This window comes from Hylobates moloch, unplaced genomic scaffold (genome assembly GCF_009828535.3).
Source record: "Hylobates moloch isolate HMO894 unplaced genomic scaffold, HMol_V3 SCAFFOLD_23, whole genome shotgun sequence".
Classification (NCBI taxonomy): Eukaryota; Metazoa; Chordata; class Mammalia; order Primates; family Hylobatidae; genus Hylobates; species Hylobates moloch.
Window position 1 is genome coordinate 63323 of NW_026652298.1, and position 68405 is coordinate 131727.

Below are 68405 nucleotides of genomic sequence, written 5' to 3' on the forward strand. Positions count from 1 at the left end.
ATAATCATTTGGTTTCTGTCTTTGGTTCTGCTTATATGCTGGATTACATTTATTGATTTGCGTATGTCTAACCAGCCTTGCTTCCCAGGGATGAAGCCCATTTGATCATGGTGGATAAGCTTTTTCACGTGCTGCTGGATTTGGTTTGCCAGTACTTTATTGAGGATTTTTGCATTGATGTTCATCAAGGATATTGGTCTAAAATTCTCTTTTTTGGTTGTGTCTCTGCCCGCCTTTGGTATCACGGTGGCCTCATAAAATGAGTTAGGGAGGATTCCCTCTTTTTCTATTGATTGGAATAGTTTCAGACGGAATGGTACCAGTTCCTCCTTGTACCTGTGGTAGAATTCGGCTGTGAATCCATCTGGTCCTGGACTCTTTTTGGTTGGTAAGCTATTGATTATTGCCACAATTTCAGAGCCTGCTACTGGTCTATTCAGAGATTCAACTTCTTCCTGGTTTAGTCTTTGCAGGGTATATGTTTCGAGGAATTTATCCATTTCTTCTAGATTTTCTAGTTTATTTGCGTAGAGGTGTTTGTAGTATTCTCTGATGGTAGTTTGCATTTCTGTGGGATTGGTGGTGATATCCCCTTTATCATTTTATATTGCGTCTATTTGATTCTTCTCTCTTTTCTTCTTTATTAGTCTTGCTAACGGTCTCTCAATTTTGTTGATCTTTTCAAAAAACCAGCTCCTGGATTCATTAATTTTTTGAAGGGTTTTTTGTGTCTCTATTTCCTTCAGTTCTGCTCTGATTTTAGTTATTTCTAGCCTTCTGCTAGCTTTTGAATGTGTTTGCTCTTGCTTTTCTAGTTCTTTTAATGGTGATGTTAGGGTGTCAATTTTGGATCTTTCCTGCTTTCTCTTGTGGGCATTTAGTGCTATAAATTTCCCTCTACACACTGCTTTGAACGTGTCCTAGAGATTCTGGTATGTTGTGTCTTTGTTCTCATTGGTTTCAAAGAACATCTTTATTTCTGCCTTCATTTCATTATGTACCCAATAGTCATTCAGGAGCAGGTTGTTCAGTTTCCATGTAGTTGAGCGGTTTTGAGTGAGTTTCTTAATCCTGAGTTCTAGTTTGATTGCACTGTGGTCTGAGAGACAGTTTGTTATAATTTCTTTTCTCTTGCATTTGCTGAGGAGAGTTTTACTTCCAACTATGTGGTCAATTTTGGAATAGGTGTGGTGTGGTGCTGAAAAAAAATGTATATTCTGTTGATTTGGGGTGGAGAGTTCTGTAGATGTCTATTAGGTCCACTTTGTGCAGAGCTGAGTTCAATTCCTGGATATCCTTGTTAACTTTCTGTCTCGTTGATCTGTCTAATGTTGACAGTGGGGTGTTAAAATCTCCCATTATTATTGTGTGAGAGTTTAAGTCCCTTTGTAGGTCACTCAGGACTTGCTTTATGAATCTGGGTGCTCCTGTGTTGGGTGCATATATATTTAGGATAGTTAGCTCTTCTTGTTGAATTGATCCCCTTACCATTATGTAATGGCCTTCTTTGTCTCTTTTGATCTTTGTTGGTTTAAAGTCTATTTTATCAGAGACTAGGACTGCAACCCCTGCCTTTTTTTGTTTTCCATTTGCTTGATAGATCTTCCTCCATCCCTTTATTTTGAGTCTATGTGTGTCTCTGCACGTGAGATGGGTTTCCTGAATACAGCACACTGATGGGTCCTGACTCCTTATCCAGTTTGCCAGTCTATGTCTTTTAATTGGAGCATTTAGCCCATTTACATTTAAAGTTAATATTGTTATGTGTGAATCTGATCCTGTCATTATGATGTTAGTTGGTTATTTTGCTCGTTAGTTGACGCAGTTTCTTCATAGCCTCGATGGTCTTTACAATTTGGCATGTTTTTGCAGTGGCTGGTACCGGTTGCTCCTTTCCATGTTTAGTGCTTCCTTCAGGAGCTCTTTTAGGGCAGGACCGGTGGTGACAAAATCACTCAGCATTTGCTTGTCTGTAAAGTATTTTATTTCTCCTTCACTTATGAAGCTTAGTTTGGCTGGATATGACATTCTGGGTTCAAAATTCTTTTAAGAATGTTGAATATCGGCCCCCACTCTCTTCTGGCTTGTAGAGTTTCTGCCGAGAGATCAGCTGTTAGTCTGATGGGCTTCCCTTTGTGGGTAACCCGACCTTTCTCTCTGGCTGCCCTTAACATTTTTTCCTTCATTTCAACTTTGGTGAATCTGACAATTATGTGTCTTGGAGTTGCTCTTCTCGAGGAGTATCTTTGTGGCATTCTCTGTATTTCCTGAATCTGAATGTTTGCCTGCCTTGATAGATTGGGGAAGTTCTCCTGGATAATATCTTGCAGAATGTTTTCCAACTTGGTTCCATTCTCCCCATCATTTTCAGGTACACCAATCAGACATAGGTTTGGTCTTTTCACACAGTCCCAAATTTCTTGGAGGCTTTGTTCATTTCTTTGTATTCTTTTTTCTCTAAACTTCCCTTCTCGCATCATTTCATTCATTTCATCTTCCATCAGGGATACCCTTTCTTCCAGTTGATCGCATCTGCTACTGAGGCTTCTGCAATCTTCACGTAGTTCTTGAAACTTGGCTTTCAGCTCCATCAGCTCCTTTAAGCCCTTCTCTCCATTGGTTATTCTAGTTATCTATTCTTCTAATTTTTTTTCAAAGTTTTTAACTTCTTTGCTATTGTTTTGAATTTCCTCCCGTAGCTCAGAGTAGTTTGATCGTCTGAAGCCTTCTTCTCTCAACTCGTCAAAGTCATCCTCCATCCAGCTTTGTTCCATTGCTGGTGAGGAACTGTGTTCCTTTGGAGGAGGAGAGGTGCTCTGCTTTTTAGAGTTTCCAGTTTTTCTGCTCTGTTTTTTCCCCATCTTTGTGGTTTTATCTACTTTTGGTCTGTGATGATGGTGATGCACAGATGGGTTTTTGGTGTGGATGTCCTTTCTGTTTGTTAGTTTTCCTTCTACCAGACAGGACCCTCAGCTGCAGATCTGTTGGAGTTTACTAGAGGTCCACTCCAGACCCTGTTTGGCTGGGTGTCAGCAGTGGTGGCTGCAGAACAGTGGATTTTCGTGAGACCACAAATTCAGCTGTCTGATAGTTCCTCTGGAAGTTTTGTCTCAGAGGAGTACCCGGCCGAGTGAGGTGTCAGTCTGTCCCTACTGGGGGGGTGCTTCCCAGTTAGGCTGCTCAGGGGTGAGGGACCCACTTTAGGAGGCAGTCTGTCCGTTCTGAGATCTCCAGCTGCATGCTGGGAGAACCACTACTCTCTTCAAAGCTGTCAGACAGGGACATTTAAGTCTGTGGAGGTTCCTGCTGACTTTTTGTCTGTGCCCTGCCCCCAGAGGTGGAGCCTACAGAGGCAGGCAGGCCTCCTTGAGCTGTGGTGGGCTCTACCCAGTTCGAGCTTCCTGGCTGCTTTGTTTACCTACGCAAGCCTGGGCAATGGCGGGCACCCCTCCCCCAGCCTCACTGCCACCTTGCAGCTTGATCTCAGACTGCTGTGCTAGCAATCAGCGAGACTCCGTGGGCACAGGACCCTCCGAGCCAGGTGTGGGACACAATCTCCTAGTGTGCTGTTTTCCAGGCCTGTTGGAAAAGCGCAGTATTAGGATGGGACTGACCCAATATTCCAGGTGCTGTCTGCTACCCCTTTCTTTGACAAGGAAAGGGAATTCCCTGACCCCTTGTGCTTCCCAAGTGAGGCAACGCCTCGCCCTGCTTCGGCTCGCGCACAGTGCGCTTCACCGACTGTCCTGCACCCACTGTTTGGTACTCCCTAGTGAGATGAAACCGGTACCTCAAACAGAAATGCAGAAATCACCTGTCTTCTGTGTCACTCAGGCTGGGAGCTGCAGACCGGAGCTGTTCCTATTCGGCCATCTTGGCTCCACCCCAAGATAATCCTTGAGAAGTGCAACTCCAAGACCCATAATCGTCAGATTTACCAAGGTTGAAATGAAGGAAAAAATATTAAGGCCAGCAGAGAGAAAGGTTGGGTTACCCATAAAGGGAAGCCCATCACACTAACAGTGGATATCTCAGCAGAAACCCTACACGCCAGAAGAGAGTGGGGGCCAATATTGAACATTCTTAAAGAAAAAGAATTTTCAACCCAGAATTTCATATCCAGCTAAACTAAGCTTCATAAGGGAAGGAGAAATAAAATCCTTCACAGACAAGCAAATGCTGAGAGATTTTGTCACCACCAGGCCTGCCTTACATGAGCTCCTGAAGGAAGCGCGAAACATGGAAAGGAACAACTGATACCAGCCACTGGAAAAATATACCAAATTGTAAAGACCACCGATGCTATGAAGAAACTGCATCAACTAACAGGCAAACTCATCAGCTAGCATCATAATGGCAGGATCAAATTCACACATAACAATATTAACAATGTAAATGGGCTAAATGACCCAATTAAAAGACAGATTGACAAACTGGATAAAGAGTCAAGACACATTGGTGTGCTGTATTCAGGAGAGCCGTCTCACATGCAGAGACACACATAGGCTCAAAATCAAGGGATGGAGGAATATTAACCAAGCAAATGGAAAGTAAAAAAAAAAGCAGGGGTTGCAATCCTAGTCTTGATAAAACAGACTTTAAACCAACCAACAAAGATCAAAAGAGACAAAGAAGGGCATTACATAATGGTAAAGGATCAATGCAACAAGAAAAGCTAACTATCCTAAATATATATGCACCCAATACAGGGGTACTCAGATTCATAAAGCAAGTTCTTAGAGACCTACAAAGAGACTTAGACTCCCACACAATAATAGTGGGAGACTTTAATGCCCCACTGTCACTATTAGACAGATCAACGAGACAGAAAATTAACAAGGATATCCAGGACTTGAACCAAGCTCTGGACCAAGCTGACCTAATAGGTATCTACAGAACTCTCCACCCAAATCAACAGAATATACATTCTTCTCAGCACTACATTGCAATTATTCTAAAATTGACCACATAATCGGGAGTTAAACACTCCTCAGCAAATGCAAAAGAACAGAAATCATAACAAACAGTCTCTCAGACCACAGTGCAATCAAACTAGAACTCAGTATTAAGAAACTCACTCAAAAGCCCACAATCACATGGAAACTGTACAACCTATTCCTGAATTACTATTGGATAAATAACAAAATGAAGGCAGAAATAAAGATGTTCTTTGAAACCAACAAGAACAAAGACACAACATACCAGAATCTCTGGGACACATTTAAAGCGGTGTGGAGAGGAAAATTTATAGCACTAAATGCCAACAAGAGAAAGCAAGAAAGATCTAAAATTGACACCCTAACATCACAATTAAAAGAACTAGAGAACCAAGAGCAAACACATTCAAAAGCTAGCAGTAGATGAGAAATAATTAAGATCAGAGCAGAACTGAAGGAGAGACAAGAAAAACCCTTCAAAAATATCAATGAATCCAGGAGCTGGTTTTTTGAAAAGATCAACAAAACTGATAGACCGCTAGCAAGACTAATAAAGAAGAAAAGAGAGAAGAATCAAATAGATGCAATAGAAAATGATAAAGGGGATACCACCACCAATCCCAAAGAAATACAAGCTACCATCAGAGAATACTATACATACCTCTATGCAAATAAAGCAAAAAATCTAGCAGAAATTGATAAATTCCTGGACACATACGCCCTCCCAAGACTAAACCAGGAGGAAGTTGAATCCCCAAATAGACCAATAACAAGTTTTGAAATTGAGGCAGCAATTAATAGCCTACCAACCAAAAAAAGCCCAGGACCAGACAGATTCACAGCCAAATTCTACCAAACGTACAAAGAGGAACTGGTACCATTCCTTCTGAAACTATTCCAAACAACAAAGAAAGAGAGAATCCTCCCTAACTCATTTTATGAGGCCAGCATAATCCTGATACCAAAACCTGGCAGACACACAACAAAAAAGAAAATTTAAGGCCAATATCCCCGATGAACATCTTTGCAAAAATCCTTGATAAAATACTGACAAACCGAATCCAGCAGCACATCAAAAAGCTTATCCACCACGATCAAGTCAGCTTCATCCCTGGGATGCAAGGCTGGTTCAACATACACAAATCAATAAACATAATCCATCACATAAACAGAATCAATGACAAAAACCATATGATTATCTCAATAGACGCAGAAAAGGTCTTCAACAAAATTCAACACCCCTTCATGCTATAACTCTCAATAAATTAGGTATTGATAGAACATATCTCTAAATAATAAGAGCTATTTATGACAAACCCACAGCCAAGATCATACTGAATGGGCAAAAACTGGAAGCATTCCCTTTGAAAACTGGCACAAGAAAGAATGCCCTCTCTCTCCACTCCTATTCAACATAGTATTGGAAGATCTGGCCAGGGCAATCAGGCAGGAGAAAGAAATAAAGGGTATTCAATTAGGAAAAGAGGAAGTCAAATTGTCTGTTTGCAGATTACATGATTGTATATTTAGAAAGCCCCGTTGTCTCAGCCCAAAATCTCCTTAAGCTGATTAGCAACTTCAGCAAAGGCTGAGGATACAAAATCAATGTGCAAAAATCACAAGCATTCTTATACACCAATAACAGACAGAGAGCCAAATCATGAGTGAACTCCCATTCACAATTGCTACAAAGGGAATGAAATACCTAGGAATCCAACTTACAAGGGATGTGAAGGACCTCTTCAAGGAGAACTGCAAACCACTGCTCAAGGAAATAAGAGAGGAGACAAACAAATGGAAAAACATTCCATGCTCACGGGTAGGAATAATCAATATGGTGAAAATGGCCCTCCTGCCCAAGGTAATTGAGAGATTCAATGCTGTCCCTATCAAGCTACCATTGACTTTCTCACAGAATTGGAAAAAACTACTTTAAATTTTATATGGAAACAAAAAAGAGCCTACATAGCCAAGCCAATCCTAAGCAAAAAGAACAAAGCTGGAGGCATCATGCTACTTGACTTCAAACTATACTACAAGGCTACAGTAACCAAAACAGCATGGTACTGGTACCACAACAGAGAGATAGACCAATGGAACAGAACAGAGGCCTCAGAAATAATGCCACGTATCTACAATCATCTGATCTTTGACAAACAAGCACTGGGGAAAGGATTCCCTATTTAATAAATGGTGTTGGGAAAACTGGCTAGCCATATGTAGAAAGCTGAAACTGGATCCCTTCCTTACATCTTACACAAAAATTAATTCAAAATGGATTAAAGACTTATATGTTAGACCTAAAACCATAAAAGCCCTAGAAGAAAACCTAGGCAATACCATTCAGGACATAGGCACGGGCAAAGATTTCGTGACTAAAACACTAAAAGCAATGGCAACAAAAGCCAAAATTGACAAATGGGATCTAATTAAACTAAAGAGCCTCTGCACAGCAAAAGAAACTATCATCAGAGTGAACAGGCAACCTACAGAACGAGAGAAAATTTTTGCAATCTATCTATCTGGCAAAGGGCTAATATCCAGATTCCACAAAGAATTTCAACAAATTTACAAGAAAAAAATAACCCTATCAAAAAGTCGGCCAAGCATATGAACAGATACTTCTCAAAAGAAGACATTTATGCAGCCAACAGACACATTAAAAAGATGCTCATCATCACTGGTCATCAGAGAAATGCAAATCAAAACCACAACGAGATACCACCTCACGCCAGTTAGAATGATGATCATTAAAAAGTCAGGAAACAACAGATTCTGCAGAGGATGTGGAGAAACAGGAATGCTTTTACACTGTTGGGGGAGTGTAAATTAGTTGTGGAAGACAGTGTGGCGATTCCTCAAGGATCTAGAACTAGAAATACCATTTGACCCAGCAATCCCATTACTGGGTATATACCCAAAGGATTATAAATCATTCTACTATAAGGGCACACACACACGCATGTTTATTGTGGCACTGTTCAGAATAACAAAGACTTGGAACCAACCCAAATGCCCATCAATGATAGACTGGATAAAGAAAATGTGGCACATATACACCGTAGAATACTATACAGCCATAAAAATGGATGAGTTTATATCCTTTGCAGGGACATGGATGACACTGGAAACCATCATTCTCAGCAAACTATCACAAAAACAGAAAACCAAACACCAGCATGTTGTCACTCATAAGTGGTAATTGAAGAATGAGAACATATGGACATAGGGAGGGGAATATCACACACCAGGGCCTGTTGCAGGGTGGGAGCTAGGGGATGGATAGCATTAGGATAAATACCCAACGTATATGATAGGTTGATGGGTGCAGCAAATCACCATGGCATGTGTATACCTATGTAACAAACCTGCACGTTCTGCACATGTACCCCAGAACTTAAAATATAATGAAAAAAATTTACCCAGAACAACAAGAAAATTTGTTCTCTGCATCATTTTGACTTAAAATATCTATTTTTATGAAGTTCATTACTGCCTTTTAAATTGTTCAAATATATTTTGGGACACTTTGAAAATTCCTTTCTGAAAGACTTCTGGTTTGAAGTGTTAAACTAGGATCCCAGCTCTAGGTACACTTTTTCACTGGGCTTGAGAAGGACACATTGTTCAACATGATTTAAATTACTTGTGAGTACACAAAAAGAAAAAAAAAACTAGTGTTTTCTGTTTAGTGCCTTTATATTCTCTTTTAAACCACTATTAAAAATAAAAAGCATAACAATGTTTTTCAATACTTAAATTTTTAATTCACAAAGTACTATTTTGTTCAATTTAATTGCATATTAGATGTATTTTTGAGTTACATGCAACAGAAAATGTTTTTTAAACATTCCTATACAGACATTTTCTGTGCTATTTACACAGTACAGAAAGCCCTCAATAAGAATTTAGGCACATATGCTTATGAAGGAGAACATTATAATTATTAGAAAGTATGTCAAAATCCATGATCCTTGATTTAAATAAAACTAAAGATTATGATCATATTTCTTTCTTTAAAAGTACAAAGACAGGTAATAAAATGCTAGTTATAAACATGTGCTATGATTTTGCAGCATTAAATAGTATTAAGTTACATATGTAATAAATATAACATTGTGCTACATTATTTTCTAAAGTAAATTAAAAATTAAATAGCAAAATCAGTTTTTATAAACAAAGTTTTTTAACATAATAAGCCAACACATAAATATACATAGTTGTTGCAGGTTAATCTTGTGATTAAAAGTAATTTTGACAATGTTATTCATGAATTATTTTCAGACTTCATAAGCAAATTTTATTGTAAAAGCACAATCACACATTCACGATTCACTGAGAACCACACAGACATTATTATTATGACATGAATCAGAAGATATGCAAGTCCAAAGAGTTCTCCAGTGCATTCCATAGGACAGCAAAAACATGACTTTCTTTGCCAGCTTCTCTTACAATTTGTGAATCATACTTTTGAATGCCAATAAATCTCAACCTATTAGAGGCTTTTGGAAATTAATAAAACTTTAAGCTTACTAATCTGTCTCATTATAGGCAGTTTATATTGAGACTCACCTGACATTTACTTAAAATGGCTATTTCCCTATGTTTACTAAAAATGGCTATTTCCCTGAAAGTTGATTTTTGTTTATCATTTACTTGTTGCAGATGCTACTGCTGTGTCTATGGCAGACTATCCACAATGTACTTAAATTCTCTCTGCAGGCTAAATGTACGACCAGAGAGTATTTTCTGCCTGTTGTCCTGTGGAAATCATAAATAGCACCTTCTTTCACTTTCAGTGGTTGGATGATAAATTTTATGGCCACTCTCCCAATTTATAAGTAAAATTACAAAAAAAAAAAAAAAAAAAAGAAAGAAAGAAAGAGTGCTACGGCAAATAAATGTGTCTTGATTCCCCAGCACCACTATAGGGATACAAGAGTGGCAAAGCATGGGTTCCATAAAAATTCCATGGAATTTGTGATATAACTGACCAGTTGAAAGGAATAAAATTGATATTAAAAAATACAGATTATAGATAATGGCCTCATTTTCTAAGAAGCATGTAATTTGCAGGCCAAAGCTGTTCAATGTGGTGGTTAATCCTAGGCTCTTCAGGAGGACTCGGTGAATGTGAATCTCAGCTCTAAACACTTACAGGCACGGTGACTTTAGGCAGCTTACCTAATCTAAGCTGGAGTTTCCTCATCTATAAAAAAGTAGATATTAACTGTTTTTATAGCATAAGACCATTGTGTGGATTAAATGAACAAAACATGTCAAAGCCTTTTGCACAGTGCCCATCATATGCCATGCACTCAATGCCAGTTATTATTATCCTTAGTGAAGCAGAATTCAATTGGTAAACAGGGCATGTAACTGACCTTCTGGATGCAGTGCAGATATATTCCTAAGTATCATATGAAAGAAGGGCCCATAGTTCCATTTTCTTTTTCTCAATACTAGAGTAGGATAAATTCATGGTTAATTAATAAAAATCAAAATAAACATTACATAAAATCTGTATAACTTAAGATTCTAAAATAATTGAGTCATTCTATTTTTCATTCATTCAGTATTTATTCAGAATATAGTGCAAGTAGGTCACTTTGCCTTTAATTAACACTGCAACACATACTTGAACTTATTTCCACCTACAGATGAACAATACTAATGAGGAGTAAGTCCCCAATTCTTTGCATAGATTTGTTCGATTAGACAAAATGAAAGAAATGCTTTCAGTGATCAAAACTAAACTATGAAACTGTGAAAATAATTATACCTTTTAAGATTAAATTTTGAATTGGATCTGAGATATTCTGAAGTATACTGGCAGGTGAAAGTAGAATGAGGTTAGTGGAGTGAACACAAACATCAACTCTCTACAGTATGATGTAAAGAAATATAATCACTAAAATTCGGGGGTAACAGATACAGGGTCTTCCTCTGTCTCCCGGGCTGAAGTGCAATGGCAATCATAGCTCAGTGCAGCATCAAACTCCTGGGCTCAAGTAATCCTCCCGCCTCAGCCACCCAAGTAGCTGGAACTACAGGCAAGTACCATGCCTAGCAAATTTCTTTTTTATTTTTTGTAGAGACAGGGTTTTACTATGTTGCCCAGGCTGGTCTCAAGTTCCTATCCTCATGTGATCCATCCTCCTTGGCCTCTCAAAGTTCTGAGATTATAGGTGTGAGCCACCACACCTGGCCTAAAATTCTTGACATTTAAAACCCATGCATTATCTTATTAGAATAAAGGATAAAAATAAGGTTTGCATTTGTACTGTCCACGAAATGTTTATGAAGAACAAGGGGAATTTAAATAAGTTGAAAGCAACATAATCTGTGTAATAGTTTAGGAATTAGAACTTGTTTTGCTCACAAGACACTAATTCATTATTACCAAAAATATGACTGGACCTTTATACTATTCTATGTGTTTTTCAAAGTAAAAGAAGCAAATACTGAAGTTATAAAAGTTTGTTTTATTAGAATATTTTTTTCAATTCTGATTTGTCACAACTTAGATTGTTTTTCTAAGAATAAGTAGAAATTTACAAAATTTAATTTTTATTTATACATTCATCCATTCAATACACATTTCAAGACAGCTGTATTGCACCCTTTCAGTGGTAGTTACAGGACAAAGAAAATAATCCAAGCGAGAGACCAACAAATGTGGTAATAAACACAAATAAATGTGGAGTTGTTTAAGCATGTAAGATGGTACATGCTCTACCAGGTATGGGGGCTTCTCTAAGACACAAGATCAGATTAAAGTCTTGAAAGATAATCTGGGGTTAGTCAAGCAGGTAGAAGTGTGAAGAGCATGTGCCAAGTCTAGTTCAAGAGACTGGATAGAGATTAGCAATTTGGAGAATGCTAAGGTAAAGGTGAGCCTACAGAGATTCCAAAGTTGCATAGTGAGGTTTGTGTTTGAGAAAGTGGACTCAGGCAGCCATGCAAAAGAGGGATTAATAGAAAAGGAGACTGAGGTAGGAAAATCAAGGCATTAGCTGTTGCAGCGGGTGTGGGCAGAGTTGGGGAGGCAATGGGGTGGATTCACGAGCTATTAAAAAGGTCAAAGGAGCAGGGATTCATGACCCATAAGTATTAATTAATACAGAAGAAAATATCAGAATGAGTTCTAGATCGGGGCCTGAGCAGCTAGATGTTGGGATAGTAACAAAAAGACTGCAAAAGGAGAAGATTTACACTTTGGCAAAAAATGTATATGAAAGTATCTGGGAATTTTTTGCCATCATTAAATCTACTTATTATGCTGAAAATCCTTGTTAGCTGGAAAGACTAAGAGAATTCCCCAAGGTGCCTAATATATAAACTTGGAGTAGTTTTCCTACTTCAGCTTTTATGAGGCTTATTATTTGCAGTCACTTTATAGTTGGTCAGTATTAATCCATTTATCATCTCTGTAAGATTGGTTAATGGAAGCAGATTAAAATCCAACAGTGGTAATTTTCTATAAGTCCTCTAGAGAGACTACAAAAAGCCAAAAATCAACTTTAATTTTTGAGTACTTTTCCTATTTAAAGTTACTGAGATAAATTGTCTTTGCTAGAAAAAAATAAACAGTATTGCCAGTTAAAAATTCAATTTACTATAGAAATATTTCTGATTATTTTACCTTTGGGAAGCAATGCTTCTTGCTTGAAAATTCTATCAGCCTCAATGGTTAGTGGTGGTAAAATGAAGAATGCATACTGCAGATGGGCTACACATTTGTTTCCTTGTGTTCTATATTCCCAGTCACAAATATACTGCTTTGAATTGTATTTAGTCAAACAGCAGATTTGACTAATATTTCCCTGAATTCAAATAGTTTAGATTAATTAAGCTGATTGGTTATCGACCATTATATAGATATCACCCAAGTAATGTCGTCAAAATAATAATGAATTAAACTAAAATAAATGTATGGCCCTGAGACCCGAATAAAATGAAAACCAAGAATAAAATAAAGTTTGCCATTACTGGGATGTATTCAAGTTCAGCAAACTTATATGTGTAGTTAAGATGCTTTACAACAAAATATTGCATTTTGTTATAGAACAAAGTATTGAGCAGCTTCCAAGTCACTACCTTATGTGTATTATTCATACTAATAATATTGGTAAACATTAGTGATACAATTTTCACTACCAAAATTTTATTATATTTTTCTTAGCCAATACATGGAGCAAATTTTTATAAAGTATTTCTTTTCAAATCATTGAATTCCTCCTCCCCAACCTTTAAATCCCCTAGTTGCTAAGAATCTTGGGTTCCACACCACCACTCTTTGCTTCTGTTCTTAAAGTTGTTGCCCTGTGAGCAGTGGGATACTGCACCCACCAGCTCCAAGGACACATCATGGTCATTTATGTTATCTAGTATCCTGTGGCATGATTTTAGTATTTCATTCAAGCATTAACAACTTTTCATGTCGATTCAGATTTTATAAGATTTGATTACAGTGAGTTTATAAAATATTTCAGTTATATATGCAATAGAAACGAAGTATCCTGTTTTTGAAGATAAGTCTAAGGCATTCACAGCAATAAAAAAGAAGTGCTTTAGTACTTCTGGACTTCAGTCAAGGGAATTATTATTGTAAAGCACTAATAATGCAGGTTTAGATATTTAACCAGCCATAGATACCAGGAATCCAGGTGTTAAATCAAAGACACCAGGAAACCATGAGCCACAAAAGCATCAGTGTAGCAGTGTTTTAAGTATTACGACTATATGGACCTGCACCCTAAAACATAAGCAATGGTTTACCTTATGAAGTTCGAAACCCTACTTAAAGACTAAGAAGCACTTTAGCCTGGTGGGGAAAGCAGTGGTTATGAGTGGCATAAAGACTGGAAAATTTGCTTTTGTAGTGCAGAGCTTTAGAGCAAGCACAGTTTTATTTATTTGCCTTAAACCAATATTTCCGGATAAAAGGTATATTTTTCTTGTGGAGATTGTAGAATAACTATCATTAGCAAAGGCAGAAAGTATTCATTTCAACTTAGTAAAGACATATTTTTTCACTATCACAGAAAGATGACCTTTACATAAAAATTGTTACATATACTTCCATAGATACTAAGCATGATTTTTTTTAAAAAATAACTAAGACAAATGGCAAAGGCTTTCTTTCTTATGAATTCTTTGGTTATAAACAGGTTTTGAGCGATCTTTGTTCTATGAAGTATTAAGTGATTCTGCTGATATCTGTTCTGTGTGTCCTTTGAAGACCAGAATATAATTAATTTTATTCTGGTCTAACATATTTATTCTGATTTACATTGCTTTTATGTAACATAATTATAGAGTGAAAATATACCTTTAGACCTGAGACAGCCTATATCATTGATGAAGGTCCTGCTGTGCATGTTGCATAAGCTTTTCATCCTTTTAAAACTAAAAACTCAGAGGCTCTTAATAGGAAGGATAAAGCTGAAAATACGAACTCTGTATATCGTCCATTGATTCTCGACATCATGTTTTGTATTCACTGGCCCAGAGACTCCTGAGTTAAATAAAGCATAATCAAATATAATTAGTATGTTCTGGTTATTTTATAGTAACTTACTATCACTTTAGCAAAGCAAAAAATACTGGGAAGTAGGGCATCCAATCTACTGCCAAAACAGAGCTCCTATTCTAATGTTGATGAACTAAAAATTTTGAATCTAATCAGCAAAGAAAGTTAGCTTATATGCATAAGTTTACACCCCCAAATATATGGGAATATATGAAACTAAAATAACAGAAAATCCAGAAAATTTTAGAGGAAAACAAATAAAGCTACATGAAAAATTGTAAAAGAAACTAGTCCATGGTGATAAAATAAAATATGTAGCCAGTGCAAAAGATTTACTTCTAGATTGGTTGCTATGTGTCCTCTGGTGGAAAAGGAAAGTATTTATCTTTCTATAACTATACTGTATATTTTCCCCTATAATAGTGTAAGCAAGCATATTTGAGTACATCATAAATGACCAGATCTTTTACGGAACTAAAAAAAAGTAACTGATTAATAGACAGCCTATGTATATTGAATTTTACCTTTTCTTTGGAATATCATTCAGAAGTAACTTACATTTTTTCTATGCCTGGGGACATTATTTTCTATACCATTGCTATCATCTGATTTCCTGTACAGAAAACAAAAAAGAAAATTACTAAATGCTTATATTATATAAAATTAGGTCAGTACATCACTGATATGGCTATCAGGTTAAAATTCAAACTGTCAATACAGACAGAATTCTGTCTTCCTAAAAATGTTTTACTTACAATGTTGAGTTTATTTTATGGCATTGCTTGAAGAGGAGCTGTTACCACAAATGATAGTGACAAAGGCTTGTTGATTTTATGCACAGGGAGAATTGCTTCTCCCCAAGCATGAGTGAGGACTTGGGCCTAAAGACCATAACTTATGTGTTGTTTTGGAAACATGCAAGGTAATAGCCAATTAGGAGGTCAGTCAACATGTGTGATATTGGTGCTATACATTTGTATGCTTATTACACTGAAATAGAGGTTAAAAATGGTTCTTTTTCCACCCAAAGTTTATCAGAGCAGGACTACAAATGTGGGCCTCAGATTATAAAGATTGATGAAAACTAAATAACCAGTATGCATAATGAATACCTTGCCCTTCAAGGTCTTGGGGGCAGGCTTCAATTATCAAATCATAATGCATATCACAAGACAGTGTTATTTATAATTAACTGATAATTAATATTTTCTAAAAAAAAGAAATCCCACCTGAGTGCTTCTTTTTCTTTTGTGTGTACTCTTCAAAAGCAGAATAATGGCCACTAAGAAAACACCTCAGCAACTACTGCAAGAAATGGTTTGAGGGGCACCAAAAAGCTCATTGTTCTGAATGAGTTCAAGTGCCCTTGATATTTGTATACAATCTAAAGATAGTGAAATAACCTAAAGAAAAGCTAAACACCTTCAGTGATCTTTATGGTGCTGTACAAGATGAGCAAAATGATGTACATTAAGCCAATTATCAGAAAAATAATTCATCTTTTACACTATATATTAAATCCATTTTACATTGCTCAGAAGTGATGGTCCATTCCACACTGTTCTGGCACCATTCTTTCAGAGTGTGTTTTAAATTAGAATGCAACTTCCAAATGTGAGCTCAGAGGAATGGTTAGAGACAGTGGGAGGCAGAGCTCAGAGAACAGAGGAATCTGAGCAAGGTTCTGTTTTCAAATATGTCAATGACTGTCACGTTTGTTATATGATGCTAAGAACAAGAAAAAGGCCAATACGTGGAAATAGGAAAGATTAAAAGTTCAAATCAACATAAATAAGATATCTATGTTCTCCAGAAAGAGAAGGGATTCTCTTGGGAGTGATACAATTCCCTTCCAACTGTGAGAGTCTATGATTCTAAGACAACACTGCTTTTCCCTATCTGGTGTTATAGGATTTCTGATGTAGTTATTTTGTGCCCTTAACTTGGAAGCTCATATCATATTGGTTTATTTTACCAGCCTATGTGAACGGAGTGAACATGATTATTTGAATAATGTCGACAAATATCTAAATGACAACTGTCTGCTCCACTCTTGCTATCCGTGCCTATAACACTCACTCCATAGAGCTCCTGTTGGCTGATAAACTCTAAGTGCCATTTTATGTTAGTTATACTTGCTCAGGCCTTCCACTTCTCAGGTTTCTTGCAGCAACTTTAATCTAGCCTCGTTTTCCTGGCCCCCAGCCCTTGGCTCTATTGCTCAGGCTTTAATCCCAGTCTTAGACACCTCTGTCACTGGCCTCTGTACTCAGTTCTCTGGCTTGGAGGCATTTGGAACTCCCATCTTTGCCAAACTAAATTACATCCCTGGTGATTTTATTTCCAGACCTCCTCATGCTTAACTCTAAACAAAGGCTGTGTAAGGAAACTGTGGCACAATTTGTGTTCTCTGAATAATAATAACTAATAGAATTCTAGGCCAGTGATTTTCAACAGACAGAGGATCAAAACCATTTGTAGATGTTTTCAAGAAATACAGATGCCATAGCCCCAACCCAAGAGGTTCTGATCCAGGAGATTCAGCAAGGTCTGAGCAACTGTATTTTTAAAGAGACTCTTAAGTGATCAAAAATTGCCAGGCTTGAGAACTATTGCTTTAAAAAAATAATATTAAATACTTCCTGATGGTTACTGCACACCTTCTGTGCACCATAACCTATGCTATGCATTTACACATATAGAATATTCATTCCATCCAACAACCTCATATGGTGAGTACTATTATTAAATCCATTTTGTAGAGAAGAAAGCTAAGTACAGAGAAGTGCAGGTAGTAAGTGATGAAGAAGAATTCTCACGCAGGCAGCCAGACGTGGAATGCCACTTTCCACCACCACGTGGACATATACAGAAAATACTCCTCTGCCTTTTTCCCCCTAACTGCAAACATTTCATTCAATTTTATAATTCCCTGTATTTTACTCAAGTGAAAATTAATCTGTAAAAAATAATACTTACAGCTGTTCAATCTGCTCAAATTCTTTCCCCTCATCTGTGTAACAAAAGAAGAATTTGACTATGAAGTTGGTTTGTCATTTTTATGGAACATATATGCTCAATTAAGCCTCTTTCCTAAGAAAGTACTATGCTATTTCTCCTGTTTGGAATGAAGGAGAGACATGCTACCTTAAACACCTACACCTCCTTTATCTGCACTACAGACCTTATCTGCATTTCTGATCAAACATAGTTAGTGGTCTGGTATTTTCAAAAACATGACTGCTTAGTTTGTCATTATTTAAATCATTAAAAATGTAGTATAAAATCAGGAAAGAATATAGGATGTAAGGTCAATTTTCTCGAGGATTACTGCTTTATCAACCTGTAATCCATCAGGCACAGGCCACAAAAATAGGAAATGACAGGACAGTCTCTCTTTAATAAGAACTCTGGTTAATAAAATATTTTTTTAAATGATAATCTAAGTGAAAGAAAAATTGTTTGAGACTTTTTATATTAAGCTATCATAGATTTTTCTAATAGTCCAGTGCCAGAATACATATCACCTAATTGGTACTTAGGTACCAGTAGCACCAAAAAAAAAGGGGGGGGGGGGTAGGGGGGAAAGAGAAAGAAAAAAGGTATTTTTAATACTAAGTTTTTTCAGGAATTGAAACAGGAAGACCATGGATATGTTTCCAGCTCACTGTCGCCATTGTTATAAACCTAAATACTGCTCCAAATAAGAAAATGAAGATTTTCCCCAAAAATCCTAAAGTCATTGCAATGTATCAAATCATAATCCATATCATAAGTAAATGATACGTATAATTAACTGATAATACTTTCTAAAAAAAACAAACAAAAAAAAGAAATCCCACCTGAGTGCTTCTTTTTCTTTTGTGTGTACTTTTCACAAAGCAGAATGGTGGCCACTAAAAGAACCACCTCAGCCACTATTGCAAGAAATGGTTTGAGGGGCACCAAATAGCTCAGCACCACAAGCTCAATGTGTTCTTCACTCTCGCCTAATTGAAACAGCGCACGGCACCAGTAAGATCCCCCATCTTCCTCCAAAAGTTCTGTTATCTTCAGCTTTGTTTCGTTAGCATATGTTCCATTGATGACATATTTATTCATTTGAACACCAACAGGAACCTAACATGAGGAGACATTAAAATCCATTCCTATCATAGTACATAAAAGATATATGATATAGTTTTTCAGTGAAAGCTATAAGATAATGCCAACAACATTGCTTACTAGAGAAAGGCATATTACAATTTGTGAGAGGTTATCTATAACAGGCTTAAGTCTTCTCAGAGTTTGATCTCCCAGGGAGCAAACAGAGAAAAAATGTATACATTGCTATAAGGATTTAGCACCGAATGTTTCAAACTACAAAGAAGCAAATAGGTCATCATGGCTAAATATTATAGAAGAATTAAAAACAGAAAAATCCCAATAATCTGAGTCTCACATTCCTATCCTTGCCTAGTGCTTTAGTTAAAGTACTTTTTCCTTCACAAGCACAGGCGCACATTCAAACTACCACCACCCCGGAAGCTACTATTTCTGATCATTTCTATAAAGGAAAATCGCTCATTCGGACAATGTGATTTCCCCAGGCAGAAATGACGATGAAACTTTCAGGCCTTTGGAGCTGATGTAGATAGAATGGAGGGGACCCTCTGTAAGCCTGGGATCTGAAGTGAACTGCGCACCTTCTGTCTTTTTCATATCTGAATTTCTTTCTCTCTCAGATAAGCTGGCTTCTAAGATTTGCTGGGCTTTCCACAGCCTCACAAAGTGCCATACTAAGCTATTTGGGGCTGTTTTATTTAATCTATTTAAATTAAATTTTATTCCCAAGCCATTTGATGATTTTCCTGCTCCATCACTCAACTGCACTGTTCAATAAATGCTAACCTGCATACAAATATTCTCAGAGCTTATCCAAAGAAGAACTATCTGTGAGTATATTATTCACGCAAAAAAAAAATTCCAGCAACCTGGCACCATGTGCACAACACTGCCTGGAATGTTTGGTATTGATTGGTCAGAGCTAATCAATCAAAGAACCACATTTTTAATAAGTACCCAGCTGATTCTGATGCACATGGTTGCTCTACATTTTGAAAAGGCATTTGTGCTCAAGTTTTGATCTGTGTCCTATTCCCCAAACTTTTCTCACACCCTAATAAGACTCATGCTTAGAGTCAAATTAAGAGGATAATGACCAGTATAGCAATGGACAAAAGCACCAGTACGTCTAAAATGACATTTTCAACATCTGATATAATTAGAGGAAGGCTAATGTTTTTCAGGTATTGTTGTACCACATACACATCAATAAATAAAGCTGTGTATTTCAAATACCACAGCTGACATTTGTTTTTACAAAATTACACTTTTAAAAAAAAAATTACATATACACAATGACTGCCTTTCCTCATCATCCATCAGAAGACAAGCAGGAGTAGGAATGGCATTAGTCTGCATCTATGGGATTTGGTTGGAGCTATTTCATTGAAAAACTAAACCTGTTAGCACAGAATAACTCACACTCCCTTCTGAATCATCTGTCATCCTTCAATAGTCTATAATAACACCAACTTTGTCTAAGAAGAAATTTAATATTTCATTGTAACATCTACACTGTCTCACATGTTCCTTCTACAATTATAGCTTGCCTTTAACGGGACTTTAATTGTAATGCTTATTAGTGCCAGGGCAAAGGAAGGGTGTCTCCTAAAGGACAATGTCCTAAATTTTCCTGCCATTAGAGGCTATTTGGGGAGAAGAAAGGAAACCAGGAATTATTTATAAAATACTCATGTTTTTCTTAATATCAGCTCTTTGAATAGTGATTTCTCTTAGTAAAAAAGGAATTAAAAGTATTTGGCTTCTCTCAGGTAGCTTGAAAAGGCCAATGATACTTACTGATAGAATCTAACATGTAAGATTAAGTTACAAAGTTTTCATTATTTTCTCAAATAGTGCCATTATTTTGCATTCTATCACAGATGTTTCAGGAGACAGAAGCCCAAAAAGCTGTCTAGCATTTTTTCTAGTTACTTTCATGGAATGATTTTTAAAAAGAATATTTTCTAATAGGGTTATTTCTAAACTAGGCAACTATACACAAAATGTAATTTCTTTTCAAAGAATGTAATTAAATTGTTAAACCTAAAAAACAAACTACCAGCTAATAAAACGTTAAGAGTACCTTCATATGTATAATGTAAACATGCCAAAAACCATCAAATGACAACTCCGTTTGTCACTGCTCTTTCTTTATGAACATAAGCTAAACAACAAGATAACAAAAGTATAAATCATCCTAGGAATGCTGAGTCTGTTACAATCTTGTTATTTTTTAAATAAATGTTTTTTGTTGTTGTTGTTTTCTTCAAATCAAGGAACTATCTTACCTTTACACTCCCATTACTACTGTACCAGGTCCAATTTAAAGGAAAACAATTTTGACATTTACATGTCAAGACAGCAGAATCCCCTACGTAAGAGATCAATGGCTTGTTTTTCCCATGAAGTTCAGGGACTGAGAATAAAATAGAGAAATGTATGTTACTGAAAGAGTGTAGGTAAAGGAAATGTATTAAATGTGCAGATATGGTCTCCTTTCATTTTTTCATTACATTATTTTACATACTTTCAGTTATATATAAATGAAACTAATTTATAGTAGTTAGTAGTAATAATAATAGTAGATAGATTCAATATAATTGTCTCCAATGTATAGAAATGGAAGGTCTTCTATTATTGAGCCTAACAACAAAAGTATTGTTCCTTTTTGGATAAGTTGCATGCTTTGGGTAAGAAAGAGGCTTCATGTTTTCAAACCCCTGTTCCTTCTTCCCACCTACTAAGCTACCTTAGAGTAATTATTTTCTTCAAAGTTTTAACCTCAGGTAGCATTTGAGTGAGAAGATAAAATTTCCAGGATAGGAAATCTTTAGTTGACACTAATTTATGAAAAGCCAGCAAAGAGTTAGAAAAGGTGGGAACAAGGAACAAAGGAAAATTAACAGAAAGAGAACAGCGTTAAGAAAGAAAATAAGATTTAAAAATGCTTTCATGTGGTTTTATAAAAAATATATATATACTAATATCCATTATGATAAATTTCCTAGTCAAGGAAATTTGAAGTAGATTCCATTAGAAACAGAATACAAATGAGCACTGAATTTAGAAAAAAAAATAAGTTTTAAGGGTGTAAATAACTTGGTAAAGAATATTAGAAGATAACAGCATGAACAGTACAATGAAAAGCCTACATGGTGCATCAGTTCCTTCTGATTGACCTTGAAGGATGTATTATAGAAGGTACACTTGCATTGAAGATGTAGACTCATCAACTAAGACTATTTTGTTAATTTTTTTCTTTTACTTTTCTCAATTTTAGCAGGTTTTTTGCTTCTTTCGGTTGTGTGTGTCTGTGTGTGTGCACATGCATGTGTTTGTGTGTTTACTTTTTTCATTTATATGTTTAGTTTGCCAGTAGGGAAAGAATGTGTGAAATCATGTCAACTAAAGACCTGCAGATAAGCAGAGATTGGAGCTTGGCTAAAATAGGGATTCTTTGCTGAAGCCACAAGGTTCCCTACAACCTGAGAGGAAAAGCAGCCACACTTCCCTGAGTTCCATCTGAAGAGGCACAAGATGCATTAGTGCATTACTAGGGCAATGACCTCTACAGCCCTGTTAGGCTTGCCTTAAAACAAACACTGTTTTGGAGTGCAGGCTTTGCATTAGACACTAAGCAGTTAAGGACACAGTTTCCGCTTTCCCAGGTTGTTTCTCTCTCAGATATCCTATTTCTCAATCTCTACATGTTTCTTTCTGGCAATTGAGTCATGCTTTAGCAGGAAAATATGTGTTGAAATAGGTTCAAAATACCAAAATTTACCCACAGGCTAAGAATAAAATGTGGAAGAAAGGTAATTCTTGGGGAAAAACCTGGCAGAATATACACTGCTTTTCAGTATTCCTCGAAGAGCCACCTGCTTGGGAAGCATACTGGAAACTGCAAGGGGCATTTCAAGAAAGTTGAGTATTCTATGAGCTTTGATGAGGAATATATGACTATGTTATTAAACCATCCCAACTAAATATTAAGATCAGGCTGTAAATTGCAGGTAGCTGACAATTACTGAGTGACAACATGGAAAAGCTGAAACCAAAATTCTGTTTTCTTGCCATCTCTTCAGTTTTCTTGATTATCCCCTAGACTAATGACTAAAATACCATAAACCATGCTTTTGTTCTGCTATATATGGATAATAACAGCAGTGTGGATTTAAATTATAAAATGCACTATGTTCAGGCAACATGACATTTGTTTGAACTATTCTGGGGTTCAGGGCCACAGCTTATATTTGGAAATATTTATTAATATAAGGACAGTGAGACAGTATTCTAATGTGCCCTGTTGACCTTTTAAGACTTTGCATAAAGTAGGATGCATTAGAGTGCTAGGGTTGGAATAAACTAGGTTTGAAGGAGGTGAAATTGCTGATTCAGGCTAGTTTCTAGGAAGATGGGGTTTGGATATACCCAGTAAAAGTAACAGCTCTCTGGAGTTGTAAAATTGGAGACTATATTTGTGTATTCACGAACTAGAACAAATTGGCCTAAATGTCATATCGGTTCAAAGACTTTTAGGTATCACCAAATTAGGAAAAAAGATTACTCCATGTAGTAAAAGAATGCTAACTATACTTCAACACTGGGATCCAGGGCTGAAGTCCCAGGTGATTCTATTATGCTACCTTTCCATACTTTATATTTTTAGATACTTCCAGGGGAAGACAGATAGTTGACCTATGACAGGCTTCACTACATTTGGTACTATCAAAATCTCATCATGACTTCCAAAAAGTTCTTGTTCTTTACCAATTAAATTTCTGCATACTTTCTACTAAGAGATTTTAACATTGATAAATATTATGGAAGCTTTCAGCAACCACTCAGAATATTTGATCCACTACTGAGAAACACTATAGACCATCACTCATCTTTCTCTTTCTTGGGTGGCAAGTAATCAGCAACATATTAGCAGTCACAAACTTCCAGTGTACACTTTTGCTGTCTCCTCTGTCCTGGCATCAACAGTGAAACACATAAAGTCAGCAGGTTTTTGTGCATTGAACTAATCAGTAATCTTGAGGGCCTTTGACAACCTTGTAGTAGTAAATCAACAAGCACCCATAAAGACAGCAGCAGGGACTTTGCTGATGAATTGTTCTGAAGACTCAGGCTCATGCACTATAGGTGGCTCATGTAGTCAATGGCAGAAAAATTTATCTTTGGCTCAATTTAAAATAGAGAATAAAACAGGCTTTTCATCTACATGCAGTTGTAAGTCTTCTAAGAAAAGATAATTATTGTTCTTAGGAAAAACCATTAAGTAAACCATATGGAGAAATAATATAATAGGACATTTATAAAAATACACACCATTTTATAAGGCTTTCAGACCTATTAAATAACTATAATATCAATAATGTACAGATGTCTTTAAATACTACTCAAGTAAAATTATTTCTCTAAGCAATATTCAATTTAGATGAATTATAGAGAATTTTTATTTTACGAAGGAAGATTTGAAAGGACCCAACTTATTAATTTTATAAATATCTTCAAGATATAATACATACTTAAAAGTTACATTAATGTTAAAGGGGCATTAAAAACAAATTAGCTAACCTAAACTGCTTCAAGACAACTAGAAAAAAAAAAAAGTAAATGTTCAGTGATTCTTTGCTTTCCTTAAAGCCTTGATTTAAATCCTAGGCCTTGGGTCAGCGCTGCTGACACCAGCCAAAATCAGCTTAGTTATGTCAAAACAGTTGGAGAATCAAGAGGCCTTCGGTGTGAATACTTGCAATTCAATGTATTGGTACGTTGAAAAGCAAAATGCTTGTTAATCTTCACATTAGACACAAGAATGATCACTTCCACATAATAATTTAAGTAATTATCAAAACTAATGAGAAAAATGTGTTATCTTCAATATTGAAAGCAGGTATGACTAGTATATATTTCCAGAGCACAATGTCTTAGAAAAAAAATGAAAAGTGTTTAAAGTTGAATATCTTGGGAGCACTTTAAGTCACAAGATTCTGTAAGCATTTCCTCAGAATTTGTAGGCCTTCTTTACATATTTTTTAAAAACTCAATAAAACATGTTCACTGAAATTTTGTGTGTTTAGTATTATTTTTTGCTCATTGGGAAGAAAAAGAAAGAGAAAGGGAGGAAAAAAGGAAGGAAGGAGGAAGGAAGGGAAGGAAGAAAACGAACTCAAAAGGTGGGAGGGAAGAAAGGACAGAAAAAGGGAAAGGAAAAGAGAGATTAAGGAAAGAGAAGGGGAAGGGCAGATGAGGCAGGAGAGGGAAAAATGAAATGTGTAAGGAAAAGGAAACTGAAAGGAAATGTATATGGTGTTATCTAGTCCTTCGCTAAGTTAAAGGCAAATGGAGGGAAAAAAGTTAAGAAAGAATATACACGACTAAAATAATCAAAGAATGATACTAGTCTCTGCTTTTGGAGAGACCAAGACATATATATACAATAATTTATTATATTCACCACATTGGAACAATTACAAAGCCATAAAAATAAAATGACTCTGTGAGTGCAGAAGGGATGCAATGAGGGACAAAAGAGTGAACCACTAGATCATGGCAATGGTGAAGCAAGCCATTCTGCTATTGATGGAGCCTTGAGAATAGCATCCACATTCTGTCACAGCAGACAGTCGGGCTTTAGGAGTTTTAGGAAAAGTTACAACAATTTTCATGTTTCCTGGGAAGTTAGTGCAAAGCAGAGTCCAACGTAGTTAATATGGCAACAGATTGCATTTCCCAAATACCAGCACGATATTATGGTTCACTAATCACCACAAAATACTGGGTTTTTCATAATGATAATTATCTAACTCAAACAACTAGCCTTTATTATGAGATTAAGACCTTCCTGAGTCTTGGTTTAATGATGGTAATGGTAAAATATTTTCATTCGTTTGTTTCCAAGGAAAAGAAATGTGGGTGATATTCTGGGGCTTGTATGTATCTTTAAACCTCCTTACTTGGTAAGATAAAAAGTAGGCAACCCTTTGTGCATCTCCATATTATTTTTAAGTTTTATGGATCCTAAAATCCCATGTCCTAGAGCTATAGATATAGAACATCAACCCACACTCAGAGGCTGGGACCACAATAACTTAGAGATGTGGAGGACAATTATAAAAGCTATGAATTTAAAGGGATAAATAAAGAAATTCAGGCGACTGATATAATTCACTAATAATGTGGTAGGCTGGCCTGTTGAACTAAAACCTGTGTTTTAAATTGACGAATAGAAGCAGGAAGGAATTGGACTTGGGGGATACAAGACCATTTTCAAGGCTGCCTCTTGTGGCTCTGGAAAGCATATGACTTTCTTTCAGCTACATTAGGTTTATTATTGTAAAAATAATTTAAAAATTACAGGATTGAGAAATCTAAGAACATAATGCTGAAGTTATTAACTATTCCTCAAGTTATTAATACTGACCTTTGAAATTAAATGTTCCCCTTTGTTCCTTTTCCTCTCGAAAGAAACAAGAATAACTTCCCATTTGTTTGCTGTTAATGATGGTGAACCTAAAGATAATTCAAGTTATTAATATAGGCTTAGTTCTCAAAACCTTCTTAATGAAAATGAAAAGACTTAGCCATTAATCAAAATTTAAAAAGAGAAATAATTCTGTAAATATGCAAATTAGAATACTGGCATAACATTCAAGTGGCTGCAGAGGAAAGAATGCTCAGTCAGCAAGAATATTTAGAATTAAGCTACTTTTGGTGAGCAAGGTACGTTAAAATTTGTATACTCACCTGTATTGGGTATACAAGGTGCTTCCTGTCGCACTGACAAGATAATTATTCTCAAGTTGTTCACCATCTTTTTTCCAAGTCACATTTACTGCATTCAAATCCCCAGATGTTGTGAACTGGCATGTGAGATTTACATTAGAAGGCCTTTCCAAAGTGATATTTTTTTCTACTAGCATACTAGAATGTTCTGTTAGCACAAAAGAGGACAAAATGTGAAAGTTATATTCAGAGGAATCTAATATATAAAACATTTTATATTATTAACAGTAGTGTTTTATTGACAATTTCTTAATGTAACATTCATTTGAAGACTTATTCCTCTATCAACATAGTTGGTTCCCTTTCTTATTCCCTTTTATATGCACACCTAGAGAAAAGTTTTGATCCAACATTAACACAATTAAAAAAAAGCCTAAAGCTGTGATAGTTATCTCCTTAAGCTCTGTACTGAACAGAATATAGGGTAGAGAGTAGCCTATAAAGTGCCATATGCTCTGACAGTGTAAAAACAGCACAACTGTAAATACAAACACACACTCATAGGTGAGAATGGAATGCCTGTTTCAGTAATTTTGAGTAATCACGTTGTTGGTAGTTATTATGAAAATGTTTTGTCTGTAACGTGGATTTGAGTGATATATTATATTCTAACCATTCCTAGTCTTCTTCAGAACCTGTAGTGACTGGATATAGACATAGGTACAGGACAGAGAATTTAAATAAGCATCCAGTAGTTCTGAATTTTAACTGAATTTCAATATCAGTATGAATTCATGAGGTGTTTATCCTTTTTGACTTTCAAAATAGATATTTATTTTGGATTGATTGATTATCATAAGAACATTTAACATTAGACCTTCCCTCTTAGCAAATTTTTTAAACTTGTACCTAAAAAGTAGTCTGAAAGGTTCTCAATTTCTCTTCCCATCTACAGGTGGGAAGAGAAGGAGCTAACCCTTAGAGAAGCTTTAGGGAAGTTGAAGTGTTTATCTTGAAAACAACACACACACACACACACACACACACAGACACACACACAGACACACACACACACACACACACACACTGAAGGGGTCCAGAATATGCTAGGATAGCGTACAAATTATTTTGAGCAGAAGGCATTTGAGTTCCTAAAAAGCTACTCTGACTAAAAGCAGAGCCTTTCAAAGGAACTCCAAAAAACCTCCATTGTCATAAATCCCCTCCCTAGGAACAATAGGGAGAATAGACTCTTATCACTGAACAAGAGAAATCTTCACACCACACCTAAACAGACACTGTCACAAAACTATATCTTCCACCTGTTATCTAAAAGGCTCATTTATCTTTCCTAAAACTCATTTCGTTTTTCCATAAGCGGCCTTTCTCTCCTCCTCTCCTTACCCTACTAAGATGGTATATAAGCCCCCACTTTTAACTGCCCCTTTGAGCTACATGTTTTTGTAAATTTTGTCCATATGTGATTAAATACGCTTTTTGTTTTGCCAATCTATCTTTTGTCAGTTTAATTCACTGAGCCTGAAACTGTACAGAATTGCAGAGAAAAAGTTCCTCCCTGACAGTTTGGCAAGGAATATGGAATGGTTAGGACTCCCCACCCTTCCACTCCAACCCAATTTCCAAAGCCTGAGATTTCAGGACCTCTGACCCAGCAGGTAAGTACAAGCTTTTTTTTTTTACCAGTATCCCAGAAACCCAGATTTCTGGGATACTGGTGTAAAAAAAAAGGGTGCACTAGAGCAAGAGCAGTAAGAGCCTCTACTTGTCTTTTGTTTCTTCAGTTTAACCCTCAGGTTCCCAACCACTACCTATCCAACAATACACACATACACACACACACACTTAGGGAAAACACAAAAAAGCTAACTTTAATTTTGAACAGTGGCAAATAAAGAAAAAATATTAAGCATGTAACTTGTTTGTCCTACACTAACTGTATCACTGGCTAACCAAACAGTAGAGAAGTTAAACATTCTCTTTATAGAAAAATTCCAGCAAATGAATAAAAAAGAAATCATACAAATATACCATAATGATGCTGCAACCCCTAGTGAATCACGGATCTAGGCATTTTGCATCAGCTGCTGCAATAATTTCAAAAACAGAATTATGTCTCTCTTGAGGAAGAATACCCCACTACCTAGGATATAGTCTTGTCAAAAAAGGTGCTGGAGGAGGTTCTTGAAACTGGTTAAGTCTCTTGATCCAATTCCCAGTTTACAGGAAATATGGTTTATGGAAGAACACATTAACCTACATTTCATGAAAGTAATCAACAAAATCCAGATTCTGGGAAAATTCTACATAATAAATGATCTGTTTTTTTCTTTTTCTTTTTTTTTTTTTTTTTTTGAGATGGAGTTTCATTCTCGTTGCCCAGGCTGGAGTGCAATGGTGCTGTCTCAGCTCACTGCAACCTCCGCCCCCTGGAGTCAAGCGATTCTCCTGCCTCAGCCCCCCCAAGTAGCTGGGACCACAGGTGCATGCCACCATGCCTGGCTAACTTTTTTTTGTATTTTTAGCAGAGATGGGGTTTCACCATGTTTGCCAAGCTAGTCTCAAACTCCTGACCTCAGGTGATCTGCCTGCCTTGGCCTCCCAAAGTGCTGAGATTACAGGCATGAGCCACCGCACCTGGCCTGGTTTTTTCAATAGATAAATTTTAAAAGGGAGAGAGATGTCTCTGTACTGGACGTCAGGTGCTATGTTTGGGGCACCTGAAGATTATAAGATACTCAAAAAATATCTTTAAAAGAAAAGCAAAACTGAACTGTAATATTTAGGGATGCATATCTGGGTAATAAAACAATATAGAAAATCAAGAAAATGACTGCATAAAAATCAGAATAGTGGTAATTACTCTTAAGGGAAGAGAAGGAGTTGTGTTTGGAAGACGGTAGTGCATCATATAAACAAATTTCTCAAGCTCTTCTCATTCTCAATAATGGTATAGTATGATTAAATGTAGAACACAGAGCCAAAATGTAGAAAGAAAAATAATACAACTCAAATAAAATGGTCAGGTGCAATGGTTCATGCCTGTAATCCCAGTAATTTGGGAGGCTGAGGTGTGTGGGATTGCTTGAGCACAGGCATTCTAGACCAGCCTGGGCAACATGGTGAGACCTCATCTCAAAAAAAAAAAAAAAGAAAGAAAAAATTAGCCAGGCTTGGTAGTGCATGCCTGTGGTCCCATCTAGTCGTAGGCAGAGGTGGGAGGATCTCTTGAGCCTGAGAGTTGAGGCTGCAGTGAGCTAAGGTGGCATCACTGCACTCCAGGCAAGGTGATAAAGCAGGGCCCTGTCCCAGGAAAAAAAAAAAAAAAATTCTATCACTTTTAATTACATTTGAAACTTTTCAAAATGCTTCCATAAGCAAGGACCAGATACAAGGTTTGCAGATAGTGAAGTACAGCTCGTGCAAAGTGCTTTGTGAGCACATGCTTGAAATAACTACTTGCATAATTGCAAAATTGCTGAATTGAATTTAATGCTCAAAAAGAAAAATAACATTTGATGTCTCTAGAATACATATATTGCCAGAGACTACCTTATTCCTTGCAGTTCCCTTTACTGTGCTCTATTTCACTATCCTAGTATATTTTAAACATTTTGCTAGCCACACCAAATTATTCCAACTACCTTTTAAATGTTGGTGCCCATCAGGATTTTGCTCTCTGGTCTCTTTACTTCTCAATTTGGCACTCCTTTGTTGGATTCAACTATTAACTCTAATGCTCTTTACTTGCAAAATTAGAACCTCCACTGAAGTCTTTTTTTTATTTTACAGCTCCAGGGGTCTACGGAGCATCTAAATCTGGATATCCCATGGGAACTTCAAACTCAAAATATCCGAGAACGAGCCATTAATGTTTCCTTGCACTGACCTATAACACTGAATCACATGCAGTAGTATTTAGTTGATTCTACCGCTAAAATGTCAAACAAATTTGCCCAGTTTTATCCAACCCTCCTATTATTGGCCTTTATTATCTTTCACCAAGACCAGGCAAATTATCTAATTTCTCTTGGTCAGCTTCTCTTGAAGCAAAACTCTCTCTTTGAGCAAAACTCAAATTGTTTAACTGCCTTGATTCTATACCTTGCATTTGAAAATCAAAGTATCTTTGTATTAGACATCAGTTTCCTTATTTGTAAGGTGGGACAATAATATTTCATGAGATTGTAAAAAGTTCTATCATAACAAACGCCAACAGTAATATAGCAATTAATAAATGTAATATAACATAGCAATTAATATATACACCAACAGTATATATATAAATGTCAACAGTAATATAATATAGCAATTAATAAATGCCCACTTCTCACCATTATCTCACTGGGGAATATTATAAAAACTATCATATATGGTGCTAAGGGTTATATGTTGATTAAATCATTTAATCTTCACAACATCTTTATGAGGTAAGTATCACTGTTACAATTCCAATTTTAGAGATGAGGCAAAGAGAGGCTGACTATCTTGTCTAAGATCACACATCAAGGCAAAGGCAACACTGAATCTCAGATTTAGGTATGCCTGAGTCCAGACTGTGATAACCAACAGAATATACCAACTCTCAAACATATTAAATTCTCATTACAATGGAATTAACTTCATCACCTTCAAACTGTTGAACTAAGATTTCAAATAAAAGAAAATATTAATAGAAGATTAAAGAATGTACAGTGTAGCTATATACCAATGTGAATGTGATGATAAATGAACAGTGCAATCAAGATATTTTAAAAATACACATTTTCAACTAAACATAGTTTTACATAACTTAAAATGCAACACAGTTTTTCTTAATGGTAGGCCATCCTCCAAGCCCTAATCGTTGTCTCACTGTTTCCTATAATACTTTGCAGGTGCTTCTGCAGTTTGCTGTGCTTCTGCAGTTTGCTTTCCTTCCTGTCAAGAAACCACAGCATCAAAAACATGCAGAAAGCTCTACCTTTTTACATATTTTGTGGTTAGCCAACAAACTAATGTGAGCTCAGTCAACAATGTTTCAACTTCCTTAATACTGCACAACTGCAATGCATTTTTGCTGCTTTAGAGTGCTGCAAAAACATCTATGACATCAGCATTTCTAAAACGATAACAATTTGTTATTTCTGAAACATATTTTTAACACTGTTCTTAAAACCGTATAGTAATTTATACCTGTCTAAATAATTTCTTATGTTCATAGATAACATTTTTAAAGTATATGGGCCTTTCAGCAATTAGCAGTCTTCAGAGAAATGACATTTATTTTCTTGGGTCTATTCAGGACCCAATCTTGTAAACATTTCACTAGAAATAAAAGTCTGCTTTGTTCTTTATTAAGAAAAAGAAAATATGGAAGAAGCCAACTAAAATTTATTGCATAGGATAGTGTTTCCAAAAATGCTTTAAAGACAGAAACTCTTAATAAAAACAGTTAAGTGAACTGTGACATATACGACGGATTAGATGGGACAACTCTGACAGAAGCAAAGAAAGAAAATTCAGAGCCCTATCAGCCTGACTTTTCATTATTCATAATGAGGTAGGAGGTGGAATGTGACTCTGGACCAGACCGAAGACTGACAGAAACGAGGAAGAGGCAACGAAAGCTCCTCTCCATAAGACACACCCACCAGCACCATGACAGTTTCCCATTGCCATGGCTACACCCTGAAGTTACCATCCCTTTCCATGGCAATGATGCAGAAGTTACCTTCCGTCTTCTAGAAATTTCTGAATAGCCTGCCCCTTAATTTGCACATAATTAAAAGTAGTATAAACATGGCTGCAGAACTGCCCCTGAGCTGCTACTCTTGACACACTGCCCTGGGGTACTCCTGCTCTGAAGGAGAAGTCACAGAGCTGTAACACCCCTGCCTCAATAAAGCTGATTTTTCTACCACCAGCTCACTCTTGAATTCTTTCCTGAGCCAACCTTCTAGGGCTAAACCCCAATGTTGTGATTCACCTGCCCTGTAACAATTTCACCATAAAAGTCAATAAAGTTTCATGATGCAACCCAAAATGTCTATTAAACATCCAGAATCCTTACAGAAACAGAAGGCCACACTAACATGAGGCCAACACCCCTATATAAAAATGATGCAATGGATCTTATTTTTATCATTAATGTCGTGCGTCTTAAACATATGGAGTTAACTTATGAATAAGAATAAAATTCTTAAAGTTTATATCCAAAATTTATAAAACATAATACTATTCCCTTGATTCATGTAATTTCACTTCTCTCCCAAATAAGTCTCATATGGATTGAAGAATCATGATAGTTTATCAAGTGATCCTATCAAGTTATTTACATGCCATCTGATTAGTGCCACACCAATGTGATACAGCCTAAAACATATGTGCTTCCTGAATCCCATAAACTTAAAATGTGAAATCACCAATGTGCACAGAGAAATCTGAAATTATATAAACCCAACTAGAGTAAAATGTAGTACATATACACTTTGATACACTTTTTTATATGTATATAAAATCTCCAAGTAATCCCTGGAGACTCCCTCAAGACCTATGAACTATGTGGCTGGTGTTTTATGAGGTGAGCCTATTTTCAGACTTTTAGAATTTTTTTTTTACACAAACATCCTCAAAAGAAAGAAATACCAGAAAACATGAATGGCTTCTACACAAATGAAGCCAGGTTTTTCAAAATAATTCATCAAAGATATGGCAATATTTTGGAAAATATGTTAAAATTATTTAAGAGGAGATGCTAGTTGAATTTCACTAAACGAAGCTTCTATCAGTCACTGTTTTCCTCCACTTCAATTAGTAACAGAAATTAAGGCATGTAATGGTCATTTCTCTACTTTCTAAACTGATTTAACATCATTTCAAAGAAAAAAACAATTCTGTTTGAATTCCAGAATTGCATGTCTCTTGTTTCAACAATGTAGTATTTAATTTGAGACAATAACATTGGGTAATAATCCAATAATTAAATATAGTTTTCTACAACATAGAGAACAACACTGCAACTATTGTTTACATCAGTTACAGGAAAACTACAGTAAATGGTTACATTGTTTTAGTAACCAAATACATTTGTTGCCACTGTTTCCAAATAATTAACATGAAGTTAATCCAACACTATAGTGGGGACCACTGATCATATTTTTGGACAACCAGAATCCAAACACCCTTCCCATCCGTGTAAGGTTTGGTGATAGGCAAAGTACTCACTCACTGCAGAAACCTAAGAACAGATATGTCTTCTCTCTGCACAGTTGAGCACTAGGGTTTGGCCACTTTAATTATAACCTTCTACTCATGGCTTTAAAGTTAGAGGTAGGGAGTTAGGGACCTAGGCAGAACTGAAAATTAATCACAATAGCAATGGCAAGTGTCTAGCAGTGATTGTGCCTCATTATTCTTTCACTCACTAATTTAACACTTATTTACTGAACACCTACCACATGCTTTTCATTTATCCACTCGTTCAACAATTTTACTAAAAATATATTACGTGCCTTTATTCTAGGCCCTAGTATCAAGAGTCCAGTGCCTGCAGAAATATCTTAAGCAGACTCTTCCAGTAATCCTTGCTGTCTGTCATCCTGAGGTCCTTGGCATTGCCAGAACTTGATTTCCAGTTTTCTCATCAATTCTGCTAGCCAAAATCCTTTATTCAACAAGTTATTTCCTGCTTAACTGGCTATAGACTGTTTCTGGGCTTGAGATCATTAACCTAATCCATATACACCCTATCAAGATTTACACTAGATACTTCATCTATGCACTCCTTCCATTTGATTAAAATTACATAGCACTGATGTCACTTGGCAGCTCACAAATATCTAGAACATATGATAATGTTTGGTCCCCAGAATAAATTCTGCAAAGTGGTAATCATAGTACCAGTTCAGTACATCTGAAAGACAATACCTGAGGTTACACAGGGGACAAGATCCAGGCTGAGGTAGCAGTCCAGGACTCAGATCAGCCAGTCCCTGGCCCTGTATGCTCCCCTCCATGGCTAGTCCTGCCCTTTTGTTCTTGTAGCTATAAATCACACTTTAGTATTTTTTCCATCTCTTCTACATTTACAAATCAAAATCATCTCAAGCCATAACAACTTGCCTCCAATCTTTATATCTAATTTCTGCCTTCTCTACCTTGATAAAAAGGTTTCATTTATTTTGAACCATTTTGCACATATCCACTTCAATATAATGGAAGAAAGGAACAGCAAATGACAATGTCCATACCATTTGATTCCCCAGTATGAGAACCATTTAAATTTTGAAATGGATTATTCTAATGGATTTCAAAATTATTTTAGTAGCAGAATTGTTTCAGAAATAAATCACAGGAAAACTTAAACAGAACCCCCACCTACACAAACACACACACACACACACACACACACACACAGATAACTGTATAAAACTGATAAAAAATGTTGCTACAATTAGTGAAGACTGGAGAGGGTGTGGAAAGCATTCAAGATTGGCCTCTTAATCCCTTCATCTTCTTTCCCCATCATGGTTACATCGCATGGAACAAAGGATTTAAAAGTGACACATGCACATGTATGTTCATTGCAGCACTATTCACAACAGCAAAGACATAGAATTAACCCCAATGCCCATCAATGATAGACTGGATAAAGAAAATGTGGTGCATATACACCATGGAATACTATGCAGCCACAAAAAGGAACAAGATCATGTCCTTTGCAGAGACATGGACGAAGCTGGAAGCCATTATCCTCAGCAAACTAACACAGGAACAGAAAACCAAATACCGCATGTTCTCACTTATAAGTGGGAGCTGAACAGTAAGAACACATGGACACAGGGAGGGGAACAACACACATTGGGGCCTGCCGATGCAGGGCAGGGGGTGCAGAGCATTGGGGAAAAGAGCTAATGTATGCTGGGCTTATTGCCTAGGTGATGGATTGACAGGTGCAGCAAACCACCATGGCAGACGTTTACCTATGTAACAAACCTGTACATCCTGCACATGTACCCCAGAATTTAAAAAATAAAATACAATAGAAGTAACTGGATTCCATCAAAGGAGAGGTAAACACAAGCCTCAGTACACACCAGATCAAGATAATGGCTCACAAATACCTAATGTAAACTGCAAGCATGGCCTGCCACCTTGGTAATGAATTTCTCCAAACTGCAGGTGTTTACACCTGATGCCAGTCCTTGATACTTAGTCTTACAATGGTTTATGTCTCATGGTATCAACTTCTAAGGTGCTAGCCATGCAGACACTCAGGGAGGCAGTACTTACAGTTTGTACATACCCCAAGTGACTGACTGTCTCAGGTCACATGCCTTCTTTGCAGAAAGGGCTCCTCTAACCTTACAACACTGTTAACAACAGACTCTCTCTATCACACTTCCTTTGTATACTTCCTAGCATTTGGCACTGTCCGGTTTCACCATTCATGTTAATTTGTTTACTTATTCATTGTCTTTCTCACTGAAACATATACTGTATGACATGGGGGGAGGAGGGCAGAAAGGGAAGTCTGCCATGTTCACTACTGTAAACCAGGCTTTCAATAAATTTTTGTTGAAGTGGTTGTAGCTCCTGGAATATAGTACTTAAAACATGAATCACTTCTTTAGACAGATAAGGCACTTTCCCTTAGACTGAAGGTTCAAGCATATTAAAATTCTGCCTCATGATTTATATGGAGAATTCCAGGCAGAAAGTACTTTATGGGATATGCAAGAAATGCGTAAGAAGTTCTTGTCTCACACAGTTGACTCATCCATTGGCCAAAACAAATTTGTTTAGCACTTTTATATGCTATATGTGATACAGAGGGGATTTCAAAATTACTAATCTAGCAGGGGACATATAACTCAAACATAAATAACTACAATTAAGTCTAACTATAACAGATACTGTAAATCAAGTGAGATCTAAATCACAGATGGCAATAGTACAAAAACATTAATTTTCCCCAAAATAAATCTACAGAGTTGGTGAAGAATCAAATTCCAAAAGTACTTTTTACAGAACCCAATTTTAAGAAATGCAACCATCAAAAAGTGGGCGAAGGATATGAACAGACACTTCTCAAAAGAAGACATTTATGCAGCCAAAAGACACATGAAAAAGTGCTCATCATCACTGGCCATCAGAGAAATGCAAATCAAAACCACAATCAGATACCATCTCACACTAGTTAGAATGGCGATCACTAAAAAGTCAGGAAACAACAGGTGCTGGAGAGGATGTGGAGAAATAGGAACACTTTTACACTGTTGGTGGGACTGTAAACTAGTTCAACCATTGTGGAAGTCAGTGTGGCGATTCCTCAGGGATCTAGAACTAGAAACATCATTTGACACCGCCATCCCATTACTGGGTATATACCCAAAGGATTATAAATCATGCTGCTATAAAGACACATGTACACGTATGTTTATTGCGGCACTACTCACAATAGCAAAGACTTGGAACCAAGCCAAATGTCCAGCAATGATAGACTGGATTAAGAAAATGTGGCACATATACACCATAATGCAGCCATAAAAAAGGATGAGTTCATGTCCTTTGTAGGGACATGGATGAAGCTGGAAACCATCATTCTCAGCAAAGCCTTCGCAAGGACAAAAAACCAAACACCGCATGTTCTCACTCATAGGTGGGAATTGAACAGTGAGAACACATGGACACAGGAAGGGGAACATCACACACCGGGGCCTGTTGTGGGGTGGGGGGAGAGGGGAGGGATAGCATTAGGAGATATACCTAATGTTAAATGACGAGTTAATGGGTGCAGCACACCAACATGGCACATGTATACATATGTAACAAATCTGCACATTGTGCACATGTACCCTACAACTTACAGTATAATTTAAAAAAAAAAGAAGTGCACGTGAAAGAATGAAAGTCCAAGAAAGAAAATCTGTTTTTTTAAAAAGAACAGATAAAAAGATGTTTTTAAAAATAATACTAACATGTTAATTACGCCATAGAATACCAAGAAATTAGTGAAATAAAATAGGCAAAACTTTTCAGACTGCATGCAAAAATCTATTAGTGAATCAGGAAATCAATTTAATAGTTATCAACAGATTTGTTTTTTAATGGATTGGAGTAAAAGAGAAATTACCAGAGTATAAGAAGCCTATTAGGTGTGTTATTTGACGAATATTTTGTTTCATATGTGTGTGAACATGCAGTTGGTGCATCAGGTTACAAAGTAAAATGTACTTCTCACTTTGGGAAGTACTTTAATAACTTTGTAAAACAACGTAACAGTAGAGAAACAGAACAGAGTTTGGGAACTGAAATATGATTAGAGTACTATTTCAAAGCTATCAGGAAAAGAGCTATTCAGTTAAGAGGGTTGAGACGCTGGCTAACAGTACAAAATAATAACCATAAAATTAGTTCCTTCTCACTTACAAGACATAAAACTATATCATAAATGGGTTAAAAAGTGAAAGGCGGAAATGTATGCAAATAATAGGAGGAAATATAATGAAACTTCTTCACAATTAAAAAACACCACATAAAAGTTTAAAGTGGGAAAAAATATTCGCAACTTCTATAAAAAGTAAAAATTCAGTATCCAAAATTTATGCCTACCTCATTTAAATTAATTCAAAAAATAAAATATAAACCTAGTATGTGGGTCAGGGGAAGGGGCCAACTCTCAAGATGTTTTGAAGGCCAGTCTGGAAGTATATATTAAAATAAAGATGTGCATAATTTCTAACTGAGCAATTCTACTTTGTGGTATTTATCATAGAGAAACATTCACAATTATGCCCAGAGAGATATATGTAGGGTATCCCTTGCCACATGGTTTATAACAAAAAATATATTAGCCAACTAGGGTCCATTAGGAAAAAAAAGATGTCTAAGTAAGCTGGTGTATTTATACTGTGCATACAAGTGGAAAAAAAAAAACAAGCTAGATTCATATGCAATATGACTAGATCTCCAAAAACTAATGTTGAATGACAAAAATCAATTTTCAGAACAATACATATGGACTAATACCACTAAAACTAAAGAAAACAAACAATACTACATAGTTTTTATGGATGCACACACACACACACACACACACACACACACACAGCATGGGAAAGAAACACATTGAACAGTGTATACCATTGGAAAAGAGGAGAGAGAAGAGAGATAGAAATGGTGGGTAATTCAATGAGACTTGAACCTGATCAGTCAAGTTTTTTATTTCACCTCCTGAAATTCTATTTGGATATTTTTCGAACTGCTTTGTCTTTTTAAAAAAACAGTATGATATTCATTCTCATGTTTTTAATATTTGTTTTATTTCTCTACCTAGTATTTCTATAATCTGAAGCTCTGGAATGTCTAATCCTACTGCTCCTCAGCTCTGTTAGGGACTGTGTGTTTGTTTTTTATATTTTTGTTTTGTGACATGTTGAGACATGTAACAGCAGGGATTATGTCACCAGGATGGACAATGCATTCTTCCACAGAGGGTTTTTCATTGCTTTCCTGTGGAAGTACTACCTGCCAGGGTCATTTTTGTGTTATTTCTCAGCTCGGAGGCTCCTGTACAGTATAATGCAGGTAATGTAAATCTGCAATTTAAACTATGTTGAGGACAGGCCCATGTCTTTAAATACTAAGGGAAATCTTCAGGGATTTGGAGGTTTTTTAAAAAAATATATTTTTATTCATATTATTTGTAATTGGCAGATAACACTGGGAATCTTTTGGTTTAAATGCCTAACAAAACTTTAAAAGAAAGAAGCCAACTTGTCATCTTGTGCTGTCGGCTGATTTTCTTCCCTAAATCAAACCTTTCTCTACATTTACAGCCTAGGAAGGATAGTTTTCTGCAGGTTTTCAGTTCCAACTCTCCTCCTTGCATGAACTCAAGGCCTTGTTTTTTATATTTTTGTAGCTCTTAAAACTCAAATATCTTGGCAACAAACACAGGAAACCTAACACAATATCAGTTAACAGGTTTCACGCCCTGATCACCAATTTTGATCAGTAGAAACTTCTTTACTTTTGTGTACATTGCTATATATTTAAAAGAATGTTTACTGTATTTTAGATATTCATAGGTGTGGCAGGAGGGTTTTCAGATTTTCTAATTTACTCTAATGCTGAAAATAATGTTTTAATATTTTCAAAACAGAACTCATTTTTACTTACAGAATTAAAAATTAACAAAAATACAGTAAATACATATCAGAGAAGCAGGAACGTATGTGCTTCTCTGATACGTGCTTTATTGAAGATGGGATCTTGGCTCCATTCTTAAAGAGAGGAAGGATTTGAACACCAGTAGTAGGGAGGGAAGAGACAGGTCCAACTTACAGAGTGTGAGGCCCTGTGCTGTGATTCAGCACCATCATCTAACTTTATGGTGAGATTCTTTACTAAATGTTAATCACAAGATTATTAAATCATGTGTATTCCCACAATAAGGGGATGGGAAACATGTGCAGGACTCTCATTTTTAATGTATAGAACAGTGGGGATAATTTTCAAATGGGGAAAATTTTGTCCCCCAGGGAATGTTTGACAATTATCTGGAGACATATCCAGCTGTCATAACTTATCGGGTGTTACTCTCATCTAGTGGGTAATGGCTAGGAATGGTGTTAAACAACCCACAATTCTGCAAACAACCTCCTATAACCAAGAATCATCCAGCCCCAAACATCAATACTTCTGTTAATAAAAACAAAAACAAAAACAAAAAAAACTGATATAGAACAAAAGTTGATCACAGCCACTGCCACTTTTGTTGCTATGGGTATATCCCTCTTCCATCTTCGCTTTCTCTGACTCTCTATGAATGTTAGGTCTCAATTTTTATCTCTGTACATCAACAGTCTACATATCAAGTTTGATGAGTACCTCTGAAAAATATCCTAACATTTGCAGCATTGGAGTCATGCTAGAATCTTTTCTGCAATAAAGTATTTTCACTTCTTTTCTTCTTCTCAATCTTCTCAATCACCTGCCCCTAGAATCTGGGTGATCCTAACCTAGACCTCTTGCTGGCCGAGATTCAGACAATGTGGTTGTTTTTCCTTATCTTGACTAATCTTCCCGAATCTTACATTGTGCCCTAATTTGCACATCTGCACCTCTAATGTCTGCTTATATTATCTCCTTGTATCACAAGGACCTTGTGGGACAGCTGCTCACATCTCAACATGTAAATAAAATGTGCCATTGGGTCAACACAGGAGAGCTGATTCCAACGTTAACAAGGTGGTCAAGGAAACTGTCAGCTGTTTATTTTTATTTCAATCTCTTCCATTAAACTATAACACACTGATTGAGAAACTAAACACTAATATGCAGAGAGGAAAAAAACAAAAATAGAAATATATTGTGGTAATATAAACAATACAATGAATTCCAAATACTATGGACATTGGAAAATTAAGTACAGTGATATAAAAACAGTCCATTATCAAAAGATCTGTTTTAAAACCTCTGAGAGTAGAAAAAATACTTTTAGTTTCAGTCAAGTCAATTACTTTCACAAATTTATGATTAAGCAAGTGCAATTTCTTTTTTTCTAGGGGGCAGGGGAGATGGACACTTGCTCTGTCACCCAGGCTGGAGTGCAGTGGCACAATCTCAGCTCACTGCAACCTCCGCCTCCCAGGTTCAAGTGATTCTCCTGCCTCAGCCTCCCAGGTAGAAGGGAATACAGGTGCCCGCCACCACACTTGGCTAATTTTTGTATTTTTGGTAGAGACGGGGTTTCGCTATGTTGGCCAGGCTGGTCTCGAACTCCTAGCCTCAGGTGATCCGCCTGCCTCGGCTTCCCAAAGTGCTGGGATTGCAGGCAACAAATGCAACTTCCAAAGCAATAGCTTTATTACTAAATAAACCTAGAAATAGCAATAAACCTAGAAAATAGCTTTATTTTCATAGTTTACTACATCATTTCAAAACTAATGTCATTCTTCTTAAAATAAATATAATTGATTTAACAATGCTGTTAAAAGAAACAAGTAACTGGGCATTATGCCCAGAAAGAAAGGCTGCAAAGCATAATGGTTAATAGCACAGACTGGGCACCAAGCTGCCTGCATTTAAAACCATAAGCTCTAACTCAGGAACTGTGATCCTGGTCAGTTCACTTCGTCTCTTTGTGCCTCTCTTTCCTCACCTGCAAATTACAAATAGTAACACTACCCACCTCATTGAGCTGTTATAAGAATTAAGTTATTTAGAAATACAAACATGGTACACAGTCAACATCATGAGTTTGTTAAGTAAATAATTAGCAATATTTTAAAAATATTAAATAAGTAAGCTTTTATGAATCAAAAGCCATGTTTTCATTCTCCCAGGTACAAGAATCCATATGTTTTCCAGTCTCAAGAATCTTTGGATAAGTACGTATGTCAAGAGCCAGACCAAAATCTTTCTGGTCCAAAATTTACAATTAACGTATTGTATTTGAAACTCTCTACAAGACACATTTTATCCTAACAGAGAGATTAACTTTGACAATGGCCAGAGGGAAAGAGAAAATAATAAGTAGCAACATAGAAATGTTATTAGTATTGTTTATAGACAACAATGAATAATGATAAATCAATATTGATACATATCAATGTTATGAAAATATGAAAACACTCCATTTACAAATAGTAGGTTAAAAATCTTAACAGCAGCAAGAAGAAAGTCTATGGTTCATAAGGTAAAAATTGATAATCAGGAATTGGAGTTATCTTGTCATATTCAACTAAATTAGAGTCCAGAGACTCAGTAAAAAAGAAAAAAAAAAAACACTTGGGACACAAAGCACCTGCCCGGGGCTAATACTGCAAGCTAGCTGCTGAAATGACCTGGTATAACTTTAAGAACAGTTTTACCTAGCAGCTTCTGAAACAAACCGTCATGACTCTAAGACTAATTTACCCACCACCATCACTCACCAGTCAGAGCTTGTCAGCTCCCAAAAACTTTGCTAGTGCTAATGACTTTTCTTCCAAAACAATATATAACATTTCTCTCTAATAAAACCTCTAAACTTCTCTTTGGTTTTCAGTCATACTGAAGACCACTCCACTCTGTGTATGCCCTCAACTCCAATTCTGTTCTACCAAATAAAACATTTTGTTTAGAGATTCATCTCGATATTTTTATTTTACATTGACACTAAAAATTATAAATATATCTTCAAATTTAAATTCTGTAGTTCAGCAAAGGTAGTTTCTAAGACCAAACTTTTTGATGAGAAGGCACTAGAGCAACAACCTACATGGAAATGTAACCATTCAGTGCCCAACTCGGAGATCTAATGTTTCTAAATTGTCAAATCTTTTGTCAAAAACAAATCCAATGTTAAATGAAGACATTATTATTATTACTATTATTATTATTATTATTATTATTATTATTATTATTTGACAGAGTCTCACTCTGCCCCCCAGGCTGGAGTGCAGTGGCTCAACTTCGGCTCACTGAAACCTCCAACTCCTGGGTTCAAGTGATTCTCCTGCCTCAGCCTCCCAAGTAGCTGGGACTACAGGTGTCCACCACCATCCCCAGCTAATTTTTGTATTTGTAGTAGAGACAGAGTTTTGCCATGTTGGCCAGGCTGGTCTTGAACTCCTGATCTCAAGTGATTCACCCACCTTGGCCTCTCAAAGTGCTGGGATTACAGATGTGAGCCACCCTGCCCAGAGTGAAGATGTTATTTTTAAAAAGACTATTGCAATAGACTATTGCAATAGAGAAAAAGCTCCAAACTTAAGGTCTGCAAGCATCCCAAAAGTAAACAGAAAAGGCTATTTTTTAATATGGAGAGGGATAAGCAGTAAAGCAGGAACTTTTTTAGGGAAACTGGGCAAATGAAAGAGTGTACACAGACAGCATGATCGGGCTTGCAGTCAGCCAATTCTCAAGATGTTCTTCATTTTAATGCTTGCTCAGACTTAGGGCAAGCCATGTTTCAGGGGTCTGCAAGGAAGAAAAAAGACAGACTAAAGTTTAATCAAGCCAAGGCAGAGGCAAGTAATGGATAATTGCAAACAATTAGTCTCTTTATAACAGTGGGAATATGGCTTTAAATAGCACTATTCAGAATAAAAGAATAGGAGTTAAACTCTCCAAACAGGTTAAGTAAGTAAATAACCAGCCTGATAACAATTAAAAAGTCCATATTTTGCTCCTGCCCTGGGCATTGACTGTTTCGTTTCCAGGCCCCAAATGTACTGGTTGAGTAAGCAGTGCCCTGCTGCCAACATTGCCAGGCTGGTTAGAGAATGTGCAAATCGCTTTCTCACATGAGTCTCTTAAAGAAACATTTCATCTTAACAGAGGCAACAAACAACTAGAACTTGCAAAAAGTAAAAGAACATAGGAAAGTTATAATAATTATTTTTTACAAGAATGAACTCTATACATTGGAATGAGGGCATTTGGGAACAAACAAAAGCTGCGCAAAGTCAAAATATGCTCCCCCAAAAAACTCAGTGCAAACATTCCATTGTTATCAGATTGGGAAACACACAGCTGCACACACACATACACACACACACACGCAACACACACCTTCTATTCATATTAAACAGAAATACAGAAACAGTTCGTAAGACTAGAGGACAGTTAAACACTAGATGTGTATTTGGAAAAACCTAACTATTGATTTAATAATAGGTTTGTGATGTTTTAAATTCTAATTATACAATTTTAATATTGTTCCTAAAACAGATTAATGACTCTAAGGAATTTAAAAGACTAAGATTACTTTGGAAACATGGAATCCAAAACTGTGAAAGAAAAAGCAGAGAAAGCAGGGCTGGGTTTAATTTTGGAGTTCCTTGCTTGCTTCTCCTTAGCACGGTGACTCATTTGATATCATCTTTAATTTCTCTGGCTAAAGGTTTTCCAACAGATACACAAATTATCTTCTTGACCTAGAGTGATGTAATGGAGGTACCAGCAGGAATTAATGAAAACATAAGAGTATCTGCAAATCAAAATTGATTCTCTCTTTTCTCAGGTATCCGTTTTCTGGGGAGCCACTCTTAGCCTTAGCATGTCTGGAATATTTTCCTCCTTTGTGCGCCCCCAGTAAAACGTCCTCACCACATTAGATTCCCAGCACACTACTGGTATGTTTTCCCACTGGGCCAGGAACAGGGTTTACCACTTCACAAAGCAAAAAGCAGTAGCTTTGTTTAAGAAAAATAGCTTAAACCCTTTTTTTGGAATTGCATTATTTGAAACATGATACATTTACCAGTCAGTGATATGTTATGACTCTCCGAGGAAAAGTTATTTGTCATCATTTCTTCTCTGAGAAGTGGACTTGTAAAAGGTGAATCTATAAGAGAAAGAACACGTGATTACACACTCCTATCAAGAGTAAATGACTATCTAAAAACTACTTTGAAACAGCTAAAACACTGTTGTGAACTATTAATGAAAAACTGTGTTTTCAGGAAGCTCAAAGTCTTATATACTTCAAAGACACTTAGAGATATATTAGGCTATTAAATGTGAAAACTAAAATCTATGATTACATCAGTGGTTTTTTAAAATAACACCTTCCATTTTTATTCTACTATTATAATTTCTTTTTTTTTTTTTTTTGTCGCCCAGGCTGGAGTGCAGTGGCGCAATCTCGGCTCACTGCAAGCTCCGCCTCCCGGGTTCACGCCATTCTCCTGCCTCAGCCTCTCCGAGTAGCTGGGACTACAGGCGCCCGCCACCACGCCCGGCTAATTTTTTTGGTATTTTTAGTAGAGACGGGGTTTCACCGTGGTCTCGATCTCCTGACCTCGTGATCCGCCCGCCTCGGCCTCCCAAAGTGCTGGGATTACAAGCGTGAGCCACCGCGCCCAGCCCTTACTATTATAATTTCTTTACAAAACATAAATAAACTGAAGATACCAAGGAATTAGATGAGAGTGCCAGAAAATGGAAAGACATGAAGAGGCAGAGAGAGAAGATGAAAGAAGAGCAACAGGCAGACCTTAATAAAGGGAATTAAAAAAACAAAATAGACAGCATTGGGCACCAGGGAACAGAGAAGATAAAATGGCTGACGGGCCAGTTTGGGTTGCTATTTGTTTTCTAGCTACGGTTACCAAGAGGCATGCCCTCTATCATCTGACTTTCAGTTTCCTCTGCCTCTGTCACTTCTCTCTCCTTTTGAAAACTTTCATTAAAGAAACAAAGTTTCTATTTCCACCTCTCTCACTCTCCTTGAAGTTAATTTATTTATTTTATTTTTATTTTATTTTATTTTATTTTTTGAGATGGAGTCTCACTCTGTTGCCCAGGCTGGAGTGCAGTGGCATGGTCTCAGATCTCTGCAACCTCAGCCTCCCCGGTTCAAGCTATTCTCCTGCCTCAGCCTCCTAAGTAGCTGGGACTATAGGCGCCCACCACCACACCCAGCTAATTTTTGTATTTTTAGTAGAGACGGGGTTTCACCACGTTGGCCAGGATGGTCTCAATCTCTTAACCTCGTGATCCGCCCACCTTGGCCTCCCAAAGTACTGGGATTACAGGCATGAGCCACCGCACCTGGCTGACGACATGGCCTACTGTTCCTTTCATTTTAGAGTACCAGACCTTACCTTCCAGGAAACTACTCAAATATATCAAAGAAGTCAGAGAAGGGGGAAAAAAGGCTTATTATTGTAAACTTGGCTGCATTATTTAAATTAAATCTCATTCAATTTAAATGAAACCTGAGCCATTTTTATTACACTTTTTAAAAATAATCTGCTCAGAAAGTTATTTCTAGTACAAGATGTCCAGTTCTTTCATTTTCTTATATGTATGAAAAATGTTATCAGTTAGTGATCATTTTTGTTACTTTAGCTTTAGAACATTGCTTTTACAATATCATCTAATAAAATAACGTACCTAGCAGAACCTAACTCTCCAACAAGCTGTGTTCCAAAGGTTTAATCACTTCTAAAACAGCTTTGGAAGTTTAATGCACTTTCTAAACCACCATGGCACATGTATACCTATGTAACAAACCTGCACATTCTGCACATGTATCTCAGAACTTATAATAATTTTTAAAAAAAGAAAAAAAGTCCTTAAATAACATATTAAATCAGACTACCCTCTCCCAATGATTATATAGGAAAATATGTCCTGAGTTTCTCACTGGGCTATCAAGTATACAAAACCTTTCCTCCAGTCACGTCTAGTATTCATTCATTCATTCATTCACTCATTCATTCATATTCGTACTCACATTCTCCCATTCTCCCTTTCCTCCAGTCACCCTCCTTCTCTGTCTTTTCACCCATTTTCTCTCTTCCTCTTCCCTCCCACCCTCCCCAACTCTCTCTCTCTCTCTCTCTCTCTCTCACACACACACACACACACACACACACACACACATACACACTGCTTAAAAGAAAGGCTCCCATAAATGTTATTTTCCTAATGAAAATTCCTTGTTTCTATTCTTGGGGCTAGCATACTTAGAGGTTATATTAAAGACAAAATATTTCAGGAAGATCAAGGCAGATGCTATTCACTTATGGACAGGAAGCCAGGCCGATGTGGATGAGAAGGAAACCGCTATTCTACTCTATCATCTGTTCTGTGAAGCCTGCAAAACGTAAGCTTTGATATCTTTGCTTTCCTCCCCAGGGATACCCCACTGTACAGCAGAATACAATCTTAAGGGTTTTTAAACTCTTTATCCCTGAAACAAGCCCATAACCTTTTTGAGATTTCCAGCATCATTTATTATTATGGTTCACAGTATCAGTAACAATAAGAGTGACATAAACTAAAGAAAAAGTGCTTTCTGTCATTCTTATTCCTATTCCACTTAAGTAAGTGAATATACACAGTATCTCATGCACACTTGGTACTGATGGGGAGTATGACGCTGGGCAAACTTGGTCCTTAAAGGGCTATATGGATCATAATAGTAGTGGTTTGGGCCCACAATTTGAGATTGAGAGTCATTAAAATTTCGAGCAGCACCAATTAATGCATAGTATTGACTATAACTAGCCAGTATATTTTATACAAATTGGCACATGAGCTAGAGTGTGAAGCCTGAGCCTAGAGGTGGAAGGAGGGTGAAGATAATTCCAGGAAGATGAGCTCCAGTGCTGGGGCTATTCTCCCTTACTGATCACTAGGACTTGTCATGGATGGGCTCAACAGGGAACTGTGTCAGAACAAGGAGAGAAAATGAGTCTAAGTTTGGCTTTGGCACAATCTAAGCTGATGACAGTTGAAGGATAGGAAAGGAAGAAAACACCAAGTTTCCAGAGGTAGGGAAGTCTGGGTATTTCTAGAATATACTAGCTGTTGAGGCCATTTCCAATTGCTGGCTCACATATTAAAAATACAATCAGACATCCATAAACCAAACACCACCAGTACCTTAACTTCATATTCCCTTTAAGGCATTAATCTTGATCAAGCTTCAGGTTCCACTGAAAAAGCCCCAAGTGCAAAAAAACACGTGTAACTGCTGTGTGGCTTTTGCCTTGGGAAAAGTCCCTTAAAGAGGCAATATACAGAAATGCCTTAAGTGGAAAAGCAGGGCAGCCTACAGAAGGTATTAGGACAATAAAAGAAGTTCTTTGTTTAGGCAAGATATTTTTTAACCAAAAAAGTGAGAATGTAAACCTTATTGCTTTTAGTTGGAGGACAGCTGGCAGGAGGCTGATTCAGCTAACGGTTGGGGTTTAAAGGAAATTGGCAAGAGACTCAGGCAGATGTGGTTTGAATACTTCCCTAAAAGGATTAGGCTGAGTCACAAAAACAAGTATAAAATGGAGAGGAAGGAATGTGGGGTCTTAATCCAAATTCTGTCACTGACTGTTACTTAGAGTTTCCAAAAGCCACATGTCCAGCTCAGTGCTTTGAAAATACGTCTCCACTGTAAACCTCATCTGATAGGGAAAAAAAATGAGGATCAGAAAAGTTGTATAAATATGAGTGATGATGCCAAGATCATAACATGCATTTCTCAAGTTACCAAACTCACCCTTTCTTAATCATTGCTGGAAAATTTCCATATAGCATTCTTTTACAGGTAGAGACAAAAATATCAACATGAAAGAGTAACATCAAATAGTTGCTCAAGAGATTAAAAGACTTTTTTCTCTCTTTGCAGGGCAGTTGAGGCATGAGACTACTGCATCAAAGAATTGAGTAATATCTTAATTTTCACCTGTTATAATTTTCTGTGAAATAGCAAAATGGCCTCTACTTAAATGTTTTTCACATATTATATTTTAAAATATGCGTTGCTAGAAGGGCTTATAATTTATTCTATTAACACTTTCAAGTGAAATAAACATGCTATAATTCTACTTCAAGGTATTAAGGTAACATTTTCACATATTTCATTTTGAGGGCTTCATTTAATTGAAGTAAGTTGGGAAGAAAAATAAGTAACACTAGAAAACTGCATTGGGTCTTAAGATTTGCTTTTTTAAATCAGGAAATAAATGCAACTACATCTCTGATTAAGAATAAACATTCTCTACAAAGGAGAATGTTTATTCTTAATCAGAGATGTAGTTGCATTTATAGGGACATGGATGAAACTGGAAAACATCATTCTCAGTAAACTATCGCAAGGACAAAAAACCAAACACCGCATGTTCTCACTCATAGGTGGGAATTGAACAATGAGAACTCATGGACACAGGAAGGGGAACATCACACTCCGGGGACTGTTGTGGGGTGGGGGGAGGGGGGAGGGACAGCATTAGGAGATACACCTAATGCTAAATGACGAGTTAATGGGTGCAGGAAATCAACATGGCACATGGATACATATGTAACAAACCTGCACATTGTGCACATGTACCCTAAAACCCTAAAGTATAATAAAAAAAAAAAAAAGAATAAACATTCTCTCTAAAGCCCCCAAAATCCCTTTATTATATGTTAAAATCTTGGAAGGTTCTGAACTTCATTAAGAAAAAAGTGTAAGAAGCAACTACTATTAAAATAAATATTATTCTTTATCTTTCTCATCTCTATACTGATTGCTATCCACATGCAGTACTTAATCTTAACATTCTGATATACAGCATTATAAATGTGCAACGCAATTACAGAAACACTGATAGGAATGAATATTACATATTATTCATAAAATAGAGATTTGCAAATAAGAATGTATTTCTTCATGGAAGCAATACTATATATAACCATGTGATCCCATGCCAAATTGTAAAGGCCACTTAAGCCATGATATGGTTAAACCTTAGCTTTAAAATACCTAATTACTAAGTAAAATACTGATTATACACAACACATGGAGAATTACGGGTTTTAGGAGCAGAGTAGCCCTATCCCCTGTCCATAAATGCAGCAGAAGGAGGAAAAAGGAAATAAGTCATCTCTGAGTCCTGGAAATTATACTCCAGAGAGATTCATCAAAAAAAGAAGAAAAACAAGGGAAAAAAAAAGCTTGTCAAAAAATTCTAGTTATCGGGCCCAGGCGCAGTGGCTCACGCTTCTAATCTCAGCACTTTGGGAGGCCGAGGCGGGCAGATGATGAGGTCAGGAGTTCGAGACCAGCCTGGCCAGCATGGTGAAACCCCATCTCCATTAAAAATGCAAAAAATTAGCCAGGCATGGTGGCATGCACCTGTGGTCCCAGCTACTTGGGAGGCTGAGACAGGAGAATTGCTTGAACCTGGCAGTCAGAGGTTGCAGTGAGCTGAGATCACATCACTGCACTCCAGCCTGGATGACAGAGTGAGACACTGTCTCCAAAAAAAACCAAAAACTTATAGTAATCCTGACGGGGACATTTATAAGTCAGACTTTCTAAGTCAGGGACAGATAATACTCCACACAGAGAATTCTCGAACTCTTGATATTTTCTGCATAGTATGGAAGCTATTGAGCAAGAAGCCTTTACAGACAAGGTTTTTTTTAAGGCCTACTGACAAGTACAATGTACACTTTTACCAGTCTTGTAAAACTATTTTAAAAACCAGATGGTATAGGAATGGAAATAAATTGATCTTTTTAAAAATATATAATTTTGGCAATAATATACATTTCAAAGGGCAACGTAAAAATTCTGTTTCAAAACACCTCTACGTGGGTCATTAAGATACTTTAACAGTAACTTATGCCAAATAAAAACTTTTTAAAAAATAAAACCCCAAAAGTTAGTAACTAAGATTTCTATTCTTTCTAAAGACTGTAGATTTGTTAAATGTTTCAATTGTTAGTCTATTCAATAAGAGTTGGGATTTTGTTCAGTGGCTCTCAAATGTTGCCCCACAGGAGACGACATTTGGCAATGTCTGAAAGCATTTTGCTTGTCACAATTGGGGGAAGATTACTACATTTATTTAGTAGGTTATGTAAGTTTCTATAACAAATTACCACAAATTAGGTGTCATAACAAATGACTACAAATTTGGTGGCAAAAACAACAGAAGAGTATTCTTTCACAGTTCTGGAGGCCAGGAGTCTGAAATCAAGGTGTTGGCAGGGCCTTCCTCCTCTGAACTCTGGAGTGAAGAATCCTTCTTTGCCTCTGCCTAGCATCTGGGAGTTGCTAGCAACCTTGGCATTCCTTGGCTGGTGGTAGCTGCATTAGTCCAACACCTGCCTCTGTCTTCACATGATCATCCTCCCTCTGTATATGTCTCTATGTTCAAATCTCCCTCTCCCTTTTTTATAAAGACCGCAGTCATTAAGTTTACAGTTTAATTTAGTATGACCTTATTTTAGCTCATTACATCTGCAAAGACCCTACTCCCAAATAAGGTCACTTTCACAGGTACCAAAGATCAGGGATTAAACATATCTTTTTGGGGTGTGCAATTCACCCACCACATATGTAGAGGCCAGGGATACTGCTAAACATTTTAGGGTAACAGCTTGCCACGAAAAAGAATTATCCAGCGGAAAATGCCAATAGTACCAAAGTTGAAAACCTTGATTTTGAACAGATATATCGGCAACCCTGATTCTTCAATGTGATGATTCTTAATAATCTTCCAATGGCCCTGTGGCCCTAAATTCCTGTTCTGCATAGCTTAGGTGCAGACATTTTTAAAGTGTGAACATTTTTTGCCACCCTTCCCTCCCAAGAACACCCTCCTGCCAGCGGCCTATTTTGAGGACTTTTATGAAGAAAAACCACATTCTGGATGGATGCTGAAATGCAAACCAGGAAAACGTTATAGCTATTAGCTATCTCATTGCTTTTGGCTAAGTTACAAAAGCACTTTGGGCTTCAAGATCAATCAAACGAGGTATCTAAATTCCCTTTCAGGTTCTCAGAAGTATATAGTTGTAAGGCTATTAAAAGCTTCTGCTTTGGGATTAGGGACATTAGTACAATAACCTCAATAACTTCAAAAATGCCAGGAAAATGCTATTTTCAAAGAAAAGAATAACAACTCTTTAAAGGTAACATTCATTATTTCTATTCTAACATTATTTGAGATGTTCTATTTTAAAGAGCGGCAATTTTTATTAGGAGTAGAGTTTATTTTTAGCAAAGTGTTGTGAGGTTTGTTCTACATCAGGATATATGTCATAAGTTGTTAATTTCTAACGTTCACCTTATATTGTGCAATATGTGAGACCAGCTGTACAAAGTTAATGTCAAAAGATTACACTTTAGAACAAACAGCCTCAACACATGTGATTTGTTTCTGTTGGAGGGCATATACACCTTTGGAAAATGATACCTAAGAACATTAACAGATTTCTCAACTACTCTTTTAGTTTAATGCCTATGTAAACTGAAGCTTTCTCAGGTAAACTAATTATTTTTGTTTCTTTTCAAACAATCTCAAAGTAGCAGAAACATTTCAAGAACAGAACATTTTCTCCTCTGAACCATGTGAGAGTAAGTTTCTGACCTGATGCTTCACGCCCCACTAAAACATTACCATCTATTTCCCACAAAGGACATTCCCCATACCATCCCACTACAGCCATTAAAATCAAGAAATGAATATGTATGAAGCACCATCTCATCCCCACACCCCATCTAAGTTTCAAAAAAAAGTCCCTATAATGCACTTGGTAGCAAAAGGTTCCAGCTCAGAATCACCCACTGCCATTGGCTGTCACTTCTCTCTAATGTGGCTTCACTGTGGAACTGCGACAATCTCTTCTGACTTTTCCATAACCTTGACACTTTTTAAAATTCCAAGACAGTTCTGCTGTAATATGATTATATTTGAGGTAGGTACCTTTGGCAGTAAGATCATAGAAGTGATGCTGTGCTCTTCTCACCAGATCGTCTCAGATGGCACACCATTTTTTTGGTCTTTGATCATTTGATCAAAGTGCTGTCTGCCAAGCTTCTCCACTATAAAGTTACTCTTTTTTCCTTGATATTAATAAGCATATTCTGAAGAGTTATTTTGAATCTTTAGTACTTTGTACCCCATCAAAGTTTTCATTGATTCATTTCTTAATTTGCATCAGTTGGTACTCATGAATCCCCATATTATTAAATGGGTTACAATCCACTAATATTATTATTTATTTTGACGCTCAATTTTGTCCCACATTTGTCCAGTGGGAACCCCTTCATGTTGGCTCCTGTATCTTTTTGACATGACTCATTACCCTTTGAGCACTCCATTGCTTTCTGGCACAAGATGTTCTAGGCTTACCTGCTACTTTCCCACACTAGCCCTGAAATCAGCCATTTCTCCAAGAAGCCTTGGTTACTATTAGTAAAGAATGGTATTTAGAACCCAAGATCTGGGTGCTAAGTATACTCATCACTACTGGAAATCACTGCTAAGAATACATGTGCACATATTCGTATACACATAAAACTTGTAATGTGTATCATATACATTTATGTATATGATATGCATGATACGTATTCATCATACATATATTTACACATATACTTGTTTAAAGCTATATATAGACTTAGGTAAAGAGATAGGGATTTAATGTCATGGATTCCCATGGATACTGCCAACTGCAGTCCAACACCACAGGGTTCATTCTACCTTTTCTCTATCTTTATTTCATTCTTTAGTGAAAAACCTAGATCCTATCATCTTTCCTAGATTTAATTATTTGATCAATCACCCTGTATACTGCTAAACTCTCACTGCCATTGCCACATCTGTCCCCACAGAGACGTCTCCTTACCCACTCAGGCTCCAACCTCCATCGCTGGTCTGACGCTTTCCTCCACATCTTGTTTGGGATTAAACATCACCCATCTGCTGCTCCTGAACAAAAGCCTTGTTAACTTGCTCAACTCTGGGACCCTGTGTCAAGCTGCCCGCTGCAGGAGCACCCATTCACTGTGCTCAGGCCCAGGCTGCCCTCCTGCCTGATGCCATCCTTACCAGGGTCAGCCTCGGATATCCTGATCTGGGCCCCTTGGGCTTCACCCACTTAGTGAGGATGTCTCCTTGCTCTTCCCCACCAAATAACTATAGGACCTATGGAGGGAAAGATGACAGGGAGGAGGGAAGGCAATGAGGGTGACACAAGATGAGGAAGAGACAGTTGCCCTAATTCTAATTTAAAACAAATGTTTTAAAAATATAATTGTTTTGTGATGATAAATTTAGGGTAAAAATGTTCATGCATCAGAAACATCACTATTAAAGGTAGGCTTAGGCTGGGCACAGTAGCTCTCGCCTATAATCCCAACACTTTGGGAGGCCGAGGCAGGAAGATCGCTTGAGCCTAGGAGTTCAAGGCCAGCCTAGGCAACGTAGTGAAACCCCATCTCTACAAAAAATACAAAATTTAGCCATGTGTGGTGGCATATGCCTGTAGTCCCAGCCATGTGGGAGGCTGAAGTGGGAGGATCCCTTGAGCCCAGAAGGTCAAGGCTGCCCTGAGCAGTAAGTGTGCCTCGGTACTCCAGCCTGAGTGAGAGTGAGACCCTGTCTCAAAAATTAAATGAATGAATGAGTGAATAAATAAATAAAGGTAGGCTTATGGTTAATCTGTTCCATTTAAACAGATTCTGGTCTTTGATCACTTGATCAAAGTGCTGTCTGCCAAGCTTCTCCACCATAAAGGTACTCTTTTTACCTTGATATTAATAAGCACATTCTGAAGAGTTACTTTGAATCTTTAATACTTTGTACCCCATCAAACTTTTCATTGACTCCTTTAATTTACATCAGTTGGTACTCATGAATTCCCATATTATTAAATGAGTTGCAATCCACTAATATTATTATTTATTTGATGCTCAATTTGTCCCAGATTTGTCCAGTGGGAACCCCTTTAAATGTCCTTAAAGGTAAAAACTGCTAGCATGTTCTACTGAGATATGGACTAACAATGTCAGACATATGCAGGTGCTTGAATAGTATTTGCTTCAAAAATATTTATTACTAGAAAGCTGCTGTGTTTGGGGTGAGGCGTTAGTAGGGAAGTGGGTTCATAAAGGGAACGCAAAAGCCACGTCCTCTGGAAGTTAAAAGGATCATTTAAAATGATTCTACTGCAAACATTTTTCAAAAGATAAACATGACCCATTTCTCCAATTCGTGCCACGTAATAGTAATAGATATTTAAATACCCCCACTGATGTATCCTTTACAAAGATATATTACATATCTTATTTAATCAAAAAACCTTAAAAGAGTCCCTGTACCTAATTTTATTCCAGGACTCAAACTGTGTCAGCATGTCACTCAGTGCAAATCAGACATTTAGATGCGTAGGCTATGCTGTCAGTAGTTCTGAACTTTCATAGACATTTCCAATTAGCTCGGAGAGACAACTGGATATTGTGTTTAAGCACTGTGTTTAAGAAAACAACCACTGGATGGACCATTGCCAAATTTCCTGCTCTGCTGCTTAACTAAGTATGTATACTTGGGCAATTACTTAAGCCAAGCCCCAATTTCTTCATCTTGAGCCCAGAAGGTCAAGGCTGCAGTGAGTCGTGAATGTGCCTCTGCCCTCCAGCCTGAGCAACCGAGTGAGAATTCCCCAGGAGTGCAGAGGTTCTCAGAACTGCAATACTCTGAGATGGATTTTCAAAGGTGAATCAGGGATAGAAGAATTGGAGATACCCAGAAGGGGGAAAAATGTCCTGGACAATTCTGTTTCTTTTTCTTGAGACAGTTTTGCACTGTCACCCAGGCTGGAGCTTAGTGGCACCATCACCATCATAGCTCACTGCAGCCTCAAACCTTGGGCTGAAGCAATCTTTCTGCCTTGGCGTCCCAAGCACCTGGGACTACAGGTGTACATCACCACAACCGCACTTTAAAAAAATTTTTTTAATAAAGAAGGGACCTTGCTATGTTGCCCAGGGTGGTCTTGAACTCCTGGATTCCAGCTATCCTCCCACCTCAGCAGCCAAAAGTGCTGGGATTACAGGCCTGGACAATTCTTTATAAGTGGTATTATGGAAAAGAGATGTGGCACAAGGAAATTTAGAACTGAAGCAACCCAAGATATTCTGTCCAAGTTGCTAACAACTAGACCTTTTAAAAGGCATTTATAAAAATTAATAGTCTTACCTTTGATTACCCTTCTTTCCCTATAGTGTTACAAAAATTCCACATATTACAAGCCCATGAAAATAAACTCCCATGAGAGTTTGAAAACTTTTTGCAGAATAATGTCCCAATTTTAGTTACTGGTGGCCAATATTTACCAGCTTGAGAGGTGGTGTTTTATTACCCTTACTGGCTGCTAACATTTATGACACAGAAACTTGAGATAGGTTGGATGGAATCCTTTCAATATGAAAAGTAATTATAAACAGGTGGAGGTAAAATAGCAACTTTCGTGTTGGCTTTGGTAATGTTTTGCACGTGATCCCTCTGGCAAAGTGTCTTAAACAATAAAACAATAAGCAAAAATCACACACACACACACACACACACAATTTTGTTTTCAAAGACCACGGTGTAAAATGAAGATACACACACGTTATCCTGTAAGTTGTGGATCTTTGGTTGGCTAGTTGGTTATGATGTTTTTTCCCCCACTCAGCTCTAAAAAAAACATCCTCGGCAAGGTGAGGTGGCTCACTCCTGTAATCCCAGCACTTTGAGAGGCCGAAGCGGGCGGATCACCCGAGGCTGGGAGTTCGAGACCAGACTGATCAATGTGGAGAAACCCCGTCCTACTAAAAATATAAAATTAGCCGGACGTGGTGGCGCATGCCTGTAATCCCAGCTACTCTGGAGGTTGAGAGGAGAATCGCTTGAACCCGGGAGGAGGTTGCGGCGAGCCGAGATCACGCCATTGCACTCCAGCCTGGGCAACAAGAGCAAAACTCCGTCTCAAAAAAAAAAAAAAAAAATCCTCAAAGCCAACCCATCTGCCAAGAGGAGGGAAGGAGGTGATTACTCGATCCTTACTCTCCAATCAAGAAAAGGGAGTAGGCCTTGGGGAAATGTGGCTTTCAAAATTCATGCCACATTTGCACAAGCCAAATTGCTAGCTGGTCCCTGCATCCACCCACACCCCCCACTGCCGTCTTCCTAGGAAAAACTAGCCTCTGCCCTGTTACCTACGCGCCCGACTCGCGGGGCGCTGTTTGTTCAAGACTCGCCCCAAAGAGCGCAGGAGCGCGAGCCGCACCAGTTCCAGGGTTCAGCTTAGGTGACACAAACGTAGCCAATGGGAGGCCGCCGACTCTCGCCACCGGCCTTACCAGCATCCCCGCGCCTCTCCCCGCCATCCGCTCGGCGCGCCGGCGATGCCGTCCGCCCCCGGAGACCCGAGCCTCGCGCGCCCTCCGCCCTCCCTACCCTGGCCCCTGTACCCATCACACCTGGGGCACTGCCGTCCGCCGAGCTTGGGCGCGCGGTGGCGAGAAGGCACTGGAGGAGGAAGAGCAGCCGGGGCGTAGGCGCCCTGGCCCCCAGCAGGCCGGGCAGGGCGCGCATGGCGCCGGAGGGTCCCCCTCGGTCCTCGTGGAGACTGCTCCCTCAGCTCGCCGCCGTGGGTGTCCGCAGTCCCTGCGCACACTCGCAGGTGGCCCGGCGCCCGCAGCTAGTGCTGCGGGCAGGACGCCGAAGAAAAGGCTGGATGGGAGGGGCCCTGCCGCCCTGCCCTACTCCCCGGAGACGCTCTTACCGCGCCCGGCCCGCCATCAATTATGCAGCCCTCAGCCGGCTGCTGGCGTTCCCGGATGTGCGGTGCTACTTCCCGCCTGCAGTCTCCGGCCTCCGCCCTCTGGGCTCTAGCAGGTCGGGAGAGAGCTTGGGCAGGTGATATCTAGCCCATCTCGTGAGGAGAGGTTGAAACTCTCCCTGCAGACTGGCCTTTGCACTTCACCTGAGGCAGGTTTCACTAATTTGCGTTGATGGGACAGATGAGAGACACTTTTCTCCTCCCCGACCCCGGACATCTTTGGGCTTTCTTATGACAGAGGCTTATTTTTGCGCAGGTGTAAGGTTTATCCAGCTGCCAGACAACTTGTACTAATCTTTCTTTGCTTTGCCTACCAATCACACACACCCTCTCTTCTAGCCTCTGAAGGCTTAACTGATTTTCTCCGGATGAAGGTTTCAGAGTCCCAAGGCCCCATACCGTGTCCGATTTTACTTTATTTTTGTTTAAGCCTAACAGCTTCTGAGGAGCCACCTAGAGCTCAAGAAGCAAAAGCGACTGAGAGTACATACTGTGTAAACTGCACAAGATGTTGACCTTTGTTAAATCTGAACAGTTTAAGATAATGCTATCTCTTACCCACGAGGCTGTAGCTTGGAATATTCAGTGCTCTGAACCAAATTAAATAAATTAGTGCTTTATCCAGGAGAGGAGGAGAAATGTATGATGTAACGTTGAAACACATTGATTTGATTTCTCTCCAGGATGTTACAACGCATTAAAAGAGACTTTAAATATTTTTCACGAGCTTTGTTTCCTCTCCCTTTATTTTTTGAAGTTCAGCTTTCACATTCGTAAATTCAAAATATATCAGCGTTAATAAAAAAGGATTGGAAATAACATAAGAGACAAATTTTGAAAATTGAACTATTTAACAAAACCTATGCTTATTCCAGGCAGGAATGGTTAATTTGTAATTGGTAGGTATTACTAAAACATGTCCGTTTTTGTTTTAGTGTTATATGCGCAAAACTTTGGAAACAGAATGTAGATTCTTCAAATTGGCAGTGAGAGAATATGAATAATACAATTCATTCAACAATATTATCTACCAGGTGCCAGTCATTGTGTTCAAAAGAGGCTAGATAGGCACACGTGCACAAGTGCACGCATGCACACATGTACACACACACACACAAATTAGACAACTGTTTATCTGTGAATAACAAATCTCAGAAAAACCTCTTCTCAGAAAATTATGGTCACAATGATTAAAATCTTTTGAATGAAACTTTAAAAGATGCCTTCAAGTACTAAATTTTATACACTGTTGACCTTCTGAGGGTATTGACTGGGCTTGCTCAACCCAAGTTGCCTAATCAATGGCTGCTACATCATGCCTCTTTCTTGCTACCCTGCATCTGGTCTCAGGACTAACTGCACACATTTCCCTATAATTAGGTAGAGTGTCAACAGTAAGCACTTCTCACCTCAAACTAAACTCTGACTGACTTTTCCCAGTCAGTCTCATAAAATCCTTAGACAAATTCACCCTTCTTCAAATGAGCTGAACTTACTTAAAGAAACATTTTTTTTCAGTTGAATCAGCCTATTTATGACCAGAAAAACTTACTTGCCCAAGTTGATGCTGATCCCCACTGTTGCTTTTGCTGTTAGAACAAAAAAGTTGAGAAAGAAATATAATTCTCATTTTGCTAAGCATTTTGAAAGTCTTTTCATCATTGTTCCTGTTCTATATTTAGATATTTGATACTTCCAGCCTTATGCACATTCCACTTCTTCAAATGCTCCATATCCTTTAAAACCAGCTTATCAACTGCCTTGCCTATATAACTTTTTCTGACCTTTCTGGTCCAAATTGACCTTTTCATCCTTGGTGAAATAAATATTGCAACAAGCACTTTGATACCATCATCATCATGAAGTGTATAAAGGGGAAATAAGGGTCCTTTGTTTTCTCCCCTTGAGCTGGGTGGGCTCTGTGACTCCCCTCACCTACTGAATATTGCTGAAGAGTTACTGTGTGGGCTGGCTGGGCATGGTGGCTTGTGCCTGTAATTCCAGCACTTTGGGAGGCTGAGGCAGGCAGATCACAAGGTCAGGAGCTCGAGACCAGCCTGGCCAATATGGTGAAACCCCGTCTCTACTAAAAGTGCAAAAAAAAAAAAAAAAAAGAAAAAGAAAAAGAATTAGCTGGGTGTGGTGGTGCATGCCTGTAATCCCAGGTACTTGGGAGGCTAAGGCAGGAGAATTGCTTGAACCCAGGAGGCAGAGCTTGTGGTAAACCAAGATTGCGCCACTGCACTCCAGCCAGGGCAACAGAGCAAGACTCTGTCTCAAAAAAAAAAAAAAAAAGACCACAAGAGCTTCCACTTCCTTTCTCTTGGAGACCTTGCTCATAGAAGACAGCTGCTTTTTGAAAAGTACTACGGTATTATCCTGAGACTGCCACACTGTGAGAAACCCAAACGCCATGGAGGACCCCGTAAAAATAAAGTCAGATCAAGTAAAAAAGGAATGTGAAGGTTATTATACATGCAAAAGAATGGTTCACAAACCGGAAGACTTCAAATCAAAAGTAGTAAGAAACTTGACATGAGAGTTACAGTGCAGCTTATAAAGCATCAATGAGGAAGTGCATTGACCTCTATTGTGACTGGCTGTTAAAAATTTATACCTTTTTGGGCAAGTAGAGCTGTATAAACTTATTTGTCTGTAACAAATTGGTTCAATTTCATCATACTAACAAGAAAGGAAAGCTTAACTTTTCCTTTTTTAATGGTCAGAAATTGCATTTCAGAGAAATCAGGATAGCTTAAATTTTGGTTATGTGGCTATGAGTGTTGACCTAAGGATATACTGCAGCCTCCATTTTGATTATACTTTAACAAATCCCCCATACAGGACCTTAAATCATTGTTGATTGTTTCCTTTACTGTGCAGAAGCTTTTTAGCCTGATTCAATCCCATTTGTCTATTCTTTCTTGGTTGCCTGAGTTTTAGAGGTCTTACACAAAATATCATTGCTCAGACTAATGTCCTGGAACACTTCCCCAAAGTTTTCATCTAATTGTTTCATAGTCATAGTTCCAGGTATTAGATTTAAACCTTTAATCCATTTTAATTTTATTTTTGTGTATGGTGAGATATAGGGGTCTAGTTTCATCCTTCTACCTGTAATTACCCAGTTTTCCCAGCACCATTTATTAAACAGACTCTCCTTTTCCTGTTGTATGCTCTTGGTGCTGTTGTTGAAGATGAGTTGGCTGTCAATGCATCGATTTATACCTGGGTTCTCTGTTCTGTTTCATTGGTCTATGTATCTGTTTTCTTGCCAGTTCTATGCTAATTTGGTTACTATAGCTTTTTTTATGTTTAATTTTTGTTTTAAGTTCCAGGGTACATGTGCAGAATATGCAGGTTTCTTATATAGGTAAATGTGTGCCATGGTGGTTTGCTTCACAGATCATCCCATCACCTAGGTATTAAGCCCAGCATGTATTAGCTATTCTTCCTGATGCTCTCCTTCCTGCAACACCACACCCCCAATGGGCCCAGTATGAGTCCATGTGGTCTCATCATTCAGCTCATTCAGGTAAGAATATGTGGTGTTTGGTTTTCTGTCCCTGCGTTGGTTTGCTGAGGATAACAGCTTCCAGCTCTGTCTGTGTCCCTACAAAGGATATGACCTTGTTCCTTTTTATGGCTGCATAGTATTCCTTGGTGTATATATGTACAACATTTTCTTTATCCATTCTACCATTGATGGGCATTTTGATAGATTCCATGTCTTTAATATTGTGAATAGTTGGTTACAATATCTTTGCAGTAAATTTTGAAGTCAGGTAATGTGATGCCTCCAGCTTTTTTTTTTTTTTTCTTTTTTTGCTCAGAATTGCTTTGGGTCTTCAGGTTCTTTGTGGTTTCATATAAATTTTAGCATTTGTCCTATTTCTGTGAAGAATGGCATTGGTCTTTTAATAAGGATTGTATTAAATCTGTAAATTACTTTGGATAGTATTGTCATTTTAGCAATATTAATTCTTCCAATCCATGACATAGAATATCCTTATTAATGTTTTGTTCAATTACTTTAATCAGTTTTTTATAGTTATATTTGTATAAATCTATCAGTGTTGGTGCACAGATTTCTATAATGGTTACATTTTCTTGCTGAATTGACCTTTTTATCATTATGTAGTAACCTTCTTTATCTCTTTTTACAATCTTTGATTTGTAGTCTATTTCCTCTAATATAAGTATAGTTACTCCCACTCTCTTTTAGTTTCCAGTTGCATGCAATATCTTTTTTCACCCCTTCACTTTCAGTCTATCTATATCTTTAGAGGTGAAGTGGGTTTCTTATAGGCAGCATGTAGTTAGGTAGTGTTTCTTTATCCATTCAGCCACCTTATGCCTTTTAATTGGAAAATTGAGTCCATTTAAATCCAGTGTTATTATTGATAAGTAGGGAATTTCTACTGCCATTATGTTGCTTGTTTTCTGGTATTTTGAAACTCCTCTCTTCTTTTCTTCTTTTCTCACTCTCTCCTTTTGTGGTTAAGTGATTTTCTGTGGTAGTATGTTTTAATTTGCTGCTTTTTAATTTTTGTGAATCTATTACAGGTTTTTGCATTATGGTTACTATGAGGTTTACAAAAAAATCTTGTAGATATAACAAGTTTTCAAATTTAAAATTAAAGAGATGACAATTTATCTTAGATCACAAAGAATGGAAACAGAAAACAAAACTTCCACATTATAACTTCATTTCTCTCTCATTTTGAATTTTAATTGACTTTACATATTTTTATATTACCTATCTCTTAACAGGTTTCTGTAGCTATTATTGTTTTTGATAGATTTGCTTTTTGAGGCTTCATATTAGAGTTATAAGTGGATTGCACACTACAATTACAGTATTAGAGTATTCTGAGTTTGTGTCTGGAATTTATTCCTTCTGGTGGATTCTTGGTCTCGCTGACTTCAAGAATGAAGCCACAGACCTCGCGGTGAGTGTTACAACCCTTAAAGGTGGCACATCCAGAGTTTGTTCCTTCTGGTGGGTTCGTGGTCTTGCTGACTTCAGGAATGAAGCCACAGACCCTTGTGGTGTTACAGCTCATAAAGGTAGTGTGGACCCAAAGAGTGAGCAGCAGCAAGATTTATTATGAAGAACGAAAGAATAAAGCTTCCACAGCGTGGAAGGGGACCCAAGCAAGTTGCCACTGCTGGCTCTGGTGGCCAGCTTTTATTCCCTTATTTGGCCCCACCCATGACCTGCTGATTGGTCCATTTTACAGAGTGCTGATTGGTCCATTTTTACAGAATGCTGACTCTAGCATTTACAATCCCCTAGCTAGACAGAAGAGTTCTCCAAGTCCCCACCTGACCCAGAAGCCCAGCTGGCTTCACCTGTCAATCCCCTCTCTAAATAGGACACCCCAACTGCTGTGGGAAATGTGTGATGACGACTTTAGCTACTTCCTGCTGGATAGGGGCAAAGAAGAGGTCCTGCAGTTGTAGTGTCCTCCAGAGGGGAACTCTCTAGGCCAGCCAAAGGGCCAGTGAGTTGATCCAGGGGTCCTCAGTAGAAGTTGTTAGTTGAGCTCATTTAGGGTTCCATTTGTAAGACCTCTATAGCTTGACGGCATCGATCCTGGAGGAAACAAATTTGACAAGGAGGTTAAAAACACAGGGCCCGAAGGTGAGTAATAGCAAGATGGCTGAAACAGGACCTAGAAATGGGAGAAGCCATGTTGCTCAACTCCAGAGGTTGGTATAAGAGTTTGAAAGGCATTGCCAGGCGCAGTGGCTCACGCCTGTAATCCCAGCACTTTGGGAGGCCGAGGCGGGTGGATCACGAGGTCAGGAGATCGAGACCATCCTGGCTAACACGGTGAAACCCCATCGCTACTAAAAATACAAAAAATTAGCCAGGCGCGGTGGCAGGCGCATGTAGTCCCAGCTACTTGGGGGGGCTGAGACAGGAGAATGGCGTGAACCTGGGAGGTGGAGCTTGCAGTGAGCCAAGATCATGCCACTGCACTCCGGCCTGGGTGAAAGAGAGAGACTCCATCAAAAAAAAAAAAAAAAGTTTGAAAGGCATTGTCTCATTTCAGAAGCCCTTTCCTATAAATGCTGGGTGGCATCTTGTACTATCCCCGACTGGTTAGTGTAAAAACAACAGTCTTCTCCTAAGAAAGTGCAGAGTCCTCCTTTCTCAGGAGTGAGGACGTCTAGGCCTCAGCGGTTTAGGAGAGTCACTGCTATCAGAGTCTATTTTGGATTGTAGAGTAAGGACAGATTTTGTTATTTTTTGCAAACTGAGAACTCCTTTGAGAGTGTGGTAGTAGGATAGTACATGTTACACTGTTAACTTTTAGCAAACTTTACTTTTGTTGAAAACCTTGTAAGTTTGGGATTTCAATTATTCTTTGCTATTAATAAGACCTCGTTCAGTCCATATTAACTTAGAATTGGTATAGATGGCTCCTTCCTGATTCTGTAAGTACTTTAATGTTTGGCTGAGTGCAAACAACTGGCACGTTTGAGCAGACCAATTATTAGGCAATTTTCCAAACTCTGCTTCTACAAGAGTTTCCTTATTACTTAGGGAATACCCATTGTGTCTTTTTCCCTTAATCGCCCAGGAGGAAACATCTATCATCCCCTCCTGAAGGGAGTACGTCCTAGGTCTGGTCAGACCTTTGTATGGTAATTAATTAAGATTTTTAGATCCCTTGTCAGGAAACCTGCTGGGTTAAGGATTTTTTTATAGGAAAGCTACGGTTTTGATAGGAAGGCTTTGATTGGATTGTCAGTGGCCTCAGTGTTTTGGGGCTACACCCTTGTTTACACTGACAACAAGGCGGTTTGGAGTGTTATAGGGTTATGGAGAAGACCTTCAATTATCAATTATAGGTTTAAAATTTACCCTGGCTTTTAAAGGAATAGAATACACTGTTTTTTCTTTACTACTTCCATCTCTCTTTCTCTTTGACTTCTTGTCTCTCTCTCTCTCTTTCTGACTCTCTCTTTGTCTCTTCCTCTTTCTCTTTGACTTTCTATCTCTTTCTCTCTCTCTCTGACTCTCTTTTTGTCTCTGTCTCCTCCTCTCTCTCCCTCTCTCTCTGACTTTCTGTCTCTTTCTCTCTTTGTTTTCTGCTGGTCTTTGCCTGCCTCTGACAGCTGCTTATGCTGCTGCTCTCCCCTCTCCTTCCCCTTTTTGATGGCTTCAGCATCAAAAAGCAATGGTAAGACTGCCACCTCCTTGGGTTTTTGCACTGTGTGCAATAACTCCATGATTTCCTTGTGTTATTTAATGGGGCTCCCCCACAGGTTAGGAACTCCCTTTCTTTCCATATTGCGGCATGGGCATGTAGGATTAGATAAGCATACTTAGCGTCTGTAGCAAAGTCTCCCAGTTAGAACTGAGGAGGTGGGAGAAATACCTGGTTACAGGCTGTCCCAGGATTCCTCAGATGGTAGCAGACCTTGAGGACAGCTGTCTGGGACAGGAGATTAACACTGAGAAAGATGCACCAGTGTCCAGGAGGAAGTCAATTTTCTGGCCCTCAACAGTTAAATGTACCCAAGGCTCAGCGAGGGTGATGACATGAGCTGGCGCTTGCCCTGGGCAGCCTTGGTCCTGTTGTTGGGTCATCTGATTGGGGATTTCTGACCCAGAGAACGTTTGTCCTCTGGGGCAATGAGCCTTCTAGTGATTGCCTCGGCATAATGGACATGGGTGAGGGGCGGCTTGTTTCTCGTTGGACAATCTTTTTTAAAGTGTCCTTGCAAAACCACACTGATAACAAGCCCTACCGGGTGATTGGCCTGCTCCATTTTCTGTCCTGTCTGAACCACCAAGCTTTGTTTGTCTGAGGGCCATGACTAAGGCTGTGGCCTTTCTCTGATCTTGCTTTTCCTTTTCAGCCTGTTCCTCTTGGTCCCTATTATAGAACACTAATGTTGCCAGGTTTAATAATGCCTCCGGATTTTGTTCAGGGCTCAGGGCTCACTTTTGGAGCTTTCTCCTGATATCTGCGGCTGATTGGGTAATAAACTTATCTTTTAGGATCAATTGACCATTGAGGAAGTCAGGTGACAGGGGAGTGTATTTTCTTAGGGTCTCCTGTAGCTGCTCAAGGAAGGCAGGATTTTCTTCCTTTCCCTGAGTTATGGTGGACATCACTGAATAATTCATGGGCTTTTTTCTAATTCTCCTTAGTCCTTCTAGAACACAGATCAACAGATGTTTGTGACTCCAGTCCCCATGATCTGAGTCTGGGTCCCAGTGGGGATCCATACTGGGGATGGCTTGCTGACTGGTAGGGAATTTGTCCCTTTCTTCGGCTGTCATTCTATCATTTACTTGACTAAGATACCAGGTATCTCCAAACTCTCGGGCTGCAGCTAAAGCCGCATTCTTTTCATTAAAGGCCAGGGTTTGATCTAATAGAATGACATCTCTCCAAGTGAGATCGAGTGTTTTCCCTAGACCCTGTAGGGCATCTATATACCTATCACGATCATCTGAAAACTTCCCCATGTCTGCTTTGATCTGCTTTAAATCAGAGAGGGAGAAGGGGACATGTACCCAGGTTGGGCCAAATTCCCCTCCCCCTGCAGCTTAAAGGGAACATAACTGATAGGCTGGGGGTTTTTGCAGTCCCTTGGATATTTCTTTCCTTGTTTCCCTCTGGGCAAGGATATTAGAGGAGGCTTATCATTAATAGGAAGGGGAGCTATAGGGAAGCTAGGATATGGGGGTAAGCTGAGACGTCCTCTTGTGGGATGTAAATTAGAAGCTTTGCATAGTTGTGGATTCTCCTTCGGTGAAAAGAAAGCTTGGACATAAGGTATTTCACTCCATTTGCCTTCCCTCTTACAGAAAAGGTCCAGCTGCAGGATAGTATTATAATTTATACTTCCCTCAGGTGGTCATTTTTCCCCATCAGAGAGATGATATTGGGGCCAGGCCATAGTGTCGAAAAAAATGAGCCACCTATTTTTCAGGGTTTGCTGGTCAAATTGGTCCCAATGGCTTAGGATGCATTTCAAGGGTGAGCCTGTTGGTGCCTGAGTGTTTCCTATCACTCGGTGAAAGTTGCATCTGGGTTGGCAAGATGTGTCCTGAATTTATTCCTTCTAGTGAGTTCTTGGTCTCGCTGACTTCAAGAATGAAGCCATGGACCTCACAGTGAGTGTTACAGTTCTTAAATGTGGTGCATACGGAGTTGTTCCTTCTGGTGGGTTCGTGGTTGTGCTGATTTCAGGAATGAAGCTGCAGACCCTCGCAGTGAGTGTTACAGCTCATAAAGGTAGTATGGACAGTGAGCAGCAGCAAGATTTATTATGAAGAGCGAAAGAAAAAAGCTTGCACAGCGTGGAAGGGAACCTGAGTGGGTTGCCACTGCTGGCTCGGGTGGACAGCTTTTATTACCTTATTTGGCCCCACCCATGTCATGCTGATTTGTCCATTTTACAGAGTGCTGATTGGTCCATTTTACAGAGTGCTGATTGATCCATTTTTACAGAATGCTGATTGGTGCATTTATAATCCTCTTGCTAGACGGAAAAGTTCTCCAAGTCCCCACCCGTCCCAGAAGCCCAGCTGGCTTCACCTCTCAAGTTTATTCATGAACATAATTTTACCAACATATTTTATACCTTAATTTTGTTTTTGCGCATTAATGGTTTTTACTTTCAGAACGAAGAACTCCCTTTAGCATTTCTTGTAAGATGAGTCAGGTAGTGGTGAATTCTCTCAGGTTTCCTTTGCCTGGAAAACATTTTATATCACCTTCATAATAAGTTTGCTAGGTACACTATTCTTGAATGACAATTTTGTTTGTTTTTTAACTTTTATTTTAGGTTTGAGGATACATGTGAAACTCTTGTCATTGGAGTTTGTTGTACAGATTATTTCATCACTCAGGTATGAAGCCTAGTACCCAATAGTTATTTTTTCTGCCCCTTTCCCTCCTCCCACCCTCCACACTCCAATAGGCCCCAGTGTCTGTTGTTATCTTCTTTGTGTTCATGAGTTCTCATCATTTAGCTCCCACATATAAGTGAGAACGTGCAGTATTTTGTTTTCTGTTCCTGTGTTAGTTTACTAAGGATAATAGCTTCCAGCTCCATCCATGTTCCCACAAAAGACATGATCTCATTTTTTTTTATGGCTGCATAGTATCCCATGGTATATATGTAGCACAATTTCTTTATTCAGTCTGTCATTGATGGGCATTTAGGTTGATTTCATGTCTTTGCTATTACGAATAATGTTGCAGTGAACATTTGTGCACATATATCTTTATGGTAGAACTATTTATATTCCCCTGGGTATATACCCAGTAATGTGATTGCTAGGTCTATTTGTAGTTCTGCTTTTAGCTCTTTAAGGAATCACTATACTGCTTTTCACAATGGTTGAACTAATTTATACTCCCACAACAGTGTATAAGTGTTCCCTTTACTCTTCAACCTCACCAGCATCTGTTATTTTTGACTTTTTAATAATGGCCACTCTGCAATCATTAAAAAGTCAGGAAACAACAGGTGCTGGAGAAGATGTGGAGAAATAGGAACACTTTTATACCGTTCGTGGGACTGTAAACTAGTTCAACTATTGTGGAAGTCAGTGTGGCAATTCCTCAGGGATCTAGAACTAGAAATACCATTTGACCCAGCCATCCCATTACTGGGTATATACCCAAAGGACTATAAGTCATGCTGCTATAAAGACACATGCACACGTATGTTTATTGCGGCACTATTCACAATAGCAAAGACTTGGAACCAACCCAAATGTCCAATAATGATAGACTGGATTAAGAAAATGTGGCACATATACACCATGGAATACTATGCAACCATAAAAAATGATGAGTTCATGTCCTTTGTAGGGACATGGTTGAAACTGGAAATCATCATTCTCAGTAAACTATGGCAAGGACAAAAAACCAAACACCACATGTTCTCACTCATAGGTGGGAATTGAACAATGAGAACACATGGACACAGGAAGGGGAACATCACAC

General features: G+C 38.0%; 1 protein-coding gene across 2 annotated transcripts; it reads right to left on the bottom strand.

The window, feature by feature from the left end:
- Nucleotides 1-11405: 11405 nt before the first annotated feature.
- Nucleotides 11406-57387, bottom strand: EMB (embigin). 2 transcript variants are annotated; one of them, XM_032144884.2, is made up of 9 exons: nt 57056-57387; nt 44570-44653; nt 26338-26524; nt 26015-26103; nt 20871-20998; nt 18318-18594; nt 17455-17488; nt 15034-15088; nt 11406-14460 (listed from the first exon to the last, which is right to left on the bottom strand). In XM_032144884.2, exons 1-9 carry the CDS (start codon nt 57168-57170, stop codon nt 14443-14445), a joined length of 987 nt encoding a protein of 328 aa, XP_032000775.1. In that variant the 5' UTR covers nt 57171-57387; the 3' UTR covers nt 11406-14442. The 2 variants fall into 2 exon arrangements, with proteins under 2 accessions (XP_032000775.1, XP_032000776.1); XM_032144885.2 differs by lacking the exon at nt 57056-57387 and adding an exon at nt 45305-45323.
- Nucleotides 57388-68405: the final 11018 nt, after the last annotated feature.

What these genes read in the sequence shown, in the direction of transcription:
- EMB (XM_032144884.2), bottom strand. Translation starts at nt 57,170, where the DNA reads ATGCGCGCCCTGCCCGGCCTGCTGGGGGCCAGGGCGCCTACGCCCCGG. An exon ending in GGCGGACGGCAGTGCCCCAG is followed by an intron (nt 44,654 to 57,055) that starts GTGTGATGGGTA and finishes TTTCTCTTATAG; the next exon opens with ATTCACCTTTTACAAGTCCA. An exon ending in ACCTTGTATACCCAATACAG is followed by an intron (nt 26,104 to 26,337) that starts GTGAGTATACAA and finishes AATTATCTTTAG; the next exon opens with GTTCACCATCATTAACAGCA.